The sequence below is a fragment of the Nicotiana tabacum genome, chromosome 9 (genome assembly GCF_000715075.1).
Source record: "Nicotiana tabacum cultivar K326 chromosome 9, ASM71507v2, whole genome shotgun sequence".
NCBI classification, from domain to species: Eukaryota; Viridiplantae; Streptophyta; class Magnoliopsida; order Solanales; family Solanaceae; genus Nicotiana; species Nicotiana tabacum.
Genome location: NC_134088.1, coordinates 21,335,478 through 21,407,566, shown reverse-complemented (window position 1 = coordinate 21,407,566; position 72,089 = coordinate 21,335,478). Strand labels below are relative to the sequence as shown.

General features: G+C 39.9%; 1 protein-coding gene and 1 long non-coding RNA gene across 2 annotated transcripts; one reads left to right on the top strand and one right to left on the bottom strand.

Annotated features, from left to right (window-relative positions):
• Positions 1–36,128: 36,128 nt before the first annotated feature.
• On the bottom strand, positions 36,129–36,852 carry LOC107785115 (uncharacterized). Its single transcript, XR_012695133.1, has 2 exons — positions 36,776–36,852; positions 36,129–36,451 (listed from the first exon to the last, which is right to left on the bottom strand). It is a non-coding gene; the product is annotated as an uncharacterized LOC107785115 (long non-coding RNA).
• A 26,052-nt stretch (positions 36,853–62,904) lies between these two features.
• Positions 62,905–65,269, top strand: LOC142163815 (uncharacterized). The gene is made up of 5 exons (XM_075220959.1): positions 62,905–63,060; positions 63,273–63,318; positions 63,688–63,798; positions 65,064–65,140; positions 65,237–65,269. The coding sequence occupies exons 1-5, from the start codon at positions 62,905–62,907 to the stop codon at positions 65,267–65,269; spliced, it is 423 nt and encodes a 140-aa protein (XP_075077060.1).
• The last annotated feature ends 6,820 nt before the right edge of the window (positions 65,270–72,089 follow it).

Sequence of the window (72,089 nt, the reverse complement as noted above, 5' to 3'; positions counted from 1 at the left end):
TCTTCCAAAATGCATGCCGAAACACATCAAACCAACCTGAATAGCCCCATTTGTTTCATGCAAGTCCAAACTGACACGTTGGACCTATTCCAACTCTCGGAACCAAAATTCAAGCTTGATATTAACAAGTGAACTCTCGATCAAACCTATCAACCTTCCAAGGCTTCAACTTTTCAAAGTTTGCCTGAAAGTACCAAATCAACCTACGGGTGTCCAAATTTATATCCGGACATACGCCTATGTCCAAAATCACCATATGAATCTATTAGAACTATCAAAATTCCATTCCAGAGTTGATAAATAAATGTCAAAATCCGGTCAACGGTTATAATTTAAGCCTTTCAACCTTGGGACTAAGTGTTCCAATTCACTCCAACACTTCTCCGAAACAAAACCAACCACCCTGAAAGGTCACATAACCACAAATGAACATAGAAGAGGCAATAAATAAGGGAACAGGTCTGCAATACACAAAATGACCGATCGGGCCGTTACAACACATTATCTTTTGTGTCTGCACTTTAGCTTCCACGGACGCACTGAATTGCTGCGGGATGCACTTTGAGGAGGCTTCTGGTTTTGTTCGATTTCATCTTTTAGGCTTTTTAGTGCGAGCATATTTTACTGACCAAGTGCGACTGCACTTTTTTATTTGCGGACCGCACTTCTGCCAAAATTTCCTAAAGCTCCAGTTCCTCTTTTATGGTCATATTTTATCTTCTACGGGTTGCATTTGCTTTTGTTGCCATAAATCATGGTGGAATACAAACTATTACTCTTCTACCTTCCATTTTTCAATGCTTACTTCAAGTTTTAACACTCAATTTCTAGAGCAACAAAGGTTTCACTCTTCTCTCATAAAGGAATGTCACAAGTTCAGCTTCAAGTACTATAGGTTTTCCCATCATGTAAATTTTCACTAATGTAGGCATGCTCGGTTCAAAATCAAATAGGAATTCTTTTAGGTTTTAATAAAGGCTTTTGGTCTGGGGTAGGATACTATATGGGATACAAGTAGTTACACCCTTTTTTAAGCACTTCACATCACATTTCATGGCTCACATTTGTCACATTTTTATCCCGTGATTTTTATACTAGAGGTACTTGCTTCACTAAATTTCATATAACTCCCTTTTTGTCCCCTTTTTGGGCATCATTTTGTTCTCATCAATTTCTTTTCTTACGTTTTTTTTGGTAACTATAAGTTTTTAATTAATAACCAAAATATCATGTACAAATCAGCTGGACTTTATAACACAGTCTGCTTTGCTTATAACTTCTATCAAGAGTAGTTCTCTTTAACACTAAAATCTTTTTCTATCTATATCTACTTCTTATTTAGGAAATCTATACTTTTGGAGTAGTATCCTAGTGGTATCATTTGCTCTAACAGGACATGTATATGCGATCTCTCTAGCTATTGTTTCACATGTGTTATCCTTATGGGCAAACAACCTGTTATTCCTTTCTATCCAAACTGCATAAACAAACTCTGTAAACACCAGCTTCACTAGTTTTGCCTTCATAGTTTTCCCTTTTGTATTCTGCTCAATCCATTATTGCAGGTAGTTCCATGAGCTCATATCTACCCAAATGATTTGCAGCCACTTCATTAGTTTATTCCGTACTTATCTTCCAACTGCACATTCCGCAAACAGATGGTCCCTAGTTTCAGCTACCTCTTTACACATGACACAAGTAGTGTCAACTTGTATTCACCAGCTTCCTAGTCTTGAAGCAGTTAGTAGCATGTCTTGCTATTGGAGCCAAGTTATAAATATTACTTTTAGCCGTGCTTCATTGCCACAAATGATGTTTTCCCAGGCAACTTTGGGTAGATCCCCTACCATTCTCAAGTAAATGCTTCTAATCTGACTTTTGTTCTTCAGGTGATCTAGTTGCATATGCCTCAATTCTTCTCTTGCTTTAAGTATTTTCCTGACCATCTAACTAGCTTGTTGGGGATAGCCATACTCTCCAAAGGATGTACTTTTATGTAGTATTCATGGATCCACTTAATCCACAAAGTGTCTTTCTTAGTCTTCAAGTCCCACCAAATCTTTGTTATGGCTGCTTTGTTCCACAGTTTAAGGTTTGTGAGATTCAATCCCCCTGCTTCCTTTGGCATACACATCCTAATCCAAGCTACTAGTGATTTTCTGGTGAGTTCATTTGCTCCTAACCAGATAAAACTTCTGCAATATCCTTCTATAGCTTTCATCACCTTAGCAGGTATGATAAACATTTGTGCGCAATAAGATTGAATACCAAAGAGCATTGACTTTACCAATTGGACTCTGCCTGCATATGATAACTTCTTAGCTGTCCATGATGAAATTCTTGTTGTGATCTTGGTTATTAGAGGCTTCCATTCTACCAATTTCAGTTTTCTAGTAGCTAGTGGTATCCCCGGGTACCTGAATGGTAAGTCACCCTGTCTATATCCAATTGCTTACTGGATTTCCTGCTTGATTGCTTCTGAGACCCCCCCCCATAATAGATAAAACTCTTGGATTGATTAGTCTGTAACCCTGAAGCATTTGTAAATATACCAAACTTTTCATCTAAGAGCCCTACAGAGATTTTATCACATTTAGCAAACATGAGGAGATCGTCTGCAAAGCACAGATGTATGACATTTAGTTTAGAGCATTTTGGGTGATACTTAAACTACTTCTCTTCCTTTAGGGTACTGAGACTTCTACTCAAATATTCCATAACAATAGCAAATAGGAAGGGAGACATTGGATCTCCTTGTCGAAGTCCTCTGGCAGCATCAAAGGGTGGAGTTGATTCACCATTTATAACTATGGAGTAGTTAACAATGGTAACACACTCCATCACCCATCTGATAAACTATTGAGGGAAATGCAACTCTATCAACATTTGCTCCAAGAATCTCCAATCCACAGTGTCCTATGCCTTCCAAATATCCACCTTAATCATGCATATGGGTGATATATGTTTTCTTGTATATGTTTTCACCAATTCATGAGCCATAATCACATTCTCTGCTACCTTCCTTCCTGGGATATTCCTCATTTAATCTATTTAGATTCTCCCTTAATTCCTTCTATTTCAACCAAATATTCCTCATCTTATGCAAGTGAAGTTTTTGTTTCCAGTTTTCCTCCACTAGGTAGAGAAATTCCTCATGAGTTGCCCACATATTGAAAATTTTGAATGCAGCTCTGGCCCTTGGTTCCCTATCATTAGTGGCTATCATCATAGGGTAATGGTCTGATATATGTGGGAGTTTATACTCATTAATCAAATGGCCATATTTTACCATCCATTAAGCATTTCCTAGTGCTCTATCTGTTTTGCTCCATATTCTATCACCCCCTTGCTGCTTGTTTGTCCAAGTATAATAGTCTCCTTTCAAGGGCAATTTATTTAGCATCAGTTGTTGGATACATTCTGTGAAATCCTTTATCTCATAGCTAGTGGTTGTTGCTCGTTTCAATCTATCTTGTGGACTCAAGATGGAGTTGAAATCTCCCCAAATAATCCATGGTTTAGTTGTTCCTTGAGACAAATTACTCAATTGTTGCCATAAATCTTTCCTCTGCTCCACTGTATTGTATCCATAGACCATTCTCACTTCACAGTCTATTAGTTGATTCCTGCTCATCACTGTACAATGAATAAGTTATGCTTCTTTCTTCAGAACTTCAATCTTGTAAGCATTATTGTCCCAGAGTAACCAAATCCTACCATTCTGTGCATGATTATAATTGTTTTCAAATCCCCAACCTGGGAAAATTTTATTATATATTGTTTGTGCTCTATGCTCTTTCACCCTTGTCTCCACTAATCCTGCTACTTTAACTGTGTTTTCTTTGAGATAATTAGCTAATTCTTTCTGTTTATATCTCTTATTTATTCCCCTCATATTCTATATTAACCATCACATTAATGATGACATATAAATCCCCCACCTATATCAGTAGGTATGAGTTGTATCATCATATCATCTTCACATTGCAGTAAATCAAATCCATTTCTCACTGGAATAGCAGCCTCAATCAGTTGATTTACAGGTCGACCATTGATTTCTTTGGCTGCCTTCTCTATTAGTAATTGCTTCTCTTTAACTTGTGGGTTCAATTCCCCTGTATTTACTCTCTCTTTTGGTTTTTGAGCTTGTTTAGTGGATGCTGCATACTTTGCTTCCTTCTGCTCATCATTAGCTTCAGCTGATTCTCTTTTATCCTCCTTTGGTACCCAGGTTTGCACCACCTTCTTAGGTCCTTGCTTCTTCTTTTAAAAATTGTTATTCATATGTTCCTCCTTTTTTAAATCTTTCATTTTCTGCTTTGTACAGTTATGCCCTATCATTAGGCATTCTTCACAGTAATCTGGTTTCCATTCAAATACTACTGATTGTTGGAATATTTTCCCTGATGGATCTATTACAATCACTTCATCTAGTAGTGTCTTGGTGACATCGACCTCTATAAGCATTCTAGCAAATGAGATTCTGGTTTGCTTTGATGTACATTCATATGCATTCTTTGGCACTCCAATCGCACTAGCTATCATGCTCAATGAATCCCGGCTCCAGCAACTCATAGGTAGGCGAGGAAATTTAACCCACAAAGGAAACTTTGTAAGGAACTCAGCATTAAAATCAAACTTTGGAAACCATTGTTTCAATATCATAGGTTTGTTGTTAACACTATATGGACTTGCATACTGTACTTCATTTAGATCTTCTATCGATAGGAATTTAATAATATAATAGCCACCATATTCTAATTTTGAGCCACATATCGTTTCATATAGTTATCGCCTGATGTTTCACCTATCACATATATTACTAAAGCAGCCTTCCATTTATCAGCTTCCCTATTTGTTTTTTCCTTATCAAGCTTGACCATTAGACTACCTTCAACAAATTCTGGTGGTATGTAATCGAGTGACATACCATTAGTTGTTGCACGATTCCGATTGAATAGCCCATACCAGGTGGGATCTGGAGCTTGGCCCTTTGTTGTCTGCTCAGGTTTCTTCAGATCTGGTTGTATGATCTGCGTTGATTGTTGTTTCTCATTAATTGCTGTCAATTGCAATTGTAGAGGTTCACTTAAGTTCAGTTTCTTAGCTCCAGTGGTCGTTTTTCTTGCCGAGATCCGCTGAGACAAAGGTGGAAATTGAGTTGCCAAAGGTGTAATCACTATATAACGACCCGGCCGGTCATTTTGAATATTATAACCATGTTCCCCCATTTACTGCTCAATTTATATCTTGCAATTGATTTATGACTTATCGGATTAGTTGGTTTGGGTCCATAAGGAACTCAGAGTGAAATGATACACTTAGTCTCACAATAAAAAATTTAAGTTAGAAAAGTGGATCGGATATGGAAATATGTGTAAATGACCTCGGATTTGAATTTTGATGATTCCAATAGCTTCGTATGGTAATTTTGGGCTTAGGAGCGTGTCCGGAATATTATTTAGAAGTCCGTAGAGGAATTAGTCTTGAAATGCCGAAAGTTTAATTTTTGAGAAGTTTCACCGGAGTTAACTTTTTGATATCGGGGTCGGAATCCGATTCTAAAAATTGGAATACCTCTGTTATGTCATTTATGACGTGTGTGTAAAATTAAGGTCAATCGGACGTGATTTGATAGGTTCCGGAGTTGTTTGTAGAAATTAAAATTTTCATAGTTCATTAGGCTTGAGTTGGGGTGTAATTCATGGTTTTAGCATTGTTTTAGATGATTTGAGGGTTCAACTAAGTTTGTATGATGTTTTAGGACTTATTGGTATATTTGGTTGAGGTCCCGAGGGGCTCGAGTGAGTTTCGAATGGTTAACGGGTTGAATTTTGGACTTGGAACTCTGGTGGAATTTTGCTGATGCACCATCTAGTTTCGTTCATCGCATTCGCGAGTGGAGCCTCGCGTTCAAGAAAAGGAGCTGAGAGGCTGGTAATATTTTCACTTCGCGTTAGCGAAGAGAAGATCGCGTTCGCAAAGGGTGGACTAGGGGTGCATCACGAAAGCGAGAGGTGTTATGCGTTCGCGAAGAAGAGAGGAAGCGGCTAAGAACCCCAGGCAATTATTTTACGCATTTGCGTAGGGGGTGTCGCGTTCGCGTAGTGAGGGGTAATGAAGCATCGCGTTCGCAGTGGGTTGAACACATTTGCGTAGAAGGCATTGAGGCAGAAGCATTTTGTGCTTCGTGAATGCGAGGGTGATGTCGTGTTTGCGAAGGAGGAATTTGGACGGGAACTATTTGTGCTTCGCGAACGCGAGGCACTGACCGTGTTCGCGGAGAAGAAAAGCCCGGGCAGTGAGTTTAAGTTCTAAAAATGGGACTTCATCCCATTTTCAGGTTTTGACGATTGGGAGCTCGGATTGAGGCGATGTTTGGGAGATATTCAGAGGAAACAATGGGGTAAGTGTTCTTAACTCAATATTGGTTATATTAACCGAATCCATGGTTATTTTTATCATTTAATTGGTGAATTTAGTTGGGAAAGTTTGAAAACCCTCTTGGTTCAAATTGAAGATATGAGGGTCGAGTTGGGGTCGGATTTTGGTAAAATTGGTATGGTTAGACTCGTGGTTGAATGGGCTTCCAGATTTTATAACTTTTGTTGAGTTCCGAGACGTGGGCCCCACAGGCGAATTTTGAGCTAATTTTCGGATTTTTATAGAAAATCATTATTTTCTTATGGAATTAATTCCAATGATTTTTATTGACTGAAACGAATTAGTTATGACCAGATTGGAGGCGTTTGGAGACCAATTCACGAGGAAAGGACATTGCAGAATAAGAATTTCACGGCTTGAAATAAGTAACAGTTTAAAATCTGGTCTTGAGCGTATTAAACCCCGGATTTTGGTATCATGTGATTATTTTGGAGGTGATGCACATTCTAAGTGACGGGCGTGTGGGCGTGCACCGAGGGGATTGTGACTTGGTCTGTCCCGGGAAACTGTAAAGTTGAATAATTTGTTGTTAGCTATATGTTCTCTATGTGTTGATAAAATTTGACTGTAAATTATGTTAGAAATCATGCTTAGGCTATGTGATAGTACTGTTGGGACCCACAGAGGTCGTGTACTTGTTGAATTGCCTGCTAAATGCTATATTCACTCAGTCTCTGTTATTATTATTGATACATCATATAGGCTGATTTCATGATTATTGAGAGCCTTAGAGACTGGAGAGATTTATAACTGAGTGAGGCCGAGGGACTGATTGTGAGATATTGATACTATAGCACGTGATTGTTCGTGCAGCATGTGAGTTGGTCGTGCAGATCCTTATATTATACTATGGCACGTGAGTTGGTCGTGTGGATCCTTATATTATACTATAGCACGTAAGTTGGCCATGCAGCATGTGAGTTGGCCCGTGCGGATCCTTATATTATACTATAGCACGTGAGTTGGCCGTGCAGCACGTGAGTTGTCCGTACAGATTATAGCGCTTGGGCTGTAGGAGCCCCTCCGGAGTCTGTACACCCCTAGTAAGCGCGGGTACCCAATGAGAGAGTGATGAGGGATGGGAGCCCAGGGAGTGATGAGGGTTGGGAGCCCAGTGAGTGATTGTTGTCCTAAGAGGTTGTACTTAATTTTCATTTGTTGTTGCACTTAGTTGCTATCTGTCATTGTTGTGAAATCTCTAAAAGATTGTTGATATACAGATTACATGAATAGGAACTGTATAAAAGTTGATTTGACATTAATCTGCCAGATTTGATAGCATGTCTATTCTTTGCTGGAATTACTCGAAATGAACCATAACTGTGTAGCTCGTTACTATCTTCAGTTCTTTATTTATTATTGTTACTTGCTGAGTTGGTTGTACTCATACTACACCCTTACTTGGCATCAGTTCTCTGTGGTCTTTTTGGAGAAGTTCGTACCTCAGTCCCGCAGAGAAGAGTTGCGCAGACAGTTTGAGCAGCTTCACTAAGGTGATATGTCTGTGACGCGGTACAAGATGAGATTTTCTGAGTTGGCTCGTCACGCAGTCTGGATGGTTCCCACTGATAGGGAGAGGATTAGGAGGTTCATTGATGGTCTCACAGATCAGCTGCAGTTACATATGACTAGGGAGAGAGTTTCTGGTGCCACTTTTGATGAGGTAGTGGACATTGCTCGGCAGATAGAGATGGTTCGTAGCCAGGAACGTGGAGAGAGAGAGAGAGAGAAGCTAAGAGGCTTCATGGTCCGGGTGATTACAGCGGTGTTCCTTCAGGGGGTTAGTTTCACCGTGGTAGGAGTCGTTCTTACAGACATGCTCAGACGGGTTGTCCAGCTCATCATGGTGCACCAGCTATCTATGGTTCTACAATGCTCACTCAGGCCATTCTTCATTCAGTGCACTACTAACGCAGAGTTCTCATCATGTCTCGTCTGCTCAGGCTTCTACAAGTAATTCTTCGGGTTATCAGGAGCAGCAGTTCCGTCAGATGAAGGGTTGTTTTGAGTGTGGAGAATTTGGTCATTTCAAGAGAGAGTGTCCTAGGCTATTGAGTGGGGTTTCACAGCAAAGTTTTCGACCGACTGCGCTAGCACCAGCTGTTACACCACCCGCCTTGCCATCTCGGGTTGGGGGTTAGGCAGCTAGGGGTTGCCCAAGAGGGGGAGGCCGATTAAGAGACGGGCATGCTCGATTCTATGCTTTTCCTGCAAGCCCAGATGTTGTTACCTCAGACGCAGTGATCACAGGTATTGTTTCAGTGTGCCATAGGGAGGCTTCTATATTATTTGACCCTGGTTCCACTTATTCATATGTATCATCATATTTTGCTCATTATATGGATATGCCCTGTGAGTCCTTAGTTTCACATATTTGTGTATCTTCACCGGTGGGCGATATTATTAGTGTGAATCGTGTGTATCGGTCGTGTGTAGTAACTATTGGGGAACTGGAGACTAGATTTGATCTCTTGTTACTCGGTATGGTTGATTTTAATGTAATCCTGGTTATGGATTGGTTGTCTCCATGTCATGTTATTCTGTACTGTCACGCAAAAATTGTGACGTTGACGATGCCGGGGTTGCCAATGGTTGAATGGAGGGGTTCTCTAGGTCTTGTTCCTAGTAGGGTAATTTCTTATTTGAAGGCCCAACGTATGGTTGGAAAGGGATGCTTGTCATATTTGGCCTTTGTGAGAGATGTTGATGCAGATGCTCCTATTATTGATTCAGTACCGGTCGTGTAAGAATTTCCGGATGTATTTCCTCCAGACCTGCCGGGTATGCCACCTGACAGGGATATTGATTTCGGTATTGACTTGGTGTAGGGCACTCAGCCCATTTCTATTCCTCAGTATCGTATGGCACCGGCTGAGTTAAAAGAATTGAAAGAGGAACTTCAGGAACTCCTTGAAAACGGGCTTATTAGGCCTAGTATGTCACCTTAGGGTACACCGGTTCTATTTGTGAAAAATAAAGATGGTACTATGCGGATGTGCATTGATTATAGGCAGTTGAACAAAGTTACAATCAAGAATAAATATCCATTGCCGCATATTGATGATTTATTTGACCAGCTTCAGGGAGCGAGTGTGTTCTCTAAATTTGATTTGAGGGTTGGGTATCACCAATTAAAAATTTGGGATTCAGATATTCTAAAGACGGCATTCAGGACTCGTTATGGCCACTATGAATTTCTTGTGATGTCTTTGGGGCTAACTAATGCGCCAACAACATTTATGTATTTGATGAATAGTGTATTTCAGCCATATCTTGATTTATTTGTCGTGGTATTCATTGATGATATTCTGGTGTGCTCACGTAGCCCGGAGGAGCATGCACAACACCTGGGTATTGTATTACAAAGGCTGAGAGAGGAGAAACTTTATGCCAAATTCTCTAAGTGTGAGTTCTGGCTTAGTTCGGTGCCATTCTTGGGACATATAGTGTCCAGTGAAGGTATTAAGGTGGATCCGAAGAAAATAGAAGCAGTACTTATGCAAGACGGTAAGGTGATTGTCTCTGCATCCAGACAGTTAAAGGTACATGAGAAGAACTATCCAGTCCAGTCCACGATCTTGAGTTAGTAGCTATTGTTCATGCCTTAAAAATTTGGCGGCATTACTTGTACGGTGTCCAGTGTGAGGTATATACTGATGATCGGAGTCTACAATATTTGTTTAAATAGAAGGATCTTAACTTGCGGCAGCGAAGGTGGTTAGAGTTGGTTAAGGATTATAATATCACCATTCTCTATCATCCCAGAAAGGCCAATGTGGTGGCCGATGCCTTGAGTCGTAAGGCAGAGAGTTTGGGTAGCTTAGCATACTTACCGGTAGAAGAGAGGCCTTTAGCCTTGGAGGTTCAGGCCTTGGCTAATCAGTTTGTTAGATTGGATGTTTCCGAGCCGAATCGAGTTTTGGCCTGTGGGGTTTCTCGGTCTTCTTTATATGATCGCATCAGAGAGCGCCAATATGACGATCCACATCTGCTTGTCCTTAAGGACACAGTTCAGCATGGTGATGCCAATGAAGTCACTATTGGAGATGACGATGTATTACTGATGCAGGGCAGGCTATGTGTACCTAATGTAGATGGGTTGCGTGAGGTGATTCTATAGGAAGCTCACAGTTCATGGTACTCTATTCATCCAGGCGCCGCGAAGATGTATAAGTATTTGAGACAACACTATTGGTTGAGGCATATGAAGAAAGATATAGTTGGGTTTTTATCTCGGTGTTTAAATTGTCAACAGGTAAAGTACGAGCACCAGAGACCGAACAGATTGCTATAGAGACTTGAAATTCTGGAGTGGAAGTGGGAGCGTATTACCATAGACTTCGTAGTTAGACTCCCACGGACTTTGAGAAAGTTTGATGTTGTTTGGGTGATAGTAGATCGGTTCACCAAGTCCACACATTTTATTCCAGTCGGTACTAATTATTCTTCGGAGCGGTTGGTTGGGATTTATATTCGTAAGATTGTTCGCCTACATGGTGTGCCGGTGTCTATTATTTCAGATTGGGTACGCAGTTTACCTCACAGTTTTGGAGGGCCGTGCAGCGAGAATTGGGCACACAGATTCAGTTGAGTACATCATTTCACCCTCAGACGGACAAACAGTCCGAGCGCACTATTCAGATATTGGAGTATATGCTACGCGCTTGTGTCATTGATTTTGGGGGTTCTTGGGATCAATTTCTTCCACTCGCAGAGTTTGCTTACAATAATATGTACCAGTCGAGCATTCAGATGCCTCCGTATGAAGCTCTATATGGGAGACGGTGTCGGTCTCCGGTGGGTTGGTTTGAAGCTGGTGAGATTGGACTATTGAGTACTGACTTGGTTCAGGTTGCTTTAGAGAAGGTCAAAGTAATTCAAGAACGGCTTCGCACGACACAGTCTAGACAGAAGAGTTATGCCGACAGGAAGTTTCGTGATGTTGTTCACATGGTTGGGGAGAAGGTTCTGCTCAAGATTTCACCCATGAAGGGTGTGTTGAGGTTCGGGGAAAAGGGCAAGTTGAGCCCTCGGTATATTGGGCCTTTTGAGATACTTAAGAAAATTGGGGAGGTGGATTATGAACTTGCTTTGCCACCTAGTCTATCAGGTGTTCATCCAGTGTTCCATGTATCCATGCTCTGAAAGTATGTCGGGGATCCGTCTCACATTCTGGATTTCAGTACAGTACAGCTGCACGGTAATTTGACTTATGATGTGGAGCCGGTGGCTATTTTAGACCGGCAGGTTCGAAAGCTAAGGTCAAAGAACATAATATCAGTGAAGGTGCAGTGGAGAGGCCATCCAGTCGGAGAAGCTACTTGGGAGACTGAGCAGGAGATGCGGAACAGGTATCCACACTTATTTGAGACTCCAGGTATTATTCTAAACCCGTTCGAGGACGAACGTTTGTTTAAGAGGGGGAGAATGTAATGACCCGGCCGGTCGTTTTGAATATTATAACCTCATTCCCCCCATTTACTACTCAATTTATGTCTTGCAATTGATTTATGACTTATCAGGTTAGTTGGTCTGGGTCCGAAAGGAACTCAGAGTGAAATGAGACACTTAGTCTCATAATTAAAAATTTATGTTAGAAAAGTGGATTGGATTTGGAGATATGTGTAAATGACCTCGGATTTGAATTTTAATAATTCCAATAGCTCCGTATGGTGATTTTGGGCTTAGGAATGTGTCCGGAATATTATTTGGAAGTCCGTAGAGGAATTAGTCTTGAAATGCCGAAATTTTAATTTTTGAGAAGTTTCACCGGGGGGTTGACTTTTTGATACCGGGATCGGAATCCGATTCTGAAAATTGGAATACCTCTGTTATGTCATTTATGGCTTGTGTGCAAATTTTGAGGTCAATAAGACGTGATTTGATAGGTTCCGGAGTCGTTTGTAGAAATTAGAAATTTCAAAGTTCATTAGGCTTGAATTGGGGTGTAATTCATGGTTTTAGCGTTGTTTTAGGTGATTTAAGGGTTCGACTAAGTTCGTATGATATTTTAGGACTTGTTGGTATATTTGGTTGAGGTCCCGAGGGGCTCGGGTGTGTTTCAAATGGTTAACGAGTTGGATTTTTGACTTGAAACTCTACTGGAATTTTTCTGATGCACCATCTGGTTTCGTTCATCGCGTTCGCGAGTGGAGCCTCACGTTCGCGAAGAGGAGTTGAGAGGCAGGCAATATTTGATCTTCGTGTTGGCGAAGAGAAGAACGCATTCGCCATGGGTGGACTGGGGTGGATCGCGAATGCGAGAGGTGTTACGTGTTTGCGAAGAAGAAAGGAAGCAGCTGAGGACCCCAGGCAATTGGTCTACGCGTTCACGTAGGGGGTGTCGCGTTCGCGTAGTGAGCGGGAATGAAGCATCGCGTTTGCGGTGGGTTGAACGCGTTCGCGTAGAAGGCATTGAGGCAGAGGCATTTTGTGCTTCGCGAACGTGAGGGTGATGTCACGCTCGCGAATGAGGAATTTGGACGGGAACTATTTGTGCTTCGCGAACGCGAGGCACAGACCGCGTTCGCGAAGAAGAAAAGCTTGGGCAGTGAATTTAAGTTCTGAAAATGGGACTTTGTCCCATTATCAATTTTTGACGATTTGGAGCTCGGATTGAGGCGATGTTAGGGTGATTTTCAGAGGAAACAACGGGGTAAGTGTTCTTAACTCAATATTGGTTAAATTACACGAATCCATGGTTGTTTTTATCATTTAATTGGTGAATTGAGTTGGAAAATTTTGAAAACCCTCTTGGTTCAAATTGAAGATTTGAGGGTCGAGTTGGGGTCGGATTTTGGTAAAATTGGCATGGTTAGACTCGTGGTTGAATGGGCTTCTAGATTTTGTAACTTTTGTCTAGTTCTGAGACGTGGGCCCTACGGGCCATTTTTGAGCTAATTTTCGGATTTTTATGGAAAATCATTATTTTCTTATGGAATTAATTCCTATAAATTTTATTAACTGAAACAAATTATTTATGACCAGATTCGAGGCGTTTGGAGACCAATTCACGAGGAAAGGACATTATAGAATAAGAATTTCACGGCTTGAAGTAAGTAACAGTTTTAAATATGGTCCTGAGGGTATTAAACCCCGAATTTTGGTATCATGTGATTATTTTGGAGGTGACGCATATGCTAGGTGATAGGGGTGTCGGCGTGCACCGAGGGGATTGTGACATGGTCCGTCCCGTAAAACTGTAAAGTTGAATAATTTGTTGTTAGTTATATGCTCTCTATGTGTTGATAAAATTTGACTATAAATCATGTTAGAAATCATGCTTAGGCTATGTGATAGTATTGTTGGGACCCACAGAGGTCATGTACTTGTTGAATTTTCTGCTAAATGCTATATTTACTCAGTCTCAGTTTTTAGTCGAACATTTTATCTCAGCCTCTATTATTATTATTGATACATCATATCATTGTTGTTTGGGCTGATTTCATGATTATTGAGAGCCCGAGAGACTGGAGAGATTTATGACTGAGTGAGTCCGAGGGCCTGATTGTGAGATATTGATACTATAGCACGTGAGTTATCCGTGCAGCACGTGAGTTGGCCGTGCAGATCCTTATATTATACTATAGCACGTGAGTTGGCCGTGAGGATCCTTATATTATACTATAGAACGTGAGTTGGCCGTGCAGCACGTGAGTTGGACGTACAACACGTGAGTTGGCCGTGCAGCACGTGAGTTGGACGTACAACACGTGAGTTGGCCGTGCAGCACGTGAGTTGGCCGTGCGGATTCAGATATTTATATTATGGCACATGAGTTATCCATGTAGATTATAGCGATTGGGCTATAGGAGCCCCTCCAGAGTCTGTACACCCCTAGTGAGTGCGGGTACCCATTGAGAGAGTGATGAGGGCTGGGAGCCCAGTGAGTGATTGTTGTTCTAAGAGGTTGTACTTGATTTTCATTTGTTGTTGCACTTAGTTGTTATCTGTCATTGTTGTAAAATCTCTGAAAGATTGTTGATATACGGATTACATGAACATGATCTGTATAAAAATTGATTTGACATTAATCTGCCAGATTTGATAGCATGTCTATTCGTTGCTGGAATTACTAGAAATGAACCATAACTGTGTAGCTCGTTACTATCTTCAGTTCCTTATTTATTATTGTTTCTTGCTGAGTTGGTTGTACTCATACTACACCCTGCACTTCGTGTGCAGATCTAGGTGTTTGCAGACATAGCGGGTGTTGATCGTTTCGCGCAGTTGATTTTCAGGAGATTTTGAGGTAGCTATCGTGTTCCGCTGACCTTGTCTCTCCTTCTCTATCTCTTTGTTTACCGTATTTGGTCTCAGACTATTATAGACTATATTTTCCAGACTTGTATTCATATTAGATTCTCATGTACTTAGTGACACCAGGTTTTGGGGAGTGTTTGTATTGTATTTAAATATTATATTTTCAATCTTGACAGAAATTGTAGTTTATTAATATTTTCGGCTTGCCTAGTATTAAGATAGGCGCCATCACGACGGGTGAGATTTTGGGTCATGAGACACTCGTTGTTTGCTACTATTTTCTAGGGTTTTAGCTATCACCCTAGCACTGACTAAGCTTCCTACTGTTACAATTGCTTGTTTCTTCGGTCGTCCTCGCCCTCTGGCCATGGCTGCCGTCGGCGACGTGCATTTTCTTAACTTGCGTTGATAGCTGATATATGGAGAAAGAGGTTTTCTCTCTTTTTAACGCATTGATACCTATTTTATATTTCTCAACTTTTCCCCAAACTTAGGCTTTGAGCCATTTACTACATATGAGTGCTTTTGAGAGTTCGGGTGCCAAGAGAGGGTCATGTTCAAAATGGGTAAAGACTTGTAGCATGGTTATCAACAGAGAAAGGCTAAAGGCTCAAAGGGGTTGACTAAGTATAACGAACATAGGGTGGAAATTGAAAACTCAAACAGTCCAAGGAAAGCCTACAATCATCTTACAAACCAAGCAAACTTAAAATTTCGCCTTGAAGCACATTCGAGGCAAGTTATAGACTATTCACTCAAGTACTATAATGATCTAATCGGTTGTTTTGAGTATTGAAGCCTCATTCCTATATTTATTTTTTATTTTATGTTCGTTTGTTGTTATGTGACTTGTCGGGGTAGTTGGTTTGGTTTCGAGGATGTTTTGGAATGAATTGGGATACTTAGTCCCAAGGTTGGAAGCCTAAATTGAAAGAGTTGACAGGAGTTTGACTTTATTGATATTGGGTCTGTTTTTTGGTTATGGAAGTTGGAATAGGTCCATTGTGTCAAATATTACTTGTGTGCAAAATTTGAGGTCAATTGGAGTTGGTTTGGTATGTTTCGGTATTAGTTTTAGAAGTTCATAAGTTCATTAGACTTGAATCGATGTGTGATTCGTTGTTTTATTATTGTTTGATGTGATTTGAGGCTTCAAGCGAGTTCATATCATATTTTAGAGCTTATTAGTATGTTTGGACCAGGTCCCGGGGGACCCGGGTGTGTTTCGGATTGAGTTCGGACCAATTGTTCTTTGGAATGGGATTGCTGATTTCTGTGTTCTGATTTCCGTCATCGCGATCACGAGGAAAGGTCTGCTATCGCGAGGAAAGGTCCATGATTGCGAAGGATCTTTGAGGACTTCTGGGATTTTACTCTTCAAGTTCGGAAGTCAGTGATGCAATCGCGAAGGTTGCTGAGCTTGTTCATCGTGAATGCGTGCACCATACCGTGTTCTCGTATAAGGAACGAGGGTCAATGTTGAGGCGAACTTTGTTCTTCGCATTCCCATGGTGTTGTCTGCAATCGCGTAACTTTGTGAGGTCCTGCCATCACGATCGCGTAGTGTTATTTTTGAGCTGAGGAGAATTGTTCTCCGCGATCGTGAGGGTTTGTCTGCGATCGAGAAAGAGGATAACTAGGCAGCCGTGTTAAATTTCAAAAACGAAGGTTTTATTTCATTCTTCGTCTTTTGGACCTACAGAGCTCAGTTTGTGACAATATTTATAGGGATTTTCAAGGAAATCATCGAGTCAAGTGATTCTAACTCGGGTTTTGCTATTATACGTGAATCCATTGATGTTTTTGTCATTTAATTGGTGTTTATTTGGAAAATTTGGGGAAAAATTGTGAAACTTCATAGACCAAATTTTGGGGATTTGAAAGGCGATTTGTGGTCGGAATTTGATGATTTTGATATGATTTGGCTTGTTGTTGAATGGGTGTTCGAATTTTATAAATTTTGTTGGATTTTGAGACGTGGGCCCGGGGTTGACTTTTTGGGTTAATTTTTGACTTTGGTTAAAGATCTTAGATTTATCATTTGGAATAATTCCTATAGCTTATATTGATAGTATTACGTTATTTTTGGCTAGATTCGAGCCTTTCGGAGATTGATAGACGTGGGAAGGGCTTGCTAGCAGGATGATTTGATTTGCTTGAGGTAAGTATCTTATCTAAACTCAGTTGAGGAACTAGCTGCCTGAATTATTTTGATAGCTACGTCTTATTGGGTGCAACACGCGTGGGGTTAAACCCGTGTGCAGGAACCAGGGTTATTTATTCATGTTCGGGTTGCGCTCAGGCTCTTATAAGCCTAGAATTTAACTGTTAAACCGTAAGCTATGATGCTTCGCACATTTGTATCATTGTTGTGAACTATTTGAGCCATGTTTGGGGCAACATAGGTGTTTAATCCCTGAATGAACTGATAAATGTTATTCTGGATGAAATTTTCGGATTGAGCTATGATAGAACACTGCACATGCTTACCAGTCCAGGAGCATGATATTTGTTATTCACTCGTTTCATACATGTATACTTGTTTATTTTCTCCTGGATGATATGATAAGATTGGATGCATGTGACCATGCTAGGCGGATTGTGTTGTTATGCCTGTGACCATGCCGGGCGGGTTGTGTTGTTATGCTTGTGACCATGCCGAGCGGATTATGTTGTTATGCACGTGACCACGCCGTGCGGATTATGATATTGAGCCTGCGATCACGGCGGGCTGGTAGCACATTGAATTGACTGTGCTTGCATGTGAATATGGATCCATCCCTCTAGGGTCACCCTTTCATGTTTCTGTCTCGATGGTGAGCACACGATTATTGAGAATATTGATCAGTGGGTTGGAACGGATATGGACAAGTTGAGGTAATCTGGCCAATGCTTCGTTAAATTTTGCATTTTATCCTTACTTTCAATTCCCTTGATCATTTATCTGATTTAACTACATATCATCTCTATATGTCATGATATTGACTGACAGAGTATTCCAAATATTGTATTGTATCGAGTTAAAGGATGAAACTAAACAGGTGATAGCTAGTATCATTATAATTTGTGCTTCTCTTACCTTGCCGTGCTTATTTATGATACTTATTGAGTACATTGGGTAAGTAATACACATACTACACTCTACACTTAATTGTTAAGATCCAAGTGTGGGAACCAATTATCAACAATAGGCTTGCTTGTTGAACTATCTTCTAGAGGCGATGTAGAGATGATTCCTTGGTCGCAGTTTGACTTGTCTTTTCCTTTAATACTGTTGTTATAGTTCAGACAATACATAATTCAGTTTCAAACTTGTATTCCATTGTAGAAGCTCATAACTTTGTACTTACCAGTTTGTGGGGGAATTTATTTTGTATTAGCAGTTATATTGTATTGAAACCAAAAGTTCGTTATTCTGTTTGCCTTTATTATCATGTTTCGGCTTGCCATGCCATCACGATGGTAGGGATTTTGGGTCGTGACAATTTGGTATTAGAGCCCTCGGTTCATAAGTATTATGAGTCATGAGTAGGTTTAGTAGAGTCTTGCGGATCGGTACGAAGACATCTTTACTTATCTTCGAGAACTTACTGAATCATTGGAAAAACTTCACTTTCTTGTGTTCTTGTCATGCGAATTTGTTGATTCCGGAAACTAAACTTCTATTATTCTACTCTTTCACAGATGGTGAAGATAAGTGGTACCAGATCGGGTAGACGGCCACAAGTACCACAAACTAAGGTCGTGAGAGGCTGGGGTCGCAGTAGAGGCCGAGGTGCAGCTCGTACAGCAGCTAGAGCAGCACCCTTGGAGCCACCAGTTGCTCCAGCTCAGGAACAGATACCATATGTGGTTGATCCGGTGGGACTAGCTTAGGCACTAGTTGTGCCCATTCTGATACCAAGCCTTCAAAAGGCTTTTTCCCAGATATTGATTGTATGCACTAGTCTTGCTCAGGCGGCTTTAGTTTAGTCTGCACACCACTTCTCAGGTCGGGGGAGGTGCCAGACTCCCGCCGCCTGTATTCTAAAGCAGGTGGTTTAGGGGCTTCAGACACCGGGGGCATTGCCAGCCCAACCGGTTGCAGTTGATCATGCTCAGGTGGGTCCACCTATGAGTGATGAGGAGCAGAAGAGGCTAGAGCGGTTTGGGAGGCTCAGGCCTCCAGCATTCAGTGAGGCTGAGTCAAATGATGCTTAGGACATCTTACATAGGTTCCAACAGATTCTTCGCACGACGGGTATTTTTGAGACTAGTAGAGTCTTATTTACTACTTTTTAGTTGTCGAGGGAAGCCTTCATATGGTGGGAGGCCTATAAGTTGAGCAGGCTAGCCGGCGCTGCACCACTTACGTGGCATGAGTTGTCAGTCCTATTCTTAGAGAAGTTTGTTCCACAAACCCAAAGAGAAGTTGCATAGGCAGTTTGAGCAGCTACGCCAGGAGGGTATGTCTGTCACCCAGTTTGAGATGAGGTTTGAGCATAGGGAGAGGATTATGAGGTTCATTGATGGCCTCATATATGGACTGCGCGAGATTGCATCAGGTGCTAGATTCGATGAGGTGGTTGATATTGCTAGAGCAGGTCCGTAGTCAGTAGCGAGAGGAGAGGGAGGCCAGGAGGCCTTGTAGTTTGGGTGGTTTCAGCAGTGTTTCTTTTGGAGGGAAGTCCCACCACAACAGGGGTCGTCCTTATAGGCCCGCTCAGATAGATCGTCCAGTTCATCATGGTGAATCACTTAGCCATGGTTCATACGATGCTCGTTTAGGCCAATCGTGATACAGTGCATTACTAGCAAAGAGTTCCTACCATGCTCCATCCTCCCAGGTTTCTACAGGTAGTTCCTCAGGTTATCAAGGTCAGCAGCCCATCAGGAGGGGTTGCTATAAGAGCGAGGATTTGATTCATCTCAAGAGAAATTGCCCTAGATTATTGAGTAGGGCTCCACATCAGAGGTCCCAGTCTATGACTTTTGCACCAATTACTACACCACCTGCTCAGCCAGCTTGGGGTGCGGCTCGGATAAGCTAGAGGTCGCCCTAGAGGGGAGGCCGATCAGATAGCGGTCATGCTAGATGTTATGCTTTTCCCGCCAGGCCAGAGGTCGTTGCTTCAGACACAGTGATCACATGTATTGTATTAGTATGCCACAAGGATGCCTCCATATTATTTAATCGTGGTTCCACTTATTTATATGTATCATCATATTTTTCTCGTTATTTGGATATGCCTCGTGAGTCTTTAGTTCCGCATATTCATGTATCTACATTGGCAGGCGATTCAATTATTGTGGACCGTATCTATCGGTCATTTGTGGTGACTGTTGGGGGCTTGGAGATGAGAGTTGATCTCTTATTGCTTAGTATGGTTGATTTTAACATGATTCTAGGCATGGACTGGTTGTCCCCATATCATATTATTCTGGATTATCACGCTAAGGCCATGACATTAGCGATACTGGGTTACCTAGGATAGAATGGATAGGTTCTCTGGACTATGTTCCCAGTAGAGGGATTTCATATCTAAAGGCCCCACATATGGGTGGGAAGTGTGTTTGTCATATTTGGATTTTGTGATGGATATTGGTGTTGATACTTCTACAATTGATTCTATTCTGGTAGTGCTAGACTTTCTGGATGTGTTTCCTGCAGACCTACTAGGCATGCCGTCTGATAGGGATATTGATTTTGGTATTGACTTAGTGTATGACACTCAGCCCATTTTCATTCCTTTGTATCGTATGACACCAGCAGAGTTGAAGGAATTGAAAGATGAACTTTATTAGATTCTTGATAAAAGGTTCATTAGGCCTAGTGTGTCGCCTTGGGGTGCACCGATTCTGTTTGTGAATAAGAAGGATGGCACTGTGCAGATGTGCATTGATTATAGGCAGTTGAACAAAGTTAGAATTAAGAACAAGTATCATTTGTCACGCATTGATGACTTATTTGACCAACTTCAGGGAGCTAGAGTGTTCTCTAAGATCGATTTGAGCTCTGGGTATCACCAGTTGAAAATTTGGGACTCGGATATTCTGAAGACGGCATTTAGGATCCGTTATGGTCACTACGAGTTCCTTGTGATGACTTTTGGGCTGACCGATACCCCAGCAGCATTCATGCATCTGATTCGTTAGTCATAGTATTTATTGATAAAATTCTGGTGTACTCACGTAGCTAGGAAGAACATGCACAACTCCTGAGGATTTTACTACAGACATTGATGGAGGATAAGCTTTATGCCAAGTTCTCTAAGTGTGTGTTTTGGTTCAGTTCAGTAGTGTTCTTGGGGCACGTGGTGTCCAGTGAGGGAATCAAGGTGGATCTAAAGAAGATTGAGGTAGTTCAGAGTTGGCTTAACCCGTCTTCAGCTACAGTGTATTGTGATGCTTCTCGGATTGGTATTGGGTGTGTTTTAATGCATGAGGGAAGAGTGATTGCTTATGCTTCACTCCAGTTGAAGCCTCATGATAAGAACTACCCCATTCATGATTTGGAGTTGGCAACGATTGTTTATGCATTGATGATTTGGTGGCATTATCTCTACGACATGTCTTGTGAGGTATTTACCAATCATCGGAGTCCTCAGCACTTGTTCAAGCAAAAGGATATAAATTTGAGGCAGCGAAGATTGCTGGAACTGCTAAAAGACTATGATATTACCATTTTGTATCATCCCAGGAAGGCCAATGTAGTGGCCAAAGCCTTGCATATATTCCTGTTGGTGAGAGGCCACTTGCATCAGATGTTTAGGGCTTGGCCAATCACTTCATAAGGTTAGATATTTCAGAGCCTAGTCGGGTTCTAGCTTGTATAGTTTCTCGATCTTCCTTATATGATCGCATTAGAGAGTGTCGGTATGATGACCCCCATTTTCTTAACATTAAGGACATGGTTCAGCACGGTGATACCAAGGAGGTTTCTATTGGAGATGTTGGGGTGTTGCGAATGTAGGGTCGGATTTGTGTGCCCAATGTGGATGGGCTATGTGAGTTGATACTTGAGGAGGCCCACAGTTTGCGATATTCCATTCATCCGGTTGTCGCTAAGATATACCAGGATTTGAGGCAGCACTATTGGTGGAGGATAATGAACAAAGACATAGTGGAGTATGTAGCTGAGTGCCTAAATTGTTAGCAAGTGAAGTATGAGCACCATATGTTAGGTGGGTTGCTTCAGATACTTGAAATTCCCGAGTGCAAATAGGAGTGAGTTACCATGGAATTCGTAATTGGGCTCCCATGGACCTTGAAGAAGTTTGATGTTATTTTGGTGATTATGGATCAGTTGGCTAAGTACGCGCATTTCATTCCATTTAGGACTACATATCCTTCGAAGCAGTTGGCTGAGATCTATATACGCGAGATTGTTCGCCTTCACAGTGTGCCCGTGTCCATTATTTCAGATCAGGGCACACAGTTCACACCGCAGTTTTAGAGAGCAGTGCAATGAGAGTTGGGCACACGGGTTGAGTTGAGTAAAGCATTCCACCCTCAGACGGACAGACAGTCGAAGCGCACCATTCAGATATTGGAGAATATTTTACGTGCTTGTGTCATGGATTTTGGGGGTTCTTAGGATATGTTTCTGCCGCTAGAAGATTGTACCTACAACAATAGCTACCAATTGAGTATTCATATGGCTCCATATGAGGCCATGTATGGGAGGCGGTGTCAGTCTCTGGTTCATTGGTTCGAGCCGGGTGAGGCTAGGCTATTGGGTACTGACTTGGTTCGAGATGCTTTGGAAAAGGCTAAGTTGATTCATTGGGAGTCTTTAGAAACTGGGTGAGGCTAGACTATTGGGTACTGACTTGTTACATTGGAGGTCTTTAGAAACCTCAACTCTGATTTGCATGATTATTATTATTTCCCCAATTTTCTTGATTATTGCCTCCCCGATCCCCTTGGTTGTTGTTATGCCAATTACCTTGATTGTTAGAACCCCAATTGCCTTGTTTATTTTGAGAATGCCATTGATTTTGATTGGAGCCTTAAAAATTACTTTGTTGCCCTTGGTAATTGTTCAAAAGGTTTACCTCTTTTTCTTTCTCTTGATAAGAGTCATCTTGGTCATAGCTACCATCATCATTCATGTGCATAAATATCCACCCGGGATTGAAATTGTGGACCTTTAGTCCTCTTCTTATTGGCCAAGACATTCACTCCCTCCATAGCATAAACTTGCTTAGGAGCTTGGGTTTGATGAAGTTGAGCCTTAGCGAGTTGAGTCATGGTTGTGGTCAATTTGGCAATAGCTTCCCAATGGTCTTGCAATTCTTTATGAAGATGAATCATGTTGGAATCTAGTCAAATATCATTCAAATAATCCAAAACAAGCTTTAGAAACTACCTACAAATGTAAAAGGTTCATTCTTTAACTAAATTAAAAAGGTCAACAAACGTCAACCCTCGGCCCACATCATCAAAATTCGAGATTTGAACCAAATCCCGATTATCCATTTACTCCCAAGCCCGATTATGTGTTTTGCTTCAACATCCGACCTCAATTCGAGGTCTAAATCTAAATTTGTACTAAATTCCTAAATTCCCCTATTTTTTACCTTGAAATTCATAGATTTGATGTTAAGATTCATGAAAAAGTAATTGGAATTGAATGAAGACTAGTTAAAGTTGTTTACCGATGAATTTGGAAAAAACTCCTCTTCACAAATTGCCTCTAGATAGCTTAGGGTTAAAACATTATGTAAAATAAGCTAAGTCCCGATATTCCCAACTTTTACCCAACTGCAGGCATCGCAATTGCGAACTCTTATTCGCAATTGCGATGCTCGAAAATGCTAACCACTTATCGCAATTGTGATTAGTGCTTGAGCCTATGAAATGTCGCAAGTGCGAAAAATCCTTCGCATTTGCGAAGGTCACACACTCCGAAAATGAGAACTAAGCTTTGCGTTTGCAAAGCTACCCCAAGTTGGCCGGAGTCGCATATGCGACACACCAGCCGCAATTGCGATTACCCAGACTTCACAAATGCGAAGTGCCCTAATCCCAACAACCTTCGCAAAAATGCCAAAGCGATGTTCGCAAATGCGATCTAGACCTCGGAAATGTGAGATCTGTAGGCTACACCAGCAACAAATGATGCTCAGCTATACCAATACTCACTTGGAACTCACTCGAGCACCTCGGACTCCAATCCAAACATGCACATGAGTGTAATAACATCATACAAACTAACAAATATCATCAAAATAGTATCAAACATCAAGAATCGATAATCAAAACCTAAAACTAAACTTTTGCCAATTTTCACATAATGCACCAAAATGCGCTCGGATCACCCGGGACCCTAACCAAACGTGCCTACAAGTCTAAAAATATCACTTTTTTCTTTAAAATTGCACATGTAAGCTTTCTAGAAAAGTACACGGACCACCCACGCAAGTAATAAATCATCAAATTAAGGTACGAGAGATCTTGGAACATAGAACAAGGAGCTAGTACTCAAAATGACTTATCGTATCATCACAAAAAGCTTCTCATTAAGGAAAAAAAAGAAAAATTGAAGAAAAATTCAAATATAGAAACATGTTATTTTCTTTTTTGAATGGATTAATAAGAAAAATGTGTCACATAAATTAAAACACATGGAGTACTACTCTAGGCATCTACACGAATCCAAATTAATTAAATTGGTCGCAAATCTCATTAGTCTTTTGTTGAGCAAAATATATCTTTAGTAAAATAAATAACCACACTAACACCGATCCACCGTAGGATCCAGATTATGTTGAATGTTAAACCTCATCACTTTATCATTCATCTGTCTCAATAAATCTCATTAAATTGTATAGTTGTTAATTGGCTTACCTAGCGGGTTGGGTTAGGTGCCATCATGACTATTGGATTTTGAGTCGTGAGAATTCCATTGTTATTGTTGTATTTCATGCCCATTTATAATCTGTGTACTTTATTTATTAACCACTAGTAAGTGTCGATGTCAACCCCTTGTCACTACTTCTTTGAGGTTAGACTAGATAGATACTTACTAGGTACACGTTGATTTACATACTCATGCTACACTTATGCACAAAATGTGCAGGTGTTGGGGCGCACATCAATATTACCCAGAGACTTAATGGTGAACTGTTCCCCCATGCTCCGATCTGCAGCACCCGAAGTCTCCTTCCGGTTGCATTTTATATTTCTGTCTATTTCATTTCAGACAATAGTTGTAGTGGTTTGTATATTCTACTAGATTGCTCGTGCACTTGTGACACCTATTTTTTGAAATTTCTAGTAGATGTTTATGATTTTTTCCTAATAATATCACCATTGCACTCTTATGTTTTTTTATGCTTTATATCACCACGTCCTTCTATACTTTGTTTCTTTATTAAATAAAATTCATGATCTTAAAAGTAATAAAATGAATAGTTTACCGTTGGCTTGCCTAACAGCGACGTTGGGTGCCATTATGGCCTATAGTGGGAGTTGGGTCATGACAGAAGTAGTGACGAGGCTATAACAAGGCACTGACTATAAACATGTATGACTATAAGTAAAAACAATAGCAGAATAGAGGGCCCCCGAATATCATCTATGCTCAAATTCACAACACAATACCGATACAGAACCAATAGCCAAGAAAAATCATATTATATATCTTCTTCGATGCGGCGCGCAACCCGATCCCCATATTTATACATACCAATACCGTTGTAGTGCGAAACAGTCTCATATATAATATTAATATCCATTGTGACGTGCAACCCCATTTCAAATATCATAACAAAACTGTTGCGACATGAAACCCTATCCCAAATATCATACCAAAAATTATTGGGATGTGCAACCCCATCCCAAACATCATGATAATACTACAGACAACTACGGCGTATCTCACAATGTATGTAAAAGGAACCAAAAGGTATTATTACTCTAAGACAATCCAATACAACAATTCACAGTGAAATAGGAACGAGTAAGGCAAATAAATAGGTAAATGCGTAAGATAAGTAAAAGCGGCGAACTAACAACATATAAGAGAAATAAGCAAATAAAGGAACAATAAATGAAGGCATGGCTACATGGGAACATATAGCAAATTGAAACATGTAACGAAGGAAGGCATGAATCTAATAGGTAAAGGCAAGTAGAAATAAAAACACGGAATGAATGACAACATGGAATTAATGAATGCATAGTAATAATGGAAATTGTGTAACTAAGTAGCCTGCCCCGCATGCTTAACTCATGACAACATATATACCGACGTGACCTAGCATATACATCATCCCTACACACAAATCAAGTATCAAATAGACCAAATAAGTCCTAATTCTTTCAAGTCAAAGTTCACCATGATACTTACCTCTCTCCGGAATCAAATCAACAATGAACCACGACATTTCCTTTAGAACAAGCCTCAAAACCAACCGAATCTAGTCAAATATCATTTAGATAATCCAAAATAAGCTTTAGAAACTACCCACAAATGAAAAAGGTTCAATCTTTAACTAAATTTAAAAAGTCAACCATGAGCCCACATGGTCGAAATTAGAGATTCAGACCAAATCTCGATTGCTCATTCACCCCTGGGCCCGGTTATGTGATTTGTTTCAAAATCCGATCTCAATTCGAGGTCTAAAACCCAATTTGTATAAACTTCCTAAATTCTACCTAAAACTCCTATTTTCTATCTTACAACTAATAGAAATGATGTTAAGATTCATGAAGAAGTAATTGAATCTGATTGAAAACTAGTTAAACCTGCGTACCAATGAATTTGGGAAGAAAATACTATTTAAAAATTGCCTCTAGAGAGTTTAGGGTTAAAAAAATGGTGTAAAATAAGATAAGTCCTAATTAATCCAACTTTTACCAAGCTTGCAGGTTCGCAATTGCGGAGTCGCAAATGTGACACACCAGCCGCAATTGCGGTTACCCAGCCTTTGCAAATGCGGCTCCTTCTTTGCAAATAAGAAGTTTCCCAATCCCAGCAACCTTTGCAAATGCGATCCCTTAATCACAAAATCGATGCTCGCAAATGTGAGATCTGCTGGCTACACCAACAATAGTTGATGCTCAACTATACCAAAACACTCCAAAACTCATCTGGAACTGTTACACACCATGTTTTGTACGTAAACGTACGCCATAAGTAAATTTTTATATGCTCGAAAATGATATGTCACATCCTGCATTTTCGTACATTAACATTTTATCGTAAGCTATTCGACGTAAGTTCGGGAATGAGATTATTTGGAGATTATAAGCATTATGCTATTTCAAACAAGTGACGAGTAAATTCGTGAAGGTGAGAGGGTAAGCAAATCGAAGAAAATGAATTTTGTCGAAGTTTCACATTTTGGGATAAAATACTACCCGAGCTAAAATATCCGATATTTATGGACTAGTACCATACAAGATACCACATGGCCATAATAGTAAGGGGTACAAAGTGTGTTAAAAGTGAGTAGTATTTTAAGTAATTTGAGGTAATTCCTAATTATATTGGTAATTTGATAATTATTGGATTTTGGGAGATTATTAAGTTAACCAAGAGAGTAGTGGTTAATTAATGATGATTTTGGATAAAGTTTGAACCCCATTAACGTGGCAGCACCCCTTTAACCTTTAATGACTCATAAAGAAGATTGGAAGGTTGCACATTTAAATGATTTATGTGACACCAAAGCCTTGGAAATGTGGGCCTACCTAAGAGTTAAAGATAACTTCCTAATTCAAGTCACTTTCTAGTCTCTTAAGAGACTTTCAGCCAAGCACATAGAAAGGTTACAATTCAAATCACTTTCTAATCCGAGGAACATAGCAATGTTAATTCACTTTCCAAATAGCAACGTTGTTGCTAAGTTCATAAGGAAAGGTTTCGGCCAATATTTTCTTTGCATAACAATGTGATTGCTTCAAGCTTTTCATACGACTTGTTATGTGTTTTGTCGCAATTAACGGATGTTAGAGGATTGTCAAGAGAATCGACTCAGGTATGTTAAGGCTATCCCTTCTTTCCTTTTGGCATGAACTATACGACATGAACGAAACAACCAAATGCACAATTTTCATAAATGACTCTATTTATATAAATATTAGGGGTGTCTATATTCTTGATTCCCCATGTGAATTATTATTATATCTTCTATTCACGGGTCTCAGAAAAATACGTATTTGATAAAACTTATCCGACATGCATATTATTTTTATGACATTTAGAGAAAATCTTATTAACGTATTTCTTATTCCCTGATCAGCTGGTATACGATGATGAATTGCCCATAGTGGCCGAGAAGATATGATGGGCTACCCTCAGAGGCTTGATGATGTTACGAATGCATATACCTAAGCATGGTATGACAATATACGCATATGCATGACATTGTAAATATTAATGTTTCACCGAGCTATTTAGACTTACATGTCGAGTCTTTTACTCCATGTTTCTCTCATGTCTATTATTTACTGATTTTCATTCCTTACATACTCGTTACATTATTTGTACTGACGTCCCTTTTGCTTGGGGACACTGCAGTTCATGCTCGCAGGTCCTGATAGACAGGTTGAGAGTCCTCCAAGTAGGCTATCAGCACAGTGGAAGGTGTTGGTGCGCTCCATTTGCTCCGGAGTTTCTTATGTGGTCGGTATGATTAGGACATGTACTGATTAGTATGGCGGGGCCCCGTCCCGACCTTTATGACAATTATGTACTCTTAGAGGTTTGTAGATATATGTCGTGTACGTGAAGGATTGTACGGCCTTGTCGGCCTATGTTTTGAGTTTCGAAATGATCATGTTGGCCTATTAGGCCCGTATGTCACGTGTATATGATGATGTAATAAGAAAGATACGTTATGTTGGTACTCGGTTGAGTAAGGTACTGGGTGCCCGTCACGGCCCATCAGTTTGGGTCATGAAAAAAGTGGTATCAGAGCAAATCTGTCGTAGGGAGTCTACAAGTCGTGTCTAGTAGAGTCTTGTTTATGGATGTGTTGTGCACCACACTTATAAGCAAGAGGCTACAGGGCATTTAGGACTGTCACTCTTTCTTCTTACTCTAGATCGTGTGGTAGAGCTCAGTTGTAAGAACTCATTTTCCTAAACTCTATCTTATTCATAATTCGATGATGCCTACATCTATAAAGATGGTTGGTAAGAGATATAGTTGTGGAAGAGTTGAGTCAGAGGAACTCAATTTTTCATGATGCTTATGATGAGTAAATGTGAGGTCTTCAGCAGATCATGAGTGTACTGAGATGTGTAAAACTTCTTGATAAGGATCCCTAAGGCAAAAATATCTATCCACTCTTATGGTAAAAATAAATAAGAGAATCGGAAGGTAGATACAAGTTTCAGCAAGTAAAAGAAGCAAGATTAAAAAGGGTACGAGCTACCCAGCTAATGAAGATTATCGCAGAGGAATATAAGCCTTTTGAGTTACCTTCAACAAAAACAGTGGTATATACAATTGGCCACACCCATCTCATTTATGCCCTATGAGGGCTAACAAAATTAGTATAAGAGAAGGCAGGATGCCAGTATCTAGCTGGGGTTAGGGTAACCCAAAATGGTGGATGGATTATTAGCGTTAGCTGACATTTCCGAAGGATATTGCAAGTGTGCTAATAGATCTCTTTGTGAAACACCCAGAGGGTGCACTCTTAAATAGTACAGCTAGATATGAATACTACAAAGATAGGAACTGGAAGCCTTGAAGGGATAATTATTACTTTAGTGTAGCTCCTGTCCCTAGTGGAGAAAGAATGTTAGGCAATCCAAAGAGCCAGTAGATGGAGCAAGGGGAGCTAAAAGCAAAAGAATGTCTTGTTCGAGTTTTCAGAATAAAGTGATAGACATAAATGTTTGCGAGAAATAAGAAGAGATTTAATGAAGCGTTATGAGTAAGATGTGATACATGGATGACAACGGTAGATCGTCAATAGTCAAGTGAAGGAAAAGACGAGAGGTGTCAGGCCTTGAGACAACAAAAGCGTATAGGCCATAAAGTCATATCCTCATTTCAAGAAATCGGTATGGGCTGGTGAAAAAGATAAACTAAACATGAATTAGGGACTGAGTGATTGGATAATAGTCAGCATCTTGAGAATTACAGATTTCATTCCGGCGATAATAGAGTGGACAACAAAAGAAGATTCATGAGAAATTCAGAGAATGGTCATTCAGGAAGATGCTTCCCTAAAGCAAGCAATGTGAGAAACGTTAAGCTTAATGGACTGTATGTGCTAGTTATACTAAGTTTCAAGCTCGCGAATAAGGAATTTTGTTATCCTTGATACAGAAGGATTGCCGCAAGGGGAGTAAGGGTCATCGATGATGTGAAAAGACACCAAAGATGAAGAGGTAAAATATCTATAGGTAGATCCTAGTGGCTCCAACTCTTAGTACTCCCCTAAAGGGGGGATGTGGAGTGTTGTGGCATTAAGTCAGAATTAAGTGATTCTAGTAATTATGGAATGGTAAAGGAAGAATGCAAAACAATGATGAAAAAGGGATGAGATTGCACTTATTCCAAGCCTACAGGTATGAGAATGGGCCAACGAGTTGTTAGGAGTTGATCCAGGAAGAGCCTAGTTATGGCTAAAAAAGAGGACACAGACAAATCAACAGATTGTGCAAGACGAACATAGTGAACCCCAACATGGGGAATTCAGCCTCGCAGTAATGTCATCGTAATACTTGAGAAATATTCAGATAAGAGTTGGGGTAGTTAAAGGTATCGTATGAATGTTATGGAAATAAAAGATAGTCTCACTTAGAAGACAGTCAAAACTTCAGTTCAGAAGCAACCCTACAAGCACAAGGTCGTGGAAATAAGTAACTACGGGTAATATAGACGAGGAAGGACATAAAAAATTCCATCGGGTATACGATGTGATAAGCTCACAACTTTACAAGAATCAGAGGATCCTCCCTAAGTACTACAATGAAAGACAAGCTGAGGAAAATAAGGAAGAAGGCTTCAACCTAAGCACAGTGACCAAAAAAGGAAATGGTCTTGTAACAATAGTCTCACAACAACATTGTATGCTCTCCATAAAGAAGTGGCACCTAGCATGGCTAATGAGTGGGAAATGAAACCAAAAGTAATATTCGAGACCATATGAATTGCACAAAATTCTGACATGCGTGGGAACTAAGATAAGCTAAGTATGCATGTAAGACCAGGAAAAGTAATTGCTTACATTTAAAGAAAGGTGAGATGGAACGAAAGGAATTATTCGATCAATGATCCAGAGTTAGTTACGTTATGAACGCACTCAAGATTTAGGAGTATCATCCATGCAACATGTATGTTGACATTCATACAGCCGTAGAAGACTCCGGTATAAGTTAAAAGAAAGAATTGAGCCTAGGGCATAGACAAAGGATTGAATTATCAGAAGATAGTATCATGGATATTCCATAGCGCCCATGAAATGCTAGAGTAATAACTAATACCAGGATCCGCAGATCAAAAGATAGCTTAAGCCTACATAGAGGCTGATCAGAAGGAAGAGGAAACTAAAGATTTTAATCAACTAAGTAAATCAGGAGTCTGATTATTGGACCCAGAGAATTATAGAAATAATGATTGAGAACGTAGCAGAATCACTCTTAATATCAGAGGTACAAGAGAGATAGTACAACAATCATATTCTATGACGGCTCTACAATAAAACCAGTTAGAAGAGTATCAGCCTCATAAAAAGTCAGTATGGAGCTACCGCCAGATTGTGTATGCACCAGAGGTGCATGTATTATAAGAGAGCTTCAAGTTGTGGATGTGAATTATACCTATGTGGAAGGGGGTTATGAAAGAGATATAAAATATGATGTGATACTTTAAGGTAGGCAAGGTAAAGGTGAACAACGTACGAGATACTCAAATGCAGAAGGTTGTGAATAATCCATACTACAGATAGAACGTTAGAAGCACTAGGATTCAGTATCCAGGAATGGTAGCGGCGTCGTCAGTGGTATATCTTCCAACCTATGGTATCGAGGGGTCTAATTAAGAGAGTAAAGAAGAATTAGAGATGATGTGATGTCTCGCTTGATGTTCCAGGATGACATAAGGAAACCTATGATGCAAGCAAGTTGAAGAAAGGTTGTGAGTAGTATAAATAGACATGTGTAGGTCGTAAGCTAAAGTATGGTAAAGCGACAAGGTTTTAGGAAGACATGAGTAAGGATAAGAAAGGGCGGGGGAGAAGGTGACGAGAATGGATAAGTCCTCAAGATTAAGCCCATGAAAACAAGAGAGCTGATAATTTCTCTAAGATATAGAAAGCTCGGTATAGCCTGAATGAACTCAAAGGAGTCAAGACTAATAGCATCTAGAAGAGATGGAATAATACCCTGGTACTAGAATGAGGGTGTAATTGTGATAGATAAAGGATGAAGTTTGAGCCTACGATTGAGTAATAATCTGATTTCATGAATTGTACAGGATTAAAATACCCACATAAGGTGAATCACATCGTGATGCTATGAAATACGGTTATGAAAGCATGGTATCGCCCCAGGTGGATCAGTCTAATCATTTCAAATGTTCTCCGATGAGACGTGAGCCCTAGCGGCAGTATTACATAGAAGGTCAAGTTACCAGCGGTAGATTATAGATCAATATTGAGGTGAATCAACAATGGATGGATAAAAGTTATGAAGTATGAGATGAGATTATCCCGTCATTCTTAAGATGAACAGTAGTGAAGAAGCATTAAAGGACTTAGATTTATGCATATGGGATAAGCAACGAAAGTAACCTGGAGTTTGGTAGCAGACCTCAGTAACGATAAATCGAACTAAGAGTTACAGTATAGTATGACCTACCTAGATGAAGTAAAGTCAAATGGATGGATAAACGGAGCGATGTAATAAGGTATAACAATATTCGTATGTTCAACAAAGTACCGAGCAAAGAACTTCAGTATACCCATAGGTGCCCAGAGGGACAACTTGTCATAATTCTATATATGTTTACAAAGTGAGGCCTAGAGATTGGCTAAATCCCGGAGGGAAAAGGAGCGAAGAGTCGCATAGGCGCACTTACAAGGTCAGAGTTGTACATGCTACATGATAGAAGGTAGCAACAGTCCGACCACAAGTCGTGGTATGAGAAAGAGGTCTAAAGGGGGGAATGCCCTGGCCTTTGGGATTATTCACAGAACAATTGCTTAGATAGTAAGGAGAGTATTAAACTATTCGCAAGAGCTATGGGTTATGAGAATGATAAGTGCATCAGTCAACATTTGAGGACGAATGTTCCAAAGGAGGGAATAATATTACACCCCATATTTTCGTATGTAAAAGTACGCCATAAGTAAATTGATATAAGCTCGAAAATGAGATGTCACATCCCGCATTTTTGTATGTTAATGTTTCGTCGTAAGCTAATCGACGTAAGTTCGGGAATGAGATTATTTGGAGATTATAAGCATTATGTTATTTCAAGAAAGTGACGAGTAAATTCATGAAGGTGAGAGGGTAAGCAAATCGAAGAATTTGATATTTTGGAATAAAATACGACCCGAGCTAAAATACCCGGTATTTATGGACTAGTACCATACAAGGTACCACATGGCCATAATAGTAAGGTGTACAAAGTGTGTTAAAAGTGAGTAGTATTTTAAGTAATTTGAGATAATTTCTAATTATATGGGTAATTGGTTAAATATTGGATTGTGGGAGATTATTAAGTTAACCAAGAGATTAGTGGTTAATTAATGATGATTTTGGATAAAGTTTGAACCCCATTAACGTGGCAGCACCCCTTTAACCTTTAATGACTCATAAAGAAGATTGGGAGGTGGCATATTTAAATGATTTATGTGACACCAAAGCCTTTGAAATGTGGGCCTACCTAAGAGTTAAAGATAACTTCCTAATTCAAGTCACTTTCTAGTCTCTTAAGAGACTTTCAGCCAAGCACATAGAAAGGTTACAATTCTAATCACTTTCTAATCCAAGGAACATAGCAACGTTAATTCACTTTCCAAATAGCAACGTTGTTGCTAAGGTCTTAAGGAAAGGTTTCGGCCAAGATTTTCTTTGCATAGTAACGTGATTGCTTCAAGATTTTTATACGACTTGTTGCGTATTTTGTCGCAATTAACGGGTGTTAGAGGATTGTCAAGAGAATCAACTCAGGTATGTTAAGGCTATCCCTTCTTTCCTTTTGGCATGATCTATACGACACGAACAAAACGAGCAAATGCACAATTTCCATAAATGACTCTATTCATAGAATATTAGGGGTGTCTTTATTCTTGATTCCCCCTGTGAATTATTATTAAATCTTTTATTCATGGGTCTTAGAAAAATATATATTTGATAAAATTTATCCGACAGGCATATTATTTTTATGACATTCCGAGAAAATCTCATTAACGTATTTCTTATGCATTTCATGCATTTATACATGTATATTGACTCATGACCAGATGGCGTTATATACGCGTATATTATATGTATATGGGATATGAAAAAAGGTTATGGCTTTATATACGCACCACCACCTAATCAGCTGGTATACGATGATGAATTGCCCACAGTGGCCGAGATGATATGATGGGATGCCCTCAGAGGCTTGATGGTGTTACGAACTCATATACCTAAGCATGATATGATATTATACGCATATGCATGACATTGTAAATATTAATGTTTCACCGAACTATTTAGACTTACATGTCGAATCTTTTACTCCATGTTTCTCTTATGTCTATTATTTACTGATTTTTATTCCTTACATACTCGGTATATTATTTGTACTGACATCCCTTTTGCCTGGGGACGTTGTGTTTCATGCATGCAGGTCCTGATAGACAGGTTGATAGTCCTCCAAGTAGGCTATCAGTTCAGCGGAAGGTGTTGGTGCGCTCCATTTTCTCCGGAGTTGCTTATGTGGTCAGTATGATTAGGACATATACTGATTAGTATGACGGGGCCATGTCCCGACCTTTATGACAATTATGTACTCTTAGACATATGTCGTGTACGTGAAGGATTGTACGGCCTTATCGGCCTATGTTTTGAGTTTATAAATGATCATGTTGGCATATTAGACCCGTATGCCACGTGTATATGATGATGTAATAAGAAAGATATGTTACGTTTGTACTCGGTTGAGTAAGGTACCGGGTGCCCGTCGCGGCCCATCAATTTGGGTCGTGAGAAGAACTCACATGAGCCCCCCTCAAGCTCCAATCCTAACATGCACACAAGTGTAACAACATCATAAAAACTCGCTCACTAACTCAAATCATCAAAATAACATCAAATATCAAGAATCAATCATTAAAACGAAAAATTCCAACTTAAAGTCAACTTTTGCCAATTTTTATATAATGCGCCGAAATACGCTCGAATCACCTGGGACCCTAACCGAATATGCGTAAAAGTCCAAAAATATCATATGAACTTATCGAAATCGTCAAAACATCGATCCGGGGTCGTTTACTTAAAATGTTGATCATGGTCAACTCTAGCCTCATTTAAGTTAAAAATCACTTTTTCTTTAAAATTTCACGTGTAAACTTTCCGGAAAATGATACATGTCACGCATGTAAGTCATAAATCATCAAAATAAGCTCCACGAGATCTCGAAACACAAGAAAGGAGCTTGTACTCAAAACGACCTATTGGATCGTCACAAAAAGCTTCTCATTAAGGGTAAAAGAGATAAATTGAAGAAAACTTTAAATATAGATATATGTCATTCTTTTTTAAATGGATTAATTAGAAAAATATGTCACATAAATTGAAACAGATGGAGTACTACTCTAGGCATCTACAAGAATCCAAATTAATTAAATTGGTCGCAAATCTCATCATCGAGCAAAATATATACTCCCTCCGTTTCAATTTATGTGAACATATTTCCTTTTTAGTCCGTACCAATGCTATTTTCAGCATTTTACACCACAAGTTCAAAAGTCTTCTCTCTTTTCTTAAATTCCGTGCTCAGTCAAATGGTTTCACATAAATTGAAACGGAGGGAGTATTTAGTAAAATAAATAACCACACTATCACTGATCCACCATAGGATCCAAATTATGTTGAATGTTAAACCTCATTTTTGAGAATCAAAAGCATATTATAGGATCTAGTACTCGCAAATGGAGAGTATAATTACTTACTGGATTCAACCTATCAACTCAGCGTTTTCGACATGGAATATATATGTATAAGGTAAGAACGTAAATATTAAACTCGTAAAATTAAAATTCTAAATCCAAAGAGTCTATATGCACTTGACAAGATAGAGTTAAAAGGAACGCAAAGGGTCTATATGCAATAGATTTTAATTTTTTTTTTCCTTTATATATGTTTACACTGGACCAAATGGATCTGACTCTTATAACTAGATCTTACCTGGCTCCAGTTGTAAAATATACGAATTAGAATAACTTGGACTTGAAAATAAAATCCAGCGAGCATATATATTTATTTGAAAAGAAACCACTAAATTTTATTAAATTAAAACATACATTAGAATAAATCCATCAGAAAATATATTTGTAATGAATCATTTGAATTTCCATCTTTCATATTTTTCTTTTTATGTAGAAATTAAGCTAAGCACATTTGCAGTGACAAACATGCTTATTTCCCTCTAATTTGCAAGCTCCTCCGAGCTCACAGTCACTGACACAGAACGTCCAACATTTGCCATCATTTTCTGGACTATCATCTACACCAGGTACACATGAACCAAGTTCTGGGTGATCCATGCAACACTTTGCTGCATCAGCTATATTCTTGCAACCTACAAAACAACAACAATATATTATATATGTAAATAGACACATATGTATTTTTACTAACTAATGTTTAAAATGTCTTAAAAAGTCTTATTATTTGAATGATCTTGTGCTTGAATAATATAAAACATCTCTCAGCCCTTTGAATAAAGAAATTTTTGCTCTAAATGAATATCAATTCCTGCGTTTTAGTATCAATTGAATTACAAAAAATTGAGAGCAGCACAAGTAAGCACATTTTTTGTGCAAACAAAAGATCTATTACATAAAACAATTAAAAATAAAATATCAAATAACATTGAGATATTAAAAGGTACGAACAAGAGTACCTATAGAAAGTATAAGGAGTGTGAAAAGAAGAACTGAAACACTCTTGATAGCCATGTTTATAGAACAATTAATTTTCAGAGTTGGGTCTATCAATTCTACTGAGAGCATCCTATTAATTTATAATGCTAAAAATGACCAGAGGTCTTTAAATTCTATATTACATGCATCCATATTAGATTAGTATCATAATTAACTAGCTTATAGAAAAGAAAGTATTGCTGATTTACTTCCCATCTTACGGAAAAAGATAAGGTAAGGGACTAGAATTTTTAGTGAAATGCAAGGAATAATATACTATCTCATAATATCATTAAGATCATCGAGCTGTGTATAACAATTTTCCCAAAATCCAAACTTCCAACACATTCCTTGTAAGATATAACTCGATGTTAGGGAGTTGAGCTCACTCTGATGTCTAATCATTAATGTTTATGAGAGAGATCACTGAATTAGCTAATTAAAAGTATCTACTAATGTCACGATCCTAATTTCTAACCGATCGGGATCATAATAGTGCCTAACACCGCTTGCTAGACAAGCCACGGCAAAAAATAACGAAATAATAGCAACAATTGACTAATCAACAAGATAATAAGAAAAGTAAAAGAAACTCGAAAGTGAACAAGATAAGTCTAAAACCCTTACTAGCGTTCAACCCTCCCAAGATGTGGAGTCACAAGTACATGAGCTTCTTTAGTTTTCTATATATACTGTTCTAAAAGAAATACAACACTATTTGAGAAAAATGGAAACAATACCATAGAAATAAGAAAATGACTCCAGGCCTGTTGTCACGACCCTAAATCCCAACTTGTCGTGATGGCGCCCAACACACTTGCTAGGCAAGCCAAAAATTCACATAACAACTAAACATTTGGATAAAATATGGTTTAATAAACTCAAGGGTGGAAATAACATAAATATCTAATAAAAGAAACTGAAACACTACTACAACCATCTCAAAACCTTGTGTCAACGAGTACATGAGTACTACTAAGTTTCAGCATAAACCTAAACTCTAGTACAATTGTCTGAGTAATAGAACAGTACTTAAAAAAATAATAGGAAAGAGTTTCAAGGTATGCGGACGTCATATCAGCTACCTCGAAATCTCCAAGCAGATCCTAGCACAGATCTAGCAGTCATCACGTCTCGATGTACCTGGATCTGCACATGAAATGCAGAGTGGAGTATGAGTACAACAAATCTCATATACTCAGTGAGTAAAAGAACTAACCTTGGGCTAAAATCAGTGACAAGCTCAGAAGATGGCAGTCTGAATAAAATAAAATGACAATACAGATATAATAATGGCAGTAACAATAAACAACTCACATTAATTTTCAAAATCAGCTCGTTCAGGTTACAGGAAATTAGACATACTTTCAGGTTCAACAATTAAAGCCCAACACTGATACGAATATGTCAAGTACAGCCACCATGAGGAATGGTACATCTCTATGCCTACATGTCAATATATATGTAACATGTATGATTTCACGGTGGTATTCTCAAGTACTCACACAACTCAATCTGTCTGCCAAATGCTCACACAAACCACACACACAATCACTCAGCACTGTACGGGTGCCTGACATCAATGCCCCTCACCAAAGCTCGTGTATATAATATAAATTGTGTCTGCGCTCACTCCTGATATGTCACACTCTGGAGGGGCGGATCCTGCTCAAGCGCTAATATAAAGCCTATAAGGCATGTTGTGGTATGCAACTTGATCCACAATAATAAATAAGCTAATAATGCCTGCTGCGGTGTTCAGCCCAATCTACAATAACACTCACAACCAGGCTTTCAGGCCCACCTCAGTCATTAATCTCCCAAGTCTTAAGGGCTCACAAATTTCATATCGTTCAACCTAAACGATAATAACATGTGATACAACGATGCATAATAACAGAGACTGAGATATGATATACAAATTAACAATCATGACTGAGTATATAATTATAGTTAAAGCGGATAACTCAAAACAACATAAATAACCTCATTAGGTCTTAATCGAATAAGCACATAGCCTAAACATGATTTCTAGCATGAATCACAACTCAATTACTCTAACAAGTAGGAATTACACAGATAGAACAAGACTTCATAGCAACTCAGTACAATAATCAACCCGCATCATGTTTACCACAGTGCACACCTACACGCCCGTCACCTAGCTTGTGTGTCATCCCAACACAATACAAATAACACTTTTTCCGGGGGTAAATACCCTCAATTCCAGGTTTAGAAATATTACTTACCTCAAAGTGCGCAACTCAATGCTCCAACATACCCTTTGCCACGCGAATCGGCCTCCGAACAACTCGAATCTAACCAAAGTAACTTAATTCCATCAATAATAGCTATAGGAAATAATTCCAAAATATAAAGATAAGGTCTTTAACCAAAAATCTAAAAGTCAGCCCTGGGACCACTCATAGGAACCTGACAAAATTAACAAATTCTGAATACCCATTCAATAACGAGTCCAACCATACTGAAATCATCCAATTCTAACCACAAATCGACCATCAAATCCCCAAATCTCACTCTCCAATACATAGTCCAAAAATTCTCAAATTCTAACTTAGATTGATTAAAAGTCACTTACCTCTTCAATCTAGGTGGAAACCTCCCCAACAATCGCCCCTAGCCGAGCTTCACAAGTCCAAAAATGAGAAAAACAAGTAAACCTTTCGATTTATGACATTGCTCGGCGATATCGCACCTGCACCTCTTTTTTCCGATTCTACGGAACCGCTTCTGCAGTCAAAGGGTTCGCTTCAGCGGAATCCACTTAATACCAGACCAAGCGCACATGCGACCCCTCATGCGCACCTGCGGGACCGCTGCTGCGGTCCTTCCTTCTCTCCTGCGCTTCCACACATGCGGAGAAGTCTCTGCTTGTGCGACTCTAGCCTCACATGCCCAGTTTCGCTTCTACGACCAGCTGCCCGAACCTGCAAGGTCGCAGGTGTAGAATATTTCCTTGGTATTGCGCATCTACTCAGTGTCAACCATAACCGCTTCTACGACCCCAGGACCACTTCTGTGGTCTCGCACCTACGGCCAAAACCACGTAGGTGCCATCAAACCGGAAGCTTTAAGCTTCAGCATTTCCTTAAGTCCAAAACGCAATCTGATTTCAATTCGAATCACACCCGTGGCCCCCGATACCCCATCCAAGCATACCAACACATCGCAAAACACAAAATGAACTTAGTCGAAACCTCAAATTACACTAAACAACATCAAAATCATGAATCACATCCCAATTCAAGCCTAACCAAACTAATGAATTTCCAATTTCTAAAACAAATGTCGAAACCTATCAAACCAACTATGATTGACCTCAAATTTTTCACACCAATCATAAATGAAACAACGGACCTATTCCAACTCCTGAAACAAAATTGCGAGTCTGTTATCAACAAAGTCAACTCCCAATCAAACCTCTCAACCTTACAAACCTTCAACTTTTCAACTTTCGCCAATTAAAGCCAAAACGACCTATGGACCTCCAAATTAATATCCAGACATACTAGTAAATCCAAAATCACTAATACAAAGCTATCGGAACCATCTAAAATCTATTCTGGAGTCGTCTACATAAAATTCAAACTCCGGTCAATTCTTTCAACTAAAGCTTTTAACCTTGGGAATAAGTATCCTAATTCACTCCGAAACATCCTCGAGACCAATCCAACCACCCCGAAAAGTCACATAACTCTAAATGAGTATATAAGAAGCGATAAATAGGGGAGTGTGGCTATAATACATAAAATAATCGGTCGGATCGTTACACTTACGAACGGGATGCAGCTCTACCTCGAATCACCTACCCGATATTTGCTAAGCAACTCTCGGGACTCTACTGGTACCGATATCTGGGTCTACACACGAAGTGAAGAAGTGTAGTATGAGTAAAATCGACCTAATGTACTCAGTAAGTATCGAGCCTAACCCCGACGTGGTAGTGACGAGGCTAAGACACCACACCTGCAATGAACTTGTGCAGTTATATATCAAGAAGTAATAAAATAGTAGATAATGTATCAGATATAACAACAGAATAATGACAAGTGAAAGTTATAACAAGTGCACAGGTAAAGGGGCACAAAACGGAAACATAAAGTAAGTGATACTGATTAAGCCTCGTTCAAAAGGAAATAACGAAACTACAAAGACAAGTACACATTTCAAAATATCTAAGTAAAGAGCAATAAAATTAATAAAATTGCATGGCATCACCTTTCGTGCTTTTACACTAATCCTCGCATAATAAAATAATATATAATTCACACCCCAATTAAAATAATAATTCCAACGTGAGTCGGGGTCGAATCCACAAGGAGTTTAGAATGGGTGTTGAGATAAATACTTGAGAAAGAAACTCAAAATAGCTAGATTTAGCTTCCAAACAAAAATGGGTAACAATTCTTCAAAGTTAAACTACTAACTGGAACTGGAACTTGTCAAGCCAAGTCTCATTGTGCAGACCGCACAACCTCCGCAGGGGCATTTTTGTCAGATTTTTTCAACTTAGTATAAATAGAACGTTTTGTCATTTTTAGGGTAAGTTTTGTTTTGGGAGAGCACCTGAGCCATTTTTATTTACTGTTTTGAGTAATATTGTACTAGATTAGCTTCTAAAAATTAGATTTTCTTTCCTTAATCAATTATTAAGCATAATTTCTTAATTTCTTCTTGTATTTCTTCATTTTTCATGAGTAGCTAAATTTCTAGCTAGGGTTTTGGGCCAACCCTAGTGTGGATACTTAATGAGTGTTTGATTAAGGACTTATTTGTGATTGGGTTAGTGATATTTAGCCTAGTTCTTGCTTGAATTCAAGAATTAATTGTTGCAAATATTGATTCATGCCTAATTGACTTAGTCTCTAATTGAGAATGAGAGACTAAGTCTAGAAAAACTTGGTTAATAACAAATTGGGGTGAACTCAAGAAATTGATAGCCCCAATTAAAGGGTTAAATCTATAGATAGTAAGACCCGACTTGAGCATTTATCACTTGTTTTGTGCAATACCCATTTGGACTTGAGAAAGCCAAATTGGGCAAAATCACTCAAACTATCGAGAGGTATAGAATGAGTAATTGCGTGTGATTGTTATATTATAACCCCGACCAATCAGGCTTATCCTAGAGTTTTCAGCCCATTAGGTAACCACCTAGATGGAAGTCATGACCCTAGATCCTTTATCTTTTGGAAAACACCCAAAACCAAAAATATTGTTTCCTAGTTTTATAATTGCAATCAATAGTTTAAAGTAGAAGTAGAAATAACAAACAAGAATGTGGAAGTGTAATCTAAGGCATATTGTACAATTACACTAAATATATACCTAATCCCAATTCTAACTCCCTGAGGATTCGACTCCGACTTACATTGGGTTTTATTATTGCTTCAACCACCTCACTACCTATATTTGTGGTGTCAGTTTGGGCGACATCAATTTTTGGCGCCGTTGCCGGGGAGTTAAACGGATTTAGATATATATCTAGGTTTTTGTGTAATATATCTTCTTTTCCTTCCAAGTCACTAATTTTGTTTTTGAATTGCTCATAGGTACGATAATGGCTCTCAACAACGAGCCCATTGGTAATTTGCCATTAAGGGAGGAAGTGGACGATGATCAAGGAGATGAGGTTCTTCCCGAACCTCAAGCAAATAGGCGAGCCTGACCGCCTACTAATAATGTTCTCGTCCCTCCCCCACCTCTACAAAGAGCGGTAGCGCACCAGGTGTTGCCGAACGAGAGTTATGCAAGTGCTATAGTCCCGCCCCGCATTAGGGCGGGCATCTTCCAAATCACCAGCGTGATGCTTACACTACTTGAGCAATGGGGATTCTTCACCGGGGCTCCAAATAAAAATGCTTACAAGCATCTCAAGGGCTCCAAATATACACATATGTATGTGTGCGCGTACATGCATATCTAGATTTTTGCAAACTAATGTTTGAAATATATTAAAAAGTCTTATTATTTGAAGATGTAATAAAAAGTCCCATCTTACGAAAAAAGATAAGGTAAGGGAATAGAATATTTAGTGAAATGCAAGGAATGATATACTATCTCATAATACCGTTTCCATATTGGTCCTAACATTTGGAGATTACAATCATATGTTAGTAAGAGCCTACTTGGTTAATATGGAAGCTTATTATGATCATGTAAGTATGTTGTTATGACCACTTTTTCCATGGGAATAATATTCAATTACGAACTGGAAAAATAATATTCTATTATATATGAGTTTTTAACATTATTTGGTAGAATTAGCAAACATGAATTATGATTACTAAATGGTATTCAAGCATGACACATTTAATCTTCTTGCGTAATCTAAAATACTTTGTTTTAATCTTGTTAGTGCTCGAGATAATCCCAAACTAATGTGTGTTGTGGGTCTGATTAGGAAATAATTATGATCATCAAGCTGTGTATAACAATTTTCCCAAAAACCAAACTTCCAACACATTCATTGTAAGATATGACTCGATGTTAGGGAGTTGAGCTCACTCTGATGTCTAATCATTAATGTTTAGAAAGATAGAGATCACTGAATTAGCTAATTAAAAGTAGCTACTAATGTCATAACCCAAATTTCCAACCGCCGGGATCATAATGGCGCCTAACACCGCTTGCTAGAGAAGCCAACACATGGCAAAAAAATATGAAAGAATAGCAATAATTGACTAATCAACAAGATAATAAGAAAAGTAAAAGCAACTCGAAAGTGAACGAGATAAGTCTAAAACCCTTACTAGCGTTCAACCCTCCCAAGATGTGGAGTCACAACCCTTATTACTTATTACTTATATATCAATAAGTAATAAAATAATAGATAAAGTATCAGATATAATAACAGAATAATGACAAGTGAAAGTTATAACAAGTATACAGGTAAAGGGGCATAAAACGGAAACATAAAGTAAGTGATACTGAGTAAGCCTCATTCAAAAGCAAATAACGAAACTACAAAGCCAAGTCCACATTTCAAAATATCAAAGTAAAGAGCAATGAAATCAATAAAATTGCATGGCATCACCTTTCGTGCTTTTACACTAATCCTCGCATAATAAAATAATAATCAAGTATGAAAACATCTTTTGTGCATATCTTATCACGTACAATTCACACCCCATTTAAAATAATAATTCCAACGCGAGTCGGGGTCGAATCCACAAGGAGTTTAGAATGGGTGTTGAGATAAATACTTAAGAAAGAAACTCGAAATAGCTAGATTTAGCTTCCAAACAAAAATGAGTAATAATTCTTCAAAATTAAACTACTAAGAAATTTAACTAACTAATGAACAAGTAATGATTGAAATATTGTTTTGAAATTTTATGAAATAGAGAAAGTCCTAGGGTTGTTACCTTAACCTATGTGTAACCCTAATGGGTAAAGTAAATCTTTGATTGCTTGGTAGATCAACATTTGTTATTGATAAGTAGGAATTTTGACCTCTTATTTGCTCTCTTTTACTTGCGTTTTAGCTCAAAAATGCTTAAAGGTATTCCCGAAAACTAATGAAATGTGCTTTTGTACAGGAACATTGGAAAACGAGCCAAAGGAGTCAAAATCAACTCATAAAGGAGTCAAAAGTGGACAAGGACCAAAACAAGGCAAAAGGCCCACAGTGCGGACCGCACAATACTGTGTGCGGCCGCAAAACAAAGGAAGAGCCATGTCAGTTCTTCTTCAGAGTATGCATCCGCAAAAATATTGTGCGGCCACAGAAGAGGAGATTCAGAGAGCTGGTTTTGGGCAAGTTGAAGGAGTGCGGCCACACTCAATATTATGCGGTCCGCAGAAGACAAAGATCATAGAGATGGGATTTCAAGTTCAAGAAGAAATGCGGACCGCACAATATTTGTATGGCCGCATAATCAAGTGCGCGGCCGCACTCATTTTTATGCGGTCCGCAAAAGTCTCACACAGCAAGAGCCTAAGATCAAGGAGTGCGGACCGCACTATAATTGTGCGGCCGCAGAAGAAAGAGTGCGGCCGCAATCCAGAATTGGGTGGCCGCAGAACTGGAATCTGTCAAGCCAAGTCTCGTTGTGCAGACCGCACAACCTCTGCAGGGGCATTTTTGTCAGATATTTTCAGCTTAGTAAAAATAGAATGTTTTGTCATTTTTAGGGTAAGTTTTATTTTGGGAAAGCACCTGAGCCGTTTTTATTTACTGTTTTGAGTAATATTGTACTAGATTAGCTTCTAAAAATTAGATTTTCTTTCCTTAATCAATTATTAAGCATAATTTCTTAATTTCTTCTTGTATTTTTTTATTTTTCATGAGTAGCTAAATTTCTAGCTAGGGTTTTGGGCCAACCCTAGTGTGGGTACTTAATGGGTGTTTGATTTAGGACTTGTTTGCGATTGAGTTAGTGATATTTAGCCTAGTTCTTGCTTGAATTCAAGAATTAATTGTTGCAAACATTGATTCATGCCTAATTAACTTAGTCTCTAATTGAGAATGAGAGACTAAGTCTAGGAAATTGGGGTGAACTCAAGAAATTGATAGCCCCAATTAAAGGATTGAATCTAGAGATAGTAAGACCCGACTTGAGCATTTATCACTTATTTTTTGCAATACCCATTTGGACTTGAGAAAGCCAAATTGGGCAAAACCACTCAAACTACCGAGAGGTATAGAGTGGGTAATTGCGTGTGATTGCTATATTACAACTCCGACCAATCAGGCTTGTCCTAGAGTTTTTAACCCATTAGGTAACCACCTAGGTGGAAGTCACGACCCTAGATCTTTTATCATTTAAAAAAAATAACCAAAACCAAAAATATTATTTCCTAGTTTTATAATTGCAACCAATAGTTTAAAGTAGAAGTAGAAATAACAAACAAGAATGTGGAAGTATAATCTAAGTCATATTGTATAATTACACTAAATATATACCTAATCCCAATTCTAACTCCCTGAGGATTCGACCCCGACTTGCGTTGGGTTTTATTATTGCTTCAACCACCTCACTACCTATATTTGTGGCGTGAGTTTGGGCGACATCAATTTTTGGCTCCGTTACAGGGGAGTTAAACGGATTTAACTATATATCTAGGTTTTTGTGTGATTTGTCTTCTTTTCCTTCCATGTCACAAATTTTGTTTTTGAATTGCTTATAGGTACGATAATGGCTCTCAACAACGAGCCCATTGGTAATTTGACATTAGGGGAGGAAGTGGACAATGATCAAAGAGATGAGGTTCTTCCCGAACCTCAAGCAAATAGGCGAGGCCGGCCGGCTACTGATAATGTTCCCGTCCCTCCCCCACCTCTACCAAGAGCGGTAGCGCACCAGGTGTTGCCGAACGAGGGTTATGCAAGTGCTATAGTCCCACCCCATATTAGGGAGGGCATCTTCCAAATCACCAACGTGATGCTTATACTACTTGAGCAATGGGGATTCTTCACCGGGGCTCCAAATACAAATGCTTACAAGCATCTCAAGGGGTTCATCGATACTTGTTGGGGGAGCAAGCAAACCAATGTTTCAGAGGACGCACTGAGGTTGAGGCTATTTCCTTTCTCTTTATGGTGAAAAACATTGGACTAGCTCGAGAGATTGCCCAATCATTCCATACATACATGGGATGAGTTGGCCGAACAATTTATTGCCAAATTCTTTTCTTCGGGGCACATGGCTACACTACGGGATGAAATTCTAGCGTTCAAGCAAGAGCCCAATGAACCATTGTATGAGATTTGGGAAAGATATCGTACCATGGTTAAAGATTGCCCAAATAATGATATGACCGAGGCCATGATCCAACAAACCTTCTATAGGGGGATCAACACAACTAATCAATGTATGGTGAATCAACTCTCCGGCGGGAACTTCATGAACACACCTTATGCCGAAGCTTGTGAAATTTTGGATGTGATGGCGGATACCTCATCGGCATGGAAAAGTAGGGCCAATGTTCTGCAAGGTGACACCAATGTCATTCACCTACACAAGGAACTACATGATCATGGGCAAGCTATCGCAGAGTTAACAACCACAATGAACCAACTGGCCAAAGCTCAGTTGCAATAAATTCAAGGGCGAAAACTAAGGAATGCGATAGAAGGTGTAAATATGATGATGAACAAGAGACGGCAAAAAGGTCAACAAGGGCAAAGCCGTCCAGAACAATTCATGTAAGATGATAGTGGGTATGACCAAGGTGATTCGTATAATGAGCAAGAAGAAGAAGTGCAATACGTCAACAATTATCAAGGTCAAAGAAACAATGCTCAAAATCAATAACAATGGAGATCACAAGGAAATCAATTAAATTGGAACAACCAAGGCCACCAAGGCAATTGGAGTGGTGGCAACAACAATCAAGGCAATTGAGGAAATAACAATAATCAAGGCAATTGGAATAATCAAGGAAACCAAGGCAATTGGGGTGGCAACAATCAAAGTAATTGGGTAGGTAATCAAGGAGGGTGGAACAACAACAACAACCAGGGGTCGGGTTTTCAAAGGCCCCCGATGTTCCAACAACCGAGAAATCCACCCCCTATCCTTCTCAAGGCCAGAACCTGAACTCTTCTAACAATGAGATGGGACGGATTGAAAGTATGTTCAAATAAATGATGGAGAAAAATGCCGACTCCGATGCTCAATTAGCCTCCCACAACACTTCAATCCACAATCTGGAGGTTTAACTTGGCCAAATCTCACAAGCATTGAACACTCGTCCTAAGGGGGCACTACCAAGTGATACGGTGGTGAACCCAAAGGGGGGGAATAATACGGGACATGCTATGGCCGTGACTACGAGAAGTGGAAAAGGTAAAGATGCAACCACCTCAAATCAAAGAAGAATTGTGGATGATGATGTTGTAGTTCAATAATACGGAATGCCAAGCAATGTGGTTCAAGCTAATGACAAAGTGAGAATTAATATTGATGAAAATGTGGAGGAGATGCAAGAAGAGGTGAACACGTCTAGGGAGCACATAATTGACATGCCAGAGCCGATAGTGCCAAAGGCTAAGGTACCAATGCCAAGGCCTCCTATTCCATACCCTCAAAGGCTTGCAAAGCAAAATAGTGAGAACCAATTCAAAATGTTTATTGACATGATGAAGAGTTTGTCTATCAATGTACCATTGGTTGAGGCGTTGGAACAAATGCCGGGTTATGCAAAGTTCATGAAGGACTTGGTCACCAAGAAGAGGTCGATGAATTGTGAAACTATCAAGATGACACATCAAGTGAGTGCTATTGTGCACTCAATGGCTCCGAAATTGGAAGATCCGGGTGCTTTCACAATCCCTGGCACTATTGGGAGTGCCGACTTTGCTAAAGCTTTATGTTATTTGGGGGCAAGTATCAACTTAATGCCCTACTCTGTGTTCAAAACTTTGGGAATTGGGCAACTAAGACCCACATCTGTAAGATTGCAAATGGCGGATCGGACTATGAAGAGGCCATTGGGAATTATTGATGATGTGTTAGTCCGTGTTGATAAGTTCATCCTTCCAGCGGACTTTGTGATCCTTGATTGTGAGGTTGACTATGAGGTGCCTATTATCTTGGGTAGAACTTTCCTTGTTACGGGGAATGCTCTTGTTAATGTGAAAGCCGGTGAGCTCACTTTCCGGGTGGGTGATGAAAAGGTGGCTTTCCATGTGTGAAAATCGATGAGGCAACTAAATAGCAACGAAGTTTGTTCATTCGTGGATTTAGTGACCGAAGTAATTGTTGATGATACTAGTGTTGTGATGAATGTTGAGGATACCTTGTAAGTTGTGTTGCTAAATCTTGGGTAGACCTTTCCTTGCTACGGGGAAGGCTCTTGTTAATGTGGAAGCTGGTGAGCTCACTTTCCGGGTGGGTGACAAAAAGTTGGTTTTCCATGAGTGCAAATCGATGAGGCAACCAAATAGAAGTTTTTTCATTCGTGGATTTAGTGACCAAAGTAATTGTTGATGATACTAGTGTTGTGATGAATGTTGAGGATACCTTGGAAGATGTGTTGCTCAATCATGATGATGATAAGAAGGAAGCCTTTGTGGAATGTGTCAATGCTTTGCAAGGAATGGGGTCATATACTTATGAACCCCGAAAATTATCCTTAAATCTTGAGGATCAGAAGACTCCTCCAGCAAAGCCCTCAATTGAGGAGCCTCCCACTTTGGAGTTAAAGCCTTTGCCTTTACATCTCAGGTATGAGTTTCTTGGCCCTTGTTCCACTTTACCTGTTATTCTTTCCTCTTGCTTGACTAACGTGCAGGTAGATTCTACTTTAGTGGTGCTCCAAAAGAGGAAGAAAGTGATAGGTTGGACATTGGCGGATATTCGGGGTATGAGCCCAGCCTTTTGCATGCACAAGATTATTTTGTAGGAGGATGCCAAACCCTCCGTGGAGAATAATAGAATATTGAATGAAGCAATGCAAGAGGTAGTGAAGAAGGAGATCATAAAGTGGTTGGATGCCGGGGTTGTTTACCCTATTTCTGATAGCTCATGGACTTCTCCGGTGCAATGTGTCCCAAAGAAAGGGGGCATGACTGTGATAAATAATGACAAGAATGAATTGATCCCCAAAAGAACTGTCACAAGGTGGGGAGTGTGCATGGACTATAGGAAGCTCAACAAAGTCACTCGGAAAGATCATTTTCCGCTTCCATTTCTTGATCAAATGTTGGATAGGTTGGCCAGACGTGCTTTTTATTGCTTTCTGGATGGATACTCCGGCTACAATCAGATTCTTATTGCTCCTGTGGACCAAGAGAAGACCACTTTTACTTGTCTATATGGTACCTTTGCATTATCGAGGATGCCATTTGGGTTATGTAATGCACCGACGACCTTTCAACGGTGTATGATGGCTAGTTTCACCGATGTGGTGGAAGATATTCTTGAGGTCTTCATGGACGATTTATCCGTTGTTGGGAATTCTTTTGATGATTGCTTGAACAACTTGGACAAGGTATTGGCAAGATCTGAGGAAACTAACTTGGTTTTGAATTGGGAAAAATGTCACTTCATGGTCGAGGAAGGCATTGTCCTCGATCACAAGATTTCAAAGTATGGTATTGAGGTTGATAAGGCCAAAGTTAAAGTGATCTCCAAACTCCCTGCCCTACATCCTTGAAGGGAGTGAGGAGCTTTTTGGGTCATGCGAGGTTCTATGGCTGATTCATCAAAGAGTTTTCTAAGGTGGTGAACCCTTTGTGTAAACGTTTGGAGAAGGATGCCAAGTTCCATTTCAATGAAGATTGCATGAAGGCATTCGAGTTGCTTAAGTTCAAGTTGACTACTACTCATATTATTACCGCACCGGATTGGAGCTTGCCTTTTGAGCTCATGTGCGACGCAAGTGATGTGGCGGTTGGAGCGGTGTTGGGGCAACATATCAACAAAATCTTCCATCCGGTCTATTATGCAAGCAAGACCATGAATGATGCCCAAGTCAATTACATAGTGACCGAAAAAGAGCTCCTTGCTATTGTCTTTGTTATGGAGAAGTTCTGCCCGTACTTAATGGGTACAAAGGTGATTGTTCACACCGACCATGCGGCGCATCGGTATTTGATGAGCACAAAGGATTCTAAGGCAACATTGATGCGGTGGGTGCTTCTATTGCAAGAGTTTGATCTAGAGATTCAAGACCGCAAGGCTAGTGACTAGTGAGAATCAAGTGGCGTACCACTGTCCCGATTAGAGGAGGAGGGGAGGCCACATGATGGCCTTGAGATAAATGATTCATTTCCCTATGAGCAATTCCTAGCCATTTCTATGACCGGGATACCATGGTTCATCGACTTTTCCAATTATCTTATGAGTGGCATTGTACCGAATGCGTTCTTTTCAAACCAAAGGAAGAAGCTCAAACGGGATTGCCTTGACTATTATTGGGACGAGCCGTATCTTTTTCGGATATGTACCGATGGTGTGATCCGACAATGTGTGCCGGAGGAAGAACAAATGGGTATTCTTGAGGCTTGCCACTCTTCACTGTATGGTGGTCACCATGGTGGAGCAAGAACGGCATCAAAAGTTTTGACTTATGGATTCTATTGGCCTACTCTTTACAAGGATGCTAGTGAGCTTGGAGATAGATATTTTCGATGTGTGGGTTATTGATTTTATGGGTCCGTTTGTTAGCTCTTGTGGGAACACCTACATTCTAGTTGTGGTGGATTATGTATCTAAATGGGTTGAGGCAATTGATTTTCCCAACAATGAAGCAAGGAGTGTGGTGGAATTCTTGAAAAAGAATATCTTCACGAGGTTTGGTACCCCAAGAGCCATTATTAGTGATGAGGGTTCACATTTTTGCAACAAGGCTTTTTATGCCTTTCTCACAAAGTATGGTTTCACTCACAAAGTATCAACCCCCTACCATCCTCAAACAAGCGGACAAGTTGAAGTCTCCAACCGGGAGATAAAGAGTATTTTGTCGAAGATAGTCAATGCCAACCGGATAGATTGGTCAATAAAACTTGATGATGCTCTTTGGGCTTATAGAACGGCCTACAAAACACCGATCAGGATGTCTCCATACCGGTTAGTGTTCGGGAAGGCATGCCATCGTACGGTAGAACTTGAACATAAGGCCATGTGGGCTTTAAAGAAGTTGAACCTTGAATGGGATATCGTGGCAAATCTAAGGGTGACACAATTGAATGCTCTTGATGAATTTCGGTATCATGCCTACACAAGCTCGTCCCTTTACAAGGAGAAGATGAAGTACCTCCATGACAAGTACATCCACAACAAGGAATTTAAAGAGGGTGATCTTGAGCTATTGTTCAATTCCCGGTTACGGATGTTTTCGGGTAAGTTGAAGCCAAAATGGAGTGGCCCCTTTGAAGTGGTGAATATAACCCCTGTTGGTGCTCTAGATTTGAAAAATAAGAATGACGAGGTGTTTAGAGTCAATGGGCAGCGGGTTAACATTATCTTGGCAAGGTTAATGATGGCCACATTGTGGCGGTCCTTCATTTCAAATGATTGGTAATTTACGTCGTGCCGCGACATTAAATCAGGCGCTTCTTGGGAGGCAACCCATATATCTTTTTCTTTTTCTTGTTTTGCTTCTTTGTTAGATAGCTTTGTTTTGTGCTAACTAGTTTTGAAGTGTATGCAGGAATGGGTGTGCATTGCAGGGACTGTGCAAGAAACAATTGGCTAAGTGTCACAAAAGTGCGGACAACACCAAAATCATGCGGACCGCACAATCACTCTGTGGCCACACAATTCTGTGTGTGGTCGCACAACTAGAAGATCAAAATTGCATGCTCTATGAAGTTTGGCTTGTCAAAAATCCTTAACAAAGTGCAGCCGCACGCAAAATTATGCGTTCCGCACATATTCTGCGGCCGCACTCACTTTTGTGCGGTCTGCAGAATGTCTTCGAAGGAACAGGTAATGAGTGTGTACCACACTCAAAATTATGCGGCCGCACTCAGGTAGTTCTGGGCCCGACGGGTCAAAGTATAAATAGGGTTTTCTCAACTTTTGACGCTTTACATTCTCTGAACCTTCAAGCCCTAAGAAAACACAATGCATCTGCCACTAATTCTCAAACTTCAAGCATTTCATCTCTTAGATTCTCACCTGCATCCTCCATCACTGGTATGTTCATTTCATCTTTATATTTTTCATCTTCTCTTAGTTTTGTTCTTTTTGTCTAGGGTTAATTTCATGCCTAACAATGTCAATAGTTAGTCATCTTTGCTCAAAATCATGTGGGCAGCTTCATAATTGTTAATTGGGGCCTGGGTAAATAGCTAATCATGCTTAATTGTTAGGGCCATGTCTAATTCCTGCAAAACTTTTATGAATCGTAAAGTAGTGCCGTGTTAATCCAAATTGTGCGGCCGCACACACTTTTGTGTGGTCTGCGGTCTTTAAGTTATGACATTTGTATGATTGAATTGTGCGGACTGCACTCAAAAATATGCGGTCGTAGTGAAATTGTGCGGTCTGCAGTCAAAATTGTGTTGTCCGCACTGTTAAATGATCAGAGACCTAGTAGTCTGAACCTGGGGCTGTGCGGCCGCACTCAATATTGTGCAGTCCGCACTTTTGATTGTGTGGCCGCACTCAATTTTGTGCGGTCCACATTTGGCAGTCTGTAGCCGCACTCACTTTTGTGCGGTCCGCACTTGCCAGTCTGCGGCCGCACTCACTTTTGTGCGGTCCGCACTACCTCTTCTATTTTTCCACAACTGACCTACAACTATCAGGCATATATCTGTGTCCTATGTACCTGAACTCTAACTAATTCTTATTGTTATGAATTGCAGACAATGTTTAGATCACGTGGTGGAGGAGATACATCAAAAGGAAGGGCAGAACCCTCCTGAGGCCGAATCCGAGGACTAAGCAAGAGTAACCTACCACTAGCCATCCAGAGAGTGATAAGCAAGAAGGCTACGACCAACAGAGTCCCTGAATCATCAGACACCAGTGAGTATCTCCCATCTAGGGAAGTTTCTGAGGGAGACTTTGACCAAGCCCCACCTAACACCCAATCTCAACAAGTCCCGGGTATCTTCCACTTGGTTGATGAATCATCTTCCGCTGCTAGTTCTTCTAAAGGTTCGGAAGAGGGTAGCCATGATTCTGAGCCCTCTTCCTCACATGTCCCGGCTGCACCAATCAATGTTGGATGATGATGATGACGTCTCGGATGATGGTAGAGGGGAAGACATTCAAGTGGGTGGTCTTGAGAGGACAAAGAAAAAGGAGAGGTGGGAAGACAGATTTGTCAGCTTGACTACCTTCAATAGATTTAGAGAGTGGTGGCCCCAGAGATCGCTCACTCTTGAGCGACAATTCTTGATAAAGGATTTGGACAAGCACAACCCAAATGTCCTCAGACAGTTCCAGGAGAGAAAAGGGATGGAAATGGTTCACCCAAAGCACCCTCGATGCATATATATTTATTTGAAAAGAAACCACTAAAATTTATTAAATTAAAACATACATTAGAATAAATCCATCAGGAAATATATTTGTAATGAATCTTTTGAATTTCCATCTTTCATATTTTTCTTTTTATGTAGAAATTAAGCTAAGCACATTTGCAGTGACAAACATGCTTATTTCCCTCTAATTTGCAAGCTCCTCCGAGCTCACAGTCACTGACACAGAACGTCCAACATTTGCCATCATTTTCTGGACTATCATCTACACCAGGTACACATGAACCAAGTTCTGGGTGATCCATGCAACACTTTGCTGTATCAGCTATATTCTTGCAACCTACAAAATAACAACAATATATTATATATGTAAATAGACACATATGTATTTTTACTAAGAACCCGTTTGGATTAGCTTAAAAAAAGTGGCTTTTTCAGCAAAAATAGCTTTTAAGCTAAAAAGCAATAAGTTGGGATTGCCCAACTTCTTGCTTTTGGCTTGTTTTAAGCAGTTTTTAACTTATTTTAAGCATTTTTTAACTTTGTCAAACACTTAAAAAAGCTAAAAAGAGCTTAAAAGCTGATTTGACTAGCTTAAAAGCCAATCCAAACACCTAGTAACTAATGTTTAAAATGTCTTAAAAAGTCTTATTATTTGAATGATCTTGTGCTTGAATAATATAAAACATCTCTCAGCCCTTTGAATAAAGAAATTTTTGCTCTAAATGAATATCAATTCCTGCGTTTTAGTATCAATTGAATTACAAAAAATTGAGAGCAGCACAATTAAGCACATTTTTTGTGCAAACAAAAGATCTATTACATAAAACAATTAAAAATAAAATATCAAATAACATTGAGATATTAAAAGGTACGAACAAGAGTACCTATAGAAAGTATAAGGAGTGTGAAAAGAAGAACTGAAACACTCTTGATAGCCATGCTTATAGAACAATTAATTTTCAGAGTTGGGTCTATCAATTCTACTGAGAGCATCCTATTAATTTATAATGCTAGAAATGACCAGAGGTCTTTAAAGTCTATATTACATGCATCCATATTAGATTAGTATCATAATTAACTAGCTTATAGAAAAGAAAGTATTGCTGATTTACTTCCCATCTTACGGAAAAAGATAAGGTAAGGGACTAGAATTTTTAGTGAAATGCAAGGAATAATATACTATCTCATAATATCATTAAGATCATCGAGCTGTGTATAACAATTTTCCCAAAATCCAAACTTCCAACACATTCCTTGTAAGATATAACTCGATGTTAGGGAGTTGAGCTCACTCTGATGTCTAATCATTAATGTTTATGAGAGAGATCACTGAATTAGCTAATTAAAAGTATCTACTAATGTCACGATCCTAATTTCTAACCGATCGGGATCATAATAGTGCCTAACACCGCTTGCTAGACAAGCCACGGCAAAAAATAACGAAATAATTGCAACAATTGACTAATCAACAAGATAATAAGAAAAGTAAAAGAAACTCGAAAGTGAACAAGATAAGTCTAAAACCCTTACTAGCGTTCAACCCTCCCAAGATGTGGAGTCACAAGTACATGAGCTTCTTTAGTTTTCTATATATACTGTTCTAAAAGAAATACAACACTATTTGAGAAAAATGGAAACAGTACCATAGAAATAAGAAAATGACTCCAGGCCTGTTGTCACGACCCTAAATCCCAACTTGTCGTGATGGCGCCCAACACACTTGCTAGGCAAGCCAAAAATTCACATAACAACTAAACATTTGGATAAAATATGGTTTAATAAACTCAAGGGTGGAAATAACATAAATATCTAATAAAAGAAACTGAAACACTACTACAACCATCTCAAAACCTTGTGTCAACGAGTACATGAGTACTACTAAGTTTCAGCATAAACCTAAACTCTAGTACAATTGTCTGAGTAATAGAACAATACTTAAAAAAAAAACAGAAAAGAGTTTCAAGGTATGCGGACGTCATATCAGCTACCTCGAAATCTCCAAGCAGATCCTAGCACAGATCTAGCAGTCATCACGTCTCGATGTACCTGGATCTGCACATGAAATGCAGAGTGGAGTATGAGTACAACAAATCCCATATACTCAGTGAGTAAAAGAACTAACCTTGGGCTAAAAGCAGTGACGAGCTCAGAAGATGGCAGTCTGAATAAAATAAAATGACAACACAGATATAATAATGGCAGTAACAATAAACAACTCAGATTAATTTTCAAAATCAGCTCGTTCAGGTTACAGGAAATTAGACATGCTTTCAGGTTCAACAATTAAAGCCCAACACTGATACGAATATGTCAAGTACAACTACCATGAGGAATGGTACATCTCTATGCCTACATGTCAATATACATGTAACTTGTATGATTTCACGGTGGTATTCTCAAGTACTCACACAACTCAATCTGTCTGCCAAATGCTCACACAAACCATACACACAATCACTCAACACTGTACGGGTGCCTGACATCAATGCCCCTCACCAAAGCACGTGTATATAATATAGATTGTGTATGCGCTCACTCCTGGTATGTCACACTCTGGAGGGGTGGATCTTGCCCAAGCGCTAATATAAAGCCTATAAGGCATTTTGCGGCATGCAACCCGATCCACAATAATAAATAAGCTAATAATGCCTGTTGCGGCGTTCAGTACGATCTACAATAACACTCACAACCAGGCTTTCAGGTCCACCTCAGTCATCAATTTCCCAAGTTTTAAGGGCTCACAAATTTCATATCATTCAGCCCAAACGATAATAACATGTGATGCAACGATGCATAATAACAGAGACTGAGATATGATATACAAATTAACAATCATGACTGAGTATATAATTATAGTTAAAGCGAATAACTCAAAACAACATAAATAACCTCATTAGGTCTCAATCGAATAAGCACATAGCCTAAACATGATTTCTAGCATGAATCACAACTCAATCACTCTAACAAGTAGGAATTACACAGATAGAACAACACTTCGTAGCAACTCAGTACAACAATCAACTCGTATCATGTTTACCACGGTGCACACCTACACGTCCGTCACCTAGCATGTGCGTCATCCCAACACAACACAAATAACACTTTTTCCTGGGGTAAATACCCTCAATTCCAGGTTTAGAAATATTACTTACCTCAAAGTGCGCAACTCAATTCTCTAACAAACCCTTTGCCACGTGAATCGGCCTCCGAACAACTCGAATCTAGCCAAAGTAACTTAATTCCATCAATAATGGCTATAGGAAACAATTTCAAAATATAAAGATAAGGTCTTTAACCAAAAATCAAAAAGTCAACCCTGGGCCCACTCATAGGAACCTAACAAAATTTACAAATTCTGAATACCCATTCGATCACGAGTCCAACCATACTGAAATCATTCAATTCCAACAACAAATCGACCATCAAATCCCCAAATCTCACTCTCCAATACATAGTCAAAAAATTCTCAAATTCTAACTTAGATTCATGAAAATTAAGTGTAATAATCAATGAGTCTTCAATATTTATAGACAAAATTGATTAAAAGTCACATACCTCTTCAATCTAGGTGGAAACCTCTCCAACAATCGCCCCTAGCCAAGCTTCACAAATCCAAACATGAGAAAAACAAGTAAACCTTTCGATTTAAGACATTGCCCACCGATATCGCACCTGCACCTCTTTTTTCCGATTCTACGGAACCACTTCTGCAGTCAAAGGGTTCGCTTCAGCGGAATCCACTTAATACCAGACCAAGCGCACCTGCGACCCCTCATGCGCACCTGCGGGACTGCTTCTGCAGTCCTTCCTTCTCTCCTGCGCTTCTGCACCTGCGGAGAAGTCTCCGCTTGTGCGACTCTAGCCTCACATGCCCAGTTTCGCTTCTACGACCAAGTGCCCGCACCTGCAAGGTCACAGGTGCAGAATATTTCCTTGCTATTGCGCATCTACTCAGTGTCAACCATAACCACTTCTACGACCCCAGGACCACTTCTGTGGTCTCGCACCTACGGCCAAAACCACGTAGGTGCTATCAAACCGGAAGCTTTAAGCTTCAATCTTTCCTTAAGTCCAAAACGCAATCCGATTTCAATTCGAATCACACCCAGGGCCCCCGATACCCCATCCAAGCATACCAACACATCGCAAAACACAAAACGAACTTAGTCGAAACCTCATATTACACTAAACAACATCAAAATCATGAATCACACCTCAATTCAAGCCTAACCAAACTAATGAATTTCCAATTTCTAAAACAAATGTCAAAACCTATCAAACCAACTCCGATTGACCTCAAATTTTTCACATCAATCATAAATGAAACAACGGACCTATTCCAACTCCTGAAACAAAATTGCGAGTCTGGTATCAACAAAGTCAACTCCCAATCAAACCTCTCAACCTTACAAACCTTCAACTTTTCATCTTTCGCCAATCAAAGCCAAAACGACCTATGGACCTCCAAATTAATATCCAGACATACTACTAAATCCAAAATCACCAATACAAAGCTATCGGAACCATCAAAAATCTATTCTGGAGACGTCTACACAAAATTCAAACTCCGGTCAATTCTTTCAACTAAAGCTTCCAACCTTGGGACTAAGTGTCCTAATTCACTCTGAAACATCCTCGAGACCAACCCAACCACCCCGGCAAGTCACATAACTCTAAATGAGTATATAATAAGCGATAAACAGGAGAGCGTGGCTACAAATACATAAAACAATCAATTGGATCGTTACACTTGCGAACGGGATACAGCTCTACCTCGAATCACCTACCCGGTATTTGCTAAGCAACTCTCGGGACTCTACTGGTACCGATATCTGGGTCTACACACGAAGTGAAGAAGTGTAGTATGAGTAGAATCGACCTAATGTACTCAATAAGTGTCGAGCCTAACCCCGACGAGGTAGTAACGAGGCTAAGACAACACACTTGCAATGAACTTGTGCAGTTATATATCAAAAAGTAATAAAATAGTAGATAAAGTATCAGATATAACAATAGAATAATGACAAGTGAAAGTTATAACAAGTGCACAGGTAAAGGGGCATAAAACGGAAACATAAAGTAAGCGATACTGAGTAAGCCTCGTTCAAAAGGAAATAACGAAACTACAAAGCCAAGTCCACATTTCAAAATATCAAAGTAAAGAGCAATAAAATTGTATGGCATCACCTTTCGTGCTTTTACACTAATCCTCGCATAATAAAATAATATACAATTAACACCCCAATTAAAATAATAATTCCAACGTGAGTCGAGGTCGAATCCACAAGGAGTTTAGAATGGGTGTTGAGATAAATACTTAAGAAAGAAACTCGAAATAGCTAGATTTAGCTTCCAAACAAAAATGGGTAACAATTCTTCAAAGTTAAACTACTAACTGGAACTGGAACCTGTCAAGCCAAGTCTCGTTGTGCAGACCGCACAACCTCCGCAGGGGCATTTTTGTCAGATATTTTCAACTTAGTAAAAATAGAAGGTTTTGTCATTTTTAGGGTAAGTTTTGTTTTGGGAGAGCACCTGAGCCGTTTTTATTTACTCTTTTGAGTAATATTGTACTAGATTAGCTTCTAAAAATTAGATTTTCTTTCCTTAATCAATTATTAAGCATAATTTCTTAATTTCTTCTTGTATTTCTTCATTTTTCATGAGTAGCTAAATTTCTAGCTAGGGTTGTGGCCCAACCCTAGTGTGGGTAATTAAAGAGTGTTTGATTAAGGACTTATTTGTGATTGGGTTAGTGATATTTAGCCTAGTTCTTGCTTGAATTAAAGAATTAATTGTTGCAAACATTGATTCATGCCTAATTGACTGAGTCTCTAATTGAGAATGATAGACTTCTAGGAAAACTTGCCTAATAACAAATTGGGGTAAACTCAAGAAATTGATAGCCCCAATTAAAGGGTTGAATCTATAGATAGTAAGACCCGACTTGAGCATTTATAACTTGTTTTGTGCAATACCCATTTGGACTTGAGAAAGCCAAATTGGGCAAAACCACTCAAACTACCGAGAGGTATAAAATGGGTAATTGCGTGTGATTGCTATATTACAACCCCGACCAATCAGGCTTGTCCTAGAGTTTTTAACCCATGAGGTAACCACCTAGGTGGAAGTCACGACCCTAGATCTTTTATCATTTGGAAAATAACCAAAACCAAAAATATTGTTTCCTAGTTTTATAATTGCAATCAATAGTTTAAAGTAGAAGTAGAAATAACAAACAAGAATGTGGAAGTGTAATCTAAGGCATAATTTATAATTACACTAAATATATACCTAATCCCAATTCTAACTCCCTGAGGATTCGACTCCGACTTGCGTTATATTTTATTATTGCTTCAACCACCTCACTACCTATATTTGTGGTGTGAGTTTGGGCGACATCAATTTTTGGCACCGTTGCCGGGGAGTTAAACAGATTTAGATATATATCTATGTTTTTGTGTAATATGTCTTCTTTTCCTTCCGAGTCACTAATTTTGTTTTTGAATTGCTTATAAGTATGATAATGGCTCTCAACAACGAGCCCATTGGTAATTTGCCATTAAGGGAGGAAGTGGACGATGATCAAGGAGATGAGGTTCTTCCCGAACCTCAAGCAAATAGGCAAGGCTGACCGCCTTCTAATAATGTTCTCGTCCCTCCCCTACCTCTACCAAGAGCGGTAGCGCACCAGGTGTTGCCAAACGAGGGTTATGCAAGTGCTATAGTACCGCCTCGCATTAGGGCATGCATCTTTCAAATCACCAACGTGATGCTTACACTACTTGAGCAATCGGGATTCTTCACCGGGGCTCCAAATAAAAATGCTTACAAGAATCTCAAGGGGTTCGTCGATATTTGTTGGGGGAGCAGGAAAACCAATGTTTTGTAGGACGCGCTGAGGTTGAGGCTATTTCCTTTCTCTTTACGGGAAAAAGCATTGGACTGGCTGGAGGGATTGCCCAATCATTCCATACATACATGGGATGAGTTGGCCAAACAATTCATTGCCAAATTCTTCTCTTCGGGGCACATGGATACACTACAGGATGAAATTCTAGCGTTCAAGTAAGAGCCCAATGAACCATTGCATGATATTTGGGAAAGATATCATACCATGGTTAAAGATTTCCCAAATCATGATATTACCGAGGACATGATCCAACAAACCTTCTACAAGGGGATCAACACAACAAATCAATGTGTGGTGAATCAACTCTCCGGCAGGAACTTCATGAACACACCTTATGTCGAATCTTGTGAAATTTTGGATGAGATGGCGGATACCTCATCGGTATGGCAAAGTAGGGCTAATGTTCTGTAAGGTGACCCCAATGTCATTCACCTACACAAGGAACTACATGATCATGGGCAAGCTATCGCAGAGTTAACAACCACAATGAACCAACTGGCCAAAGCTCAGTTGCAACAAATTCAAGGGCCGAAACAAGGGAATGTGCTGGAAAGTGTAAATATGATGATGAACAAGAGACGGCAAAAAGGTCAAGAATGGAAAAGACGTCCGTAACAATTATGTAAGATGATAATGGGTATGACCAAGGTGATTCGTATAATGAGCAAGAAGAAGAAGTGCAATACGTCAACAATTATCAAGGTCAAAGAAACAATGCTCAAAATCAACAACAATGGAGATCACAATGAAATCAAGTAAATTGGAATAACCAAGGCCACTAAGGCAATTGGAGTTGTGGCAACAACAATCAAGGCAATTGGAATAATCAAGGAAACCAAGGCAATTGGGGTGGCAACAATCAAAGTAATTGGGGAGGTAATCAAGGAGGGTGGAAAAATAACAACAATCGGGGGTCGGGTTTTCAAAGGCCCCCGATGTTCCAACAACCGAGCAATCCACCACCTATCCTTCTCAAGGCCAGAACCCGAACTCTTCTAACAATGAGATGGGACAGATTGAAAATATGTTCAAATAAATGTTGGAGAAAAATGCCGACTCCGATGCTCAATTAGCCTCCCACAACACTTCAATCCACAATTTGGAGGTTTAACTTCGCCAAATCTCACAAGCATTGAACACTCGTCCTAAGGGGGCACTACCAAGTGATACGATGGTGAACCCAAAGGGGGGGGAATAATACGGGACATGTTATGGCCGTGACTACGAGAAGTGGAAAAGGTGGAGATGCAACCACCTCAAATCAAAGAAGAATTGTGGATGATGATTTTGTAGTTCAATAATATGGAATTCCAAGCAATGTGGTTCAAGCTAATGACAAAGTGAGAATTGATATTGATGAAAATGTGGAGGAGACGCAAGAAGAGGTGAACCCGTCTAGGGAGCACATAATTGACATGCCGGAGCCGGTAGTGCCAAAGGCTAAGGCACCAATGCCAAGGCCTCCTCTTCCATACCCTCAAAGGCTTGCAAAGAAAAATAGTGAGAACCAATTCAAAATGTTTATTGACATGGTGAAGAGTTTTTCTATCTATGTACCATTGGTTGAGACGTTGGAACAAATGGTGGGTTATGCAAAGTTCATGAAGGACTTGGTCACCAAGAAGAGGTTGATGAATTGTGAAACTATCAAGATGACACATCTAGTGAGTGTTATTGTGCACTCAATGGCTCCGAAATTGGAAGATCCGGGTGCTTTCACAATCCCTTGCACTATTGGGAGTGCCGACTTTGCTAAAGCTTTATGTTATTTGGGGGCAAGTATCAACTTAATGCCCTACTCTGTGTTCAAAACTTTGAGAATTGGGCAACCAAGACCCACATCTATAAGGTTGCAAATGGTGGATCGGACTATGAAGAGGCCATTGGGAATTATTAATGATGTGTTAGTCCGTGTTGATAAGTTCATCCTTCCAGCGGACTCTGTGATCCTAGATTGTGAGGTTGACTACGAGGTGCCTATTATCTTGGGTAGACCTTTTCTTGCAATGGGGAAGGCTCTTGTTAATGTGAGAATCGGTGAGCTCACTTGCCGAGTGGGTGACAAAGACCAAATAGCAACGAAGTTTGTTCATTCGTGGATTTAGTGACCGAAGTAATTGTTGATGATACTAGTGTTGTGATGAATGTTGAGGATGCCTTGGAAGTTGTGTTGATCAATCTTGGGTAGACCTTTCCTTACTACGGGGAAGGCTCTTGTTAATTTGGAAGCTGGTGAGCTCACTTTCCGGGTGGGTGACGAAAAGTTGGTTTTCCATGTGTGCGAATCGATGAGGCAACCAAATAGAAACGAAGTTTTTTCATTCGTGGATTTAGTGATCGAAGTAATTGTTGATGATACTACTGTTGTGATGAATGTTGAGGATACCTTGGAAGCTGTGTTGCTCAATCATGATAATGATGAGAAGGAAGGCTTTGTGGAATGTGTAAATGCTTTGCAAGGATGGGGTCATATACTTATGAACCCCAAAAATTGTCCTTAGATCTTGTGGATCAGAAGACTCCTCCAACAAAGCCCTCAATCGAGGAGCCTCCCACTTTGGAGTTAAAGCCTTTGCCTTTACATCTCAGGTATGAGTTTCTTGGCCCTTGTTCTACTTTACCTGTTATTCTTTCCTTTTGCTTGACTAATGTGCAGGTAGATTCTACTTTAGTGGTGCTCCAAAAGAGGAAGAAAGTGATAGGTTGGACATTGGCGGATATTCAGGGTATAAGCCCCACCTTTTGCATGGAAAAGATTATTTTGTAGGAGGATACCAAACCCTCCGTGGAGCATCAAAGAATATTGAATGAAGCAATGCAATAGGTAGAGAAGAAGGAGATCATAAAGTGGTTGGATGCCGGGGTTGTTTACCCCATTTCCGATAGTTCATGGACTTCTCCGGTGCAATGTGTCCCAAAGAAAGGGGGCATGACTGTGATTAATAATGACAAGAATGAATTGATCCCCACAAGAACTGTCACCGGGTGGAGAGTGTGCATAGACTATATGAAGCTCACCAAAGTCACTCGGAAAGATCATTTTCCGCTTCCATTTCTTGATCAAATGTTAGATAGGTTGGTCGGACGTGCTTTTTATTGCTTCCTGGATGGATACTCCGGCTACAATCAGATTCTTATTGCTCCTGAGGACCAAGAGAAGATCACTTTCACTTATCCATATGGTACCTTTGCATTATCGAGGATGCCATTTGGGTTATGTAATGTACCGGCAACTTTACAACGGTGTATGATGGCTAGTTTCACCGATATGGTGGAAGATATTCTTGAGGTCTTCATGGACGATTTATCCGTCATTGGGAATTCTTTTGATGATTCCTTGAACAACTTGGACAAGGTATTGTCAAGATCTGAAGAAACTAACTTGGTTTTGAATTGGGAGAAATGTCACTCCATGGTCGAGGAAGGCATTGTCCTCGATCACAAGATTTCAAAGTATGGTATTAAGGTTGATAAGGCCAAAGTTGAGGTGACCTCCAAACTCCCTCCCCTACATCCCTGAAGGGAGTGAGGAGCTTTTTGGGTCATGCAGGGTTCTATCGCCGATTCATCAAAGAGTTATCTAAGGTGGTAAACCCTTTGTGTAAACGTTTGGAGAAGGATGCCAAGTTCTATTTCAATGAAGATTGCATGAAGGCATTCGAGTTGCTTAAGTTCAAGTTGACTACTACTCATATCATTACCGCACCGGATTGGAGCTTGCCTTTTGAGCTCATAGGTAGTAATTGTTGCTCCTTTCAATCTATCTTGTGGACTCAAGATAGAGTTGAAATCTCCCCAAATAATCCATGGTTTAGTTGTTGCTTGAGAAAAATTACCTAATTGCTGCCATAAATCTTTTCTCTGCTCCACTATATTGTATCCATAGACTATTGTCATTTCACAGTCTATTTGTTGATTCCTGCTCATCAATTTACAATGAATAAGCTATGCTTCTTTCTTCAGAACTTCAATCTTGTAAGTATTATTTTCTCAGAGTAACCAAATCCTACCATTATGTACATGATTATAATTGTTTTCAAATCCCCAACCCGGGGCAATTTTATTATATATTGTTTGTACTCTATGATCTTTCACCCTTGTCTCCACTAATCCTGCTATTTTAACTCTGTTTTCTTTGGGATACATAGCTAATTCTTTCTGTTTATATCTATTATTTATTCTCCTCATATTCCATATTAACCATGATATTAATGATGACATATAAATCCCCCACCTATATCAATAGGTAGGAGTTGTGTCATCACATTATCTTCACATTGCAGTATATCAAATTCATTTCTCACTAGAATAACAGCCTCAGTCAGTTGATTTACATATCGACCATTGATTTCTTTGGATGCCTTCCCTTTTAGTAATTGCTTCTCTTTAGCGTGTGGGTTCAATTCCTCTGTATCTACTCTCTCTTTTGGTTATTGAGCTTTTTTAGTGGCTGCTGCATACTTAGCTTCCTTCAGCTCATCATTAGCTTCAGTTGAATCTCTTTTATCCTCCTTTGGTACCCAGGTTTGCACCACCTTCTTAGGTCATTTCTTCTTCTTTTGAATGTTGTTATTCATATGTTCTTCCTTTTTTAAATCCTTCATTTTCTTCTTTATACAGTTATGCCCTATCATTAGGCATTATTCACAGTAATCTGGCTTTCATTCAAATACTACTGATTGTTGTAATGTTTTCCCTAATGGATCTATCACAGTAACTTTATCTGGTAGTGGCTTGGTGACATTGACCTCTATAAGAATTCTAGCAAATGAGATTCTGGTTTGCTTTGTTGTACATTCATCTGCATACTTTGGCACTCCAATCACACTAGCTATCCTGCTCAATGAATCCCGGCTCCAGCAACTCGTAGGTAGGCTAGGAAATTTAACCCGCAAAGGCAGTTCAGTAAGGAACTCAACATTAAAATCAAACTCTGGACACCATTGTTTCAATATCATAGGTTTGTTGTTGATGCTATATGAACATGCATATTGTACTTCATTCATATCTACTATCGATTAGAATTTAATAATATAATAGCCTTCTTCGTGATAATACACCTCATGTTCTGCCACCATATTCCAATTTTGAGCCACATATCGTTTCATATAGTTATAGCCTGGTGTTTCACCTATCACATATACTACTAAAGCAGCCTTCTATTTATCAGCTTCCCTATTCGTTTCTTCCTTATCAAGCTTGACCATTAGACTATCTTCAACCAATTCTGGTGATATGTAATCGAGTGACATACTGTTAGTTGCTGCACGATTCCGATTGAATAGCCCAGACTAGGTGGGATCTGAGCTTGGTCCTTTGTTGTCTGCTCAGGTTTCCTCAAATCTGGTTGTTTGATCTGCGTTGATTATTGTTGCTCATTAATTCCTATCAATTGCAGCTTCAGAGGTTCACTTAAGTTCAATTTCTTAGCTCCGGTGGTCATTTTGCTTGCCGAAATCAGCGGAGATAGAGGTGGAAATTGAGTTGCCAAAGGTGTAATCACTCGTTGTTCGCTACCATTTTCTAGGGTTTTAGCTATCACCCTAGCACTGACTGAGCTTCCCACTGTTACAATTGCTTGTTTCTTCGGTTGTCCTCGCCCTCTGGCCATGGCTGCCGCGATCGGTGTGCGTTTGCTTAACTTGCGCCGATAGCAGATATAGGGAGAAAGAGGTTTTCTCTCTTTTTAATGCGTTGATACCACTTTTAGATTTCTCAACTTTTCCCCAATCTTAAGCTTTGAGCCACTTACTACATATTAGTACTTAGGAGAGTTCGGGTGCCAAGAGAGGATCATGTTCAAAACGGGTAAAGGCTTGTAGCATGGTTATCAACAGAGAAAGGCTAAAGGCTCAAAGGGGTTTACTAGGGATAACAAACATAGGGTGGAAATTGAAAGCTCAAACGGTCCAAGGAAAGCCTACAATCATCTTTCAAACCAAGCAAACTTAAAATTTCTCCTTGAAGCACATTCAGGGCAAGTTATAGAATATTCACTCAAGTACTATGATGACCCGATCGGTTGTTTTGAGTATTGAAGCCTGATTCCCACATTTACTTTATATTTTATGTTCGTTTGTTGTTATGTGACTTGTCGTGGTGGTTGGTTTGGTTTCGGGGATGTTTTGGAATGAATTGGGACACTTAGTCCCAAGGTTAGAAGCCTAAATTGAAAGAGTTGAACGTAGTTTGACTTTATTAATATTGGGTCTGTATTTTCGTTTCGGAAGTTGGAGTAGGTCCGTTGGGTCAAATATTACTTGTGTGAAAAATTTGAGGTCAATTGGAGTTGGTTTGGTATGTTTTGGCATTAGTTTTAGAAGTTAGAAGTTCATAAGTTTATTAGACTTGAATCGATGTGTGATTCGTTGTTTTATTGTTTGATGTGATTTGAGGCTTCGAGCGAGTTCATATCATGTTTTAGAGCTTATTAGTATGTTTGGACCAGGTCCCGGAGGCCCCGAGTGCGTTTCAGATTAAGTTCGGACCAATTGTTCTTGGAATGGGATTGCTGATTTTTGTGTTGTGGTTTCCATCATCGCGATCACGAGGAAAGTTCCTCTATCGCGAGGAAAGGTCCGCAATTGCGAAGGGACTTTGAGGACTTCTGGAATTTTACTCTTCGTGTCTGCGAAGTCAGTGATGCAATCGCGAAGGTTGTTGAGCTTGTTCATCGCGAACGCGTGCACCGGACCACGTTCGCGTATAAGGAAGTAGGGTCAATGTTGAGGCGAGCATTGTTTTTCGCGTTCGCGTGGTGTTGTCCACAATCGCGTAGCTTTGGGAGGTCCTGCCATCCCGTTCGTGACTGTAATCACGCGATCGCGTAGTGTTATTTTTGAGCTGAGGAGAATTGTTCTCCGCGATCGTGAGGGTTTGTTCGCGATCGAGAAAGAGGATAACTAGGCAGCATTGTTAAATTTCAAAAACGAAGGTTTTATTTCATTCTTCATCTTTTGGACCTATAGAGGTCAGCTTTTGGCATTTTTTATAGGGATTTTCAAGGAAATCATCGAGTCAAGTGATTCTAACTCGGATTTAGCTATTATACGTGAATCCATTGATTTTTTGTCATTTAATTAGTGTTTTTGTGAAACTTCATAGACCAAATTTTGGGAATTTGAAAGGCAATTTGTGGTCGGAATTAGATGATTTTGATATGATTGGACTTGTTGTTGAATAGTTATTCGAATTTTATAAATTTTGTTAGATTTTGAGATGTGGGCCCGGGGTTGACTTTTTGGGTTAATTTTTGTCTTTTGTTTAAGATCTTTGCTTTATAATTTGGAATAATTCCTATAGCTTATATTGATATTATTATGTTATTTTGGCTAGATTCGAGCCTTTCGGAGATTAATAGACGTGAGAAGGGCTTGCTAGCATAATGATTTGATTTACTCGAGTTAAGTATCTTATCTAAACTCAGATGAGGCACTAGCTGCCTGAATTATTGTGATAGCTACGTGCTATTGGGTGCGCACACGCGTGGGGTTAAACCCGTGTGCAGGAACCAGGGTTATTTATTCATACTCGGCTTGTGCTCAGGCTCTTATAAGTCTAGAATTTAACTGTTAAACCATAAGCTATGATGCTTCGCACATTTGTGTCATTGTTGTTAACTATTTGAGCCATGTTTGTGGCTACATAGGTGTTTAATCCCTGAATAAACTGATACCAGTCCAGGAGCATAATATTTGTTATTCACTCGTTTCATACATATATACTTGTTTATTTTCTCCTTGATGATATGAATAGACTAGATGCCTGTGACTATGCCGGGCGGATTGTGTTGGTATGCCTGTGACCACGTCGGGCGGGTTGTGTTGTTATGCTTGTGACCATGCCGGGCGAATTATGTTGTTGTGCCTGTGACCACACTGGGTGGATTGTGATATTGAACCTGTGACCACGGCGGGCTGGTAGCACGTTGAATTGTTCGTGCTTGCATGTGGATATGGATCCATCCCCCTAGGGTCACCCTTTCATGTTTCTCTCTCGATGGTGTACACGGGATTATTGAGAATACTGATCAGTGGGTTGGAACGGATATGGAAAAGTTGAGGTAATCTGGCCAGTGCTTTGTTAAATTTTGCATTTCATCTTTACTTGAAATTCCCTTGATCGTTTATCTGATTTAACTACATATCATCTCTATATTTCATGATATTGACTGACAAAGTATTCCAAATATTGTTTTTCATCGAGTTAAAGGATGAAACTACACATGTGATAGGTAGTATCATTATAATTTGTGTTTCTCTTACCTTGTCATGCTTATTTACGATACTTATTGAGTACATTGGGTCAGGTTTACACATACTATACTCTGCACTTAATTGTTAAGATCCAGGTGTGGGGACTAGTTATCAACAGTAGGCTTGCTTGTTGAACTATCTGCTAGAGGCGAGGTAGAGATGCATCCTTGGTCGCAGTTTGACTAGTCTTTTCCTTTAATACTGTTGTTACAGTTCAGACAATGTATTCATTGTTCAGTTTCAAACTTGTATTCCATTGTAGAAGCTCATGACTCCGTACTTACCAGTTTCTAGGGGAATTTACTTTGTATTAGCAGTTATATTTTATTGAAACCAAAAGTTCGTTATTCTGTTTGCCTTCGTTATCATGTTTCGGCTTGCCTTGCCATCACGATGGTAAGGATTTTGGGTCGTGACAAATTGGTATTAGAGCCCTAGGTTCATAAGTATTACGAGTCGCGAGTAGGTTTAATAGAGTCTTGAGGATCGGTACGGAGACATCTTTACTTATCTTCGAGAAGCTACTTAATCACTAGGAAAACTTCACTTTCTTATGTTCTTGTCATGCGAATTTGTTGATTCCGGAAACTAAACTTCTATTATTCTACTCTCTCACAGATGGTGAAGACATGTGCTACCGGATCGGGCAGACGGTCACAAGCACCACCAGCTACGGTCGTGAGAGGCCGGGGCCGCATTAGAGGCCGAGGTGCAGCTCGTACAACAACTAAAGTTGCACCCGTGGAAAAGATTCGCGAGTTCGAAAATAATAAAATGAATAATTAAGTTGGTAGTTCACCGTTGGCTTGCCTAACGGCAACGTTAGGCACGATCACGACCTATAGTGGGAATTTGGTCATGACAACTTGGTATTAGAGCTCTAGGTTCATTTAGGTCTCACGAGTCATGATCAAGTCTAGTAGTCTTGCGGATCGGTATGGAGACGTCTGTACTTATCTTCGAGAGGCTACATGACTGTTAGGAGCACCTTCCTTCTTGATTTCTCGTCGTGCAATTTGATTCTATTGAAGCTTATGCCTTCATTTCCTTCCTACTCATTCTTATATGATATTCAACACTCGTTATCAATTAGGCATCGAGCAGTTATAGTGGTACTGCAGACATGGTGCATGATATTTCTCCTTGCATATTCGGGCGGGCTATTGTCGTCATCTTATGGAAGGATGCTCTATCATTTCAGCCCAATGCTAGTATTGCCTACGACTTCGAGGCTATGCACAATGTATTATGAGGTTCATGCGTTGTTATCGCGCAGTGTTGGTGTGAATGGTAGGGTGCTCATTTATGTGTCACGATAGTGAACGACTCGAAAGGATGTTCGACATTTAATTCCAGCGGAGGAAAGGAAATTGGACTACGGATAATCAGGCCTTGGTTGGCGGAGTAGCGAGACTTGATATTTTTGAACCTGGTGGAATTCTCATTGGGGTGTGGTGTCGTCGTTCTTGTTGGAACACATTAAGGCTCATCAGTGTTGTGATCTCCTTTGATTTGTCTTCGGGACAGGATGTCGTGGAATGGTGCCTAAGCAGCGGTTATGAGAGGTGGCGGTGTATGGCGGCTTCAGAGCCGCATCGGTGTTTCTAATATTGACAACGCGAGAGAGATGATCTTTATGGAGGCTCAGAGATGGTGGCAACCTATCAGTTCGGGTGTGACAGAGATGGATTATGATTTGAAGCAGTATTTTGGCAGCGAAGGAAGAGGAATGACATGGTGGGAAGTGTCTCGCGGTGGTTGAATTGCTAACAGGTCAAGTATGAACAACACCAGTTGCTCCAGCTCAGGACTAGATACCATATGTGGTTGAGCTTGTGGGACCAGCTTAGGCACCAGTTGTGCCCATTGTGATATCAAACCTTTGGGAGGCTTTGGCCCAGATATTGACTGTATGCACTAGCCTTGCTCAAGAGGTGTCAGTTCAGTCTGCACACCACTTCTCAGGTCGGGGGAGGTGCTTAGACTCCCTCAGCCCGTACTCCAAAGCAGGTGGTTCAGGGGATTCAGACACTGGGGGTATTAACAGCCCAACCGGTTGTAGTTGATCAGGCCCAGGTGGGTCCACCTATGAGTGATAAGGATCAGAAGAGGAAAGAGCGATTTTGGAGGCTCAGGCCTCCAGCATTCAGTGAGGCTGAGTCAAAGGATGCTCACGACTTCTTACATAGGTTCCAACAGATTCTTCGCGACGGGTATTTTGGAGATTAGTAGAGTCTCATTTACTACTTTTTAGTTATCGAGGGAAGTCATCATATGGTGGGAGGCCTATAAGTTGAGCAGGCCAGGCGGCGATGTACCACTTATGTGGCATGAGTTGTCAGTCATATTCTTAGAGAAGTTTGTTCCATAAACTGTAGGAGGCGTTGCATATGCAGTTTGAGCAGCTACGCCAGGAGGGTATGTCTGTGACCTAGTATGAGATGAGATTTTCCGAGTTAGCTCGTCACGCAATCTTGTTGGTTCCTATAGAGAGGGAGAGGATTATGAGGTTCATTGATGGCCTCATCTATGGACTACGCGAGATTACAACAGGTGCTAGATTCGATGAGGTGGTTGATATTGCTAGACGGCTAGAGTAGGTCTGTAATCATGAGCAAGTGGAGAGGGAGGCCAAAAGGCCTCATGGTTCGGGTGGATTCAGCGGTGTTTCTTTTGGAGGGCAGTCCCACCACAAAATTAGTCATCCTTATAGGCCCACTCAGATGGCTAGTCTGGGTCATCATGGTGCATCAGTTAGCCATGGTTCCTATGGTGCTCGTTTGGGCCAATTGTCATACAGTGCATTACCAGCACAGAGTTCTTACCATGGTCCATCCTCTAAGGTTTATACAGGTAGTTTCTCGGTTTATGAGGGTCAGCAGCGCATCAGAAGGGGTTGCTACGAGCACGAGGATTTGATTTATCTCAAGAGCGATTGCCCTAGATTATTGAGTAGACATCCACAACAGAGGTCCCAAGCTATGACTTCCACACCAGTTACTTCACCACCCGCTCAGCTAGCTCGGAGTGCGGTTCAGATAGCTAGAGGTCGCCCTAGAGGGGGAGGCCGATCAGGTAGCGATTAGGCTTGATGTTATGCTTTTCCCTCCATGCCAGAGGCTGTTGCTTTAGACACAGTGATCAAATGTATTGTCTCAGTATGCCACAGGGAAGCTTCCATATTATTTAACCTTGGTTCCACTTATTTGTATGTATCA

Coding starts and splice junctions, on each gene's coding strand:
- LOC142163815 (XM_075220959.1), top strand. CDS start 62,905: ATGAGGCAACCAAATAGAAACGAAGTTTTTTCATTCGTGGATTTAGTG. Junction 63,799..65,063: donor CACTTTCACTTATCCATATG/GTACCTTTGCAT, acceptor GAGCTTTTTTAG/TGGCTGCTGCATACTTAGCT. Junction 65,141..65,236: donor TATCCTCCTTTGGTACCCAG/GTTTGCACCACC, acceptor TTCTTTATACAG/TTATGCCCTATCATTAGGCA.